Source organism: Sprattus sprattus (assembly GCF_963457725.1).
Source record: "Sprattus sprattus genome assembly, chromosome: 14".
NCBI lineage: Eukaryota > Metazoa > Chordata > Actinopteri > Clupeiformes > Clupeidae > Sprattus > Sprattus sprattus.
The window spans coordinates 11,865,420-11,937,508 of NC_137912.1; the positions used below are offsets into that span (position 1 = coordinate 11,865,420).

The window sequence follows — 72,089 nt, forward strand, 5'->3', positions numbered from 1 at the left end:
AAACTCTTCCCAAAGCCAGTTGGGAGATGAGCTACGACGTCCTTTCCAATCATAAAACTTACAAGAAAATACTCTTGTTCTCCTTTTAATTTTCTGATGTTCTCGAGAGTTGAGACAACTTTTCCGATAGCTTTTCGTGTCTTTTCCTCCAGGTGAGTTTTGCGCCACAGCTCTGAACTGTTCGCTGATTGGTCCTACAGGATTTTGAGTCCTGGAGACGATTGTCAACGGGGTTGGGCCAGACTGAGTATGAGCGTATGAAATACGTAGGCTGGTGTCACCAGGCTATCTCGTTCCATCGTGGCAGGATCTGGAGGTGCTAGAGGCCATTAACAGAGCTATAAAAAAAAAATTCACAGATGCACTTTCTGGGGAGTTGTATGTAAGTGTGTCATGCGTCAAGCCTGTTCTACATCGGTTCAGGACCAATCTCCTGCAGCCACAGGAGGGTGACTTGCGTCTCACCACTACAATAAAGGGGAAGATCCTGAGCTACATGGAAGACAAATACAGTGATCCAGAGAATGATGAGCTCTTGGACAAGGCATCGCTAATGGACCCAAGATTTCGCACTGCCTACATCACCCCAAGCAAATTGGATGAAATCAAGAAGAGAGCCATCAATGAGATTGCGGAGCTAAGCTCAGAGGAAGAGTGCCCTGCTGTGCCACAGTGCGAAAGAGGAGCCCGCCCAAGATTCAGAAGAAGACTTTAGCTGCCTTCTTGAAGAAAGCACCACCTGCTGCTGGGTCACAGCAGTCAGACAGGCAAAAAATTGAAGGTGAGCTCGTCTCCTACCTGCTGGGTCCTGAGGTGGACCCTGACATCGATCCCCTCGATTGGTGGAAGTGGCACGAGCCCAATTTCACACGGCTCAGTCGTCTGGCCAGAAAGTATCTTGCCATTCCAGCGACTAGCGCCCCATCTGAGCGGGTTTTTAGGGTGGGTGGGGATATTGTTACCTGCAACCGAGCTTGCTTGAAGCCTGCTGTTGTTGATAAGCTAATTTTCCTCGCCAAGAATGTTTAACACACACACACTCTAATCACTCTTCTAATTTGCTTTGTTTTTTTGTCTCCTTTTGCCAATGTTCCAGATATTTTTCTTTAGATTCTTGAATGATCGTATTGGTGTTCAGTTTGAAAGCAGCGCTTGTCTGCAGAGATGGGAGTAAGTCCCATACATGCAAGTCTCAAGTCAGTCGCAAGTCTTAGCCCTCAAGTCTCAAGTAAGTCCAAGTCGTCAGTAAGGAGGATCAAGCAAGTCAAGTCCAAGCAAAGCTTTAGTCAAGTCAAGTCTCATCATCAAGCAAGTCAAGTCAAGTCAAGTCATTATCAAATTCGTTTTTTTCAAATGTCTGGGATGCAAATGCAAAAAAAGTTTTGATTCCGTATAACCTCATTCAGGGGCGGAGATCCCATTTCATTGGAGGGGGGGACAATACATGGGAACATTTCAGAGAGTAATTCCGGGGGGGGGGGACATGAAAAAAAATTGCTGTCACAAGAGCTAGCATAACTTAGCTGCTAAATACTGAATTCTCTAATAACAGTGACAAACAGAAATTCGACGTCAGTTTTAAATTCTCTAAACGGCAATACATGTCCTAACACACAATATCAACTCACCGACAAATAATGTTGAAAGTTCAAAGGCATACCAAGGCTCTTCAAGGAGTAATTCAGCTGCATGCAAATTAACGTCTTCTCTAGTGCCCTGCGCAGCCGTGTGGAGTCCATGAGCCGTCCATTGAGTTAAAACTAATAAAATCTGATCAAGTTCCCGTGATAATCTCCAAGAAGAACGCTGATATGAAACGAGCTGGTCCAACCAATATATATAGCACTTGTTGTCTCACAACATCTCACTTATGGTGAGATAAAAAAGTGAAGCGGACCTGATGGAAACAATGAATGTATACATATTCGTATTTATTATTGTATTATTTGTTTAAATCCTGAGACTGTAAAATCAATAGCACACTGGGTTAAGCGTTGGTTATCACGCCAGCGACCCGGGTCGCATATTCGCATTTATTGTTCTCTTATTTGTTTAAATTCTGAGACTGTTGAATCAATAGCACACTGGGTTAAGCGGTAGCTACCACGCCAGCGGCCCGGGGTTCGCATCCCGACTCCGGTGACCTGAAAAAGTACACATATTTTTTTTTTCAATTTTGTTGGGGGGGGGGGGGGGAGACATCTCCCCCCCGGGATCTCTGCCCCTGACCTCATTAGAGGCGTGCATGCATCGATATTCGGCAAATACGCTAGTCAGTTCTGGTGTTACAGCTAGCTAGCGCTGCGAGAATAGCAGCTACTTTTCACCAGATTTGCAGTTTCAGATATCAATTTTTTAAAGTAAAACAAATTGTCAATAGCAAAAATGTTATCAAGCCACTAGCCTACTAGTAGTCTCACTAATGTCAGCCGCCAAGTATCAAAATAACAATCAAGGACGTTAATCCATCTAGGTTTGCAACATGTTGCTCACCTTTCTTTATGTGCTGTCCTGAAATGTCGGATGAAATTAGACGTGGTGCTTGGCAAATCCGTAATTTTGACATTGCAGATTTTGCATGTCGCTCCTCTTTTATTTTGTGTTGTTGAGTAATCTTTATAACCAAAATGTATAATTTTCGGGATGTTGGTCGGAGCGCCTTCCATCTCTGCTGATCACTCACTAGACTCATGCAGGCATGGCTTGTCGCGTTGCGTGGAAGAGGGGTTGCCAGGCTGCAGGTCAGGAGCACTCGCGCACAATAAAACAATGTTCATCTAATATTTTTAAATTTTTTATTATTTAAAATGATTTTAAATATTAAACAAGACTGCAATGACTTGGCAAGTCACATGACTCAAGTCAAGTCAAGTCACAAGTCAGGAAGTGGCAAGTTAAAGTCAAGTCTGTCATTAGTGTTGGTCAAGCAAGTCACAAGTCACAAAACTGGCGACTCGAATCAAGTCTTCGACTCGAGTCCCCTCATCTCTGCTTGTCTGAGAGAAGTTATTAATGACTGTTAGGGGGAGATTAGTTAGTCTCAGTACAAGCTGACTTAGAGGACTCTTTTCAGGGTTCAGATCTTGAGTTTTTACTGCATTAAAGTGCAGTGGTCAGTGGGACTTGTTTGTAGATGTATCCAGAATTTGAGGGCTCTTTTTTGCATGTTGATGGCCAATGGGAATCTGCCTAGTTCTGCTCTGCATGCATTTGTTTTCTTTTGGATTTTTAAGATCAATCGGCAGAACTCTGCATGTAAGCTTTCTATAGGATGTTTGTCCCATCTAGTGTAGCTATGCTCACTGAGTGGACCCCATACCTCACTTCCATACAGCGCAATGGGCTGGATTACACAATCAAAAATTTTGCACCTCTGTATCTGTATTTTTGTCATTATCACATGAAGGAGCAAAATATGAAACAGTTTTGTAAGATCATAATACCATGTTTCAGTTTATATAACAATACTTGAGAAATGTGTTTAGTATTGGACAAATATATGATGTTTGTGTATTTTTGTGGCAATTCGGTAACGCAGCCTAGGGTTACGTTTGGAGAAGCTATTTATGATGTGGCCAAATGATTCATCTTATTAGGTTATTTGGCTACGAATGAGGTAATGTGAAGAGTTTTGAAAACATTCAGACATTTTAAGCATTTCCTATTTGCAATTGAGTAATAGCGAATTTAAAATAAAATATTACTAACTATTGGGTTGCAAAACATTCATACTTTTCTCTTTCTAGGACATTTTCTAGAATCTGGGTGTGTCTAAAATGGTCTTGGATTGCTTAAGTAGCATTAAAGACACATCACATCTTAATGGGCACAATGTCTCGCCCTGTATCTTTATACGCTGCCACTATTGTAGATGTGGTATTTTTCATGATCGACTGATACAAAATGGCCCCCACCATAGTGGAGAATCATTTAAACCTCTATAAACTATATATTTAATGAAAGCTCATGAAGTGTACATGTCATTTATGTTGTATGTATGTTATGTTATTTGGCACATCAGATGTTTCTATATGGTTGTACAAACAAGTATCCCCACTAAGTGCATACGAAATTCACGCTATTCGTCACGACTGAATGAGTCAGGATGACCCGCACCATAGTGGAGAATCATTTAAACCTCTATAAACTATATATTTAATGAAAGCTCATGAAGTGTCCATGTCATTTAACATCTTATTTGGCACATCAGATGTTTCTATATGGTTGTACAAACAACTATCCCCACTAAGTGCATACGAAATTCACGCTATTCGTCACGACTGAATGAGTCAGGATGACCCGCACCATAGTGGAAAATCATTTAAACCTCTATAAAATATATATTTAATGAAAGCTCATGAAGTGTACATGTCATTTAACATCTATTCAGACACATCAGATGATTCTATATGCTTTTATAATAATACATTAATACATTTTCAACTACAAATTGATTAAGTACAAATCATTCCAAATTGATTAATCAGCAAATAATTTTAACATCTATTCAAACACATCAGATGATTCTATATGCTTTTACAAACAACTTCAAAATCGTTTAATACATTTTGAATAACACATTTATATAATAATACATAATACATTTCCAATTACAAATTGATTAAGTACAAATCATTCCAAATTGATTAATCAGCCAATAATTTTCGTTCATATTTGATTCGGTTTATGATTTGTTTCATTTTGTACAGCTGGAGGACAGCCCTTCCGTCCTCGGTCCCCACCAAGGTGGCCCTTATGTTCGAAGGGCCTATAGGGCCTTTCTGAATTATTTTTTGGCATCTTGATCTTAGAATCTAAAATGTAGGAAACATAGATACAAGATAGCATACAATGTTAATTTGTCATCAACAAAACTCTATGCATTTTGATTTTTGGAAATGTATGTATGCGTACCTTTTTTTGATTCTCTCGGAAGAGCTTCCCCCGGCTTCCCATCCAGCTGCCTCCAGGCTCTTCCCCTGCCCCTGCTGGCTCTGCTCCTGTCCCTTCTCCAGGCTCTGCTGCTGCCCCTTCTCCTGCCCCTGCTGCTGTGGGGTGGGGAGAACACAGCGGTGGCAGCAGCAAAGGTTCCCCACTCATCTCGCTGGACAGCACCTTAGCTGCTGCCACCGCCGACCTTTCCCTCTCGACCAATCTGTTCAAATATGAAAACATACATTACCTTCCTATATCTTATTGCCTTATTGTATTGTATTGACTTTTAGCTAACCTGTAGCACTTTTGTGCTGTCTGTTGCCTGTTGCACATCAGGTCTGACCAATTCGCGGCCTGGTCTGGCCGCTGCTGGTGTAGCAGTGTCACTGCCGATTTTCGCATAAGCGTGCAGGTTACGCCGTCCAGCCCTGTTTTGGTCCACATGTACTGGACGGCCCTGCACACCTGGCTACTGTCAAGGCTGTGGCCACTCCAGGACAGGAAAACATTCTCTTCTTTGGGCACAACCTGTGGGCGCAGTACGCCTGTGTACAAACTCATCCACCTCTTTAAATCGGTGGAGAGCACCAGTTTGGCTGGCCCCGAGATGTGTGCTGTTTTATGTTCTTTGACAGTAATCACTGTTGTCCCCTCAATCTCTTTAGCTTCCCTCAATTCTTTTGTTGTCATGTTGGCCAAAACCCCTGTTCTGTTTGCATTGCAAATCATTAGTTTCGCCATTAAAAAGTCCCGGGCCAGAACATAATCTGTTTGTCTAAGATTTTTCTTCGTGGTTAGGCCCAAAATTTTTGTGGCGTCTCGGGCTGCAGCACTGCAGTTGAATTTTTGGACCTCTGCAGGTGTGATTAGGCGACGTATGTCCTCGTCCATTTTCTCCAGAACCCGCTTCTGGTTTGCTTTCATATATGAGGACACCCACCGACTAATGGCATCCTGCAGAGAGTTTAGCTCCTGGTTTGGAACAGGACCTAGGAGTCTAAACGACACCAAATGTTTAATGCTGGCCAAATAGGACCGAATTGTCCCTGGCAGAAACTTCTGCTGGACGCAGTATTTCTCCAGGAATTTAGTCTTTATATTTTGTTTGATGAAGGGGGTGCCAGTGACAGACACAACTGTGTGTGCCTGTTTGGCGTGCTGGTAGGCAGACTTAATAGATTTTGCCCCTCCATCAGGTGATTTAAGCCAATCTCTAAAATTTTCGAATTCTAGGCCTAATTGTTTTTTTTGTTTTTTTTTTGGCTGCAGTGTGACCCTTGTGCATGCACTTGAGGTGCTGGGCCATCCTTTTGACCACACAGCCACATCCTTCCACCGGGCACTGCTTTTGAAGGTGCCGGTCCACGGTGGACAGGCCCGTCCTCATTTGGAAGGTCTGGACGGCCCGGACAGCTTCCTCCTGCCTCCAGCCGTGTTGCTCCCTCAAATGTCTGGGGATGTGCACCACTGTTGCGTTGCACCCCTCAACTAGGGTTGGGTACCGAAAACCGGTACCAATATGGCACCGGGACTATACAACCGATACCTACCCGGACCGAAATGTCACGCAGATTTCAGTGCTTCCTTTCTTGGATATACATTGTGGGCAGTGATACTATACTCACAATGAGCATATCTAGATTATGTAGGCCTGTGACGGTAGTGTTTTATTATTTGTTTGTATTGAACTAACGATGCAAGTTCAAGCAACGACGGGGAATGACGACGTCAGGGAGTGATTTCACTGCAGTTCATGTTAGCGACAACATCCAAGAGAAACAACAAGGGATAACGGCCGACGAGCTGTCCAGTTCTACAAAGGTAATGGAATCGCGCAGCCCTAGCGGCAAATAACACAGTCACAATGTGATTGTAGTTTTTTTTTGCGTTTTGTCTGCCATGGTTTGGCAAAAAACACGATACAATAAGTTAGTTTGGTTAACGGAAGCTATCTAAAGCTAGCTAGCGAAACCGTTAGCTTACGCTAGCCACAAATAAGCCATTGCGCGCTAAAAACATCGGATGACATTAGCTTTGGTTACACCTTCACGCACACACAGCCATTAGGCTGTGAAACTGGTTATTGGGGTGGCCCTCAAAAGGGCCGTTTTGTTTTTCAGAGGGCCAATTTGACAACGGCAATTATATTGGCCATGAACAGGGAGTTGCCCTCAGGGTTGAGGTGAACCCTGTCCCTCCGAAACACGGGCATAGAGCGACGGAGGTTGGTGTGCCCCATGAAGCTCATGCCCATCCTCCGGAGGTAGGAATTCCCCAACCTGTTTAAGCGCTTCCTCGTCTCATTGAGGCGCCCCGGGGTGTCACAAGTTCCCCTCATCCACCGACGGAAGTAATTCCTGACCCTGTCAATGAGGTCTGCGCCCTGGGTGAACCCCAGGTCATTCCCTCCAACATGGATGAGGAGGACTTGTGGTGCGACCCGAAGCCTTTTTTGGGACTTAAGGAGGGGAATGAGTTGCCGCCACCGCATTCCCCTTTGGCCTAGCCACTCAACATGGGCAGGCAGGGAAAGGTTGGGTACACCTTGAGCCCGAGCATGGCTCTCAAGCCAAGAGATCCAGGAATCCCCAACACACCAAATAACTGGTACCTCAGACATCAGAGATAATGTTCGTGACCCTGTATTTAAAGTCTTTTGTGCTCATCCTTGCAGAGCGGCCCTGGCCTCCTCCGCTCTCTTGTCCCTCTCCTGGAGCTCCTTCAGCACCTCGGCCACCCTCCTGTCATTTGCCGCTATGTGCTCAGCAACCTCCACAGTGTCTACCCTCCGTCTTTTCGGGGTTGACACTGTGGAGGAAGCTCCACTTCTTGCCTCTGGGACAGTTGCGACCACAGGGGGGGGGGGGGGGGGGGTCCTTGTCACTTCCTGGCTGGATGAGGCAAAGAGGACTGGTGGGTTGATCGATGGTCTGCCCCCCAGTGCCTCATCCATAAGGGCATACCACTTCCAGAAAGCAGCAGTGACCCCAACCCCCTGTGCTCACACCTGAGCGGGTTTTTTTTAGCTCCTGCAGATGAAAAGACAGCCAAACTGGAGTAGCACATCATTGCGCCTTCAACTGGTCTGGTAATTGAAGGCTGACCATTGATTACCTTACATTACTTAACATACACAATATATATATGTATATGTACACATAACATAACATAGTATATTGCATGCATGTACACATACATGTACACTGCATGTATACACTCACTAGCCATGCCATCTCTACATTGTGCAAGTGAGTTGTTCCACAGGGCTACACTAAGCTTACTCTGTATTTGCTGGAGAGGTTCTCCCACCTCTTCCTCAAGAGTTTGGGGTTTAGGCCCCCAAGCCCACGATTCTTGATGAAGACCCTAGTGAAAATATATGCTGCCTTAACATCTCGCCTCAAATCCCTGACACAATAATAACCACACTGATCATTGCAAGGTAAGCAACTAAGAAAACCATTTACAGTAAACATCTATTAGCTACCATATGAGTATTTTTTTTCTACTTACTCAAATCCCTTCTCGGCAGAGTTCCTCTTTCCCGTGAAGAGGTGCTTGTTTGCACCTCTCCACGGGATTAAGGCCCTCGTGTCCTCATCTGTCCCTAGACACATGAAATTACCACGACAAAAAAAAAACACACAAAGACAATTGAACGCTACAATTATTTTCTAGAAGGACAAGCTTCGTAACGTATCGTAACGGTATTAATTATTGAAAGGCATGTGTTAACGGGCAAACGTAGCTAGGTATGCATACTGTCGGTATCGTTAAATCCACAAAAATACACATTTTAACCCGTTATTTAAACTGAGCACATCCATTGTTAATCCACTATTACATGTTGGCATTTGATTGATTAACAGAACAGCCCTTGTTTAACACTGTTCGATGACTGACATAGCTATCAGTCGTCGTACTGGTCCATTTAGCGATCGCTAGCGACCGCCTGGAGCCTGCCCCCCGCACCTCAAACGAAGTACCCCGATAAAGGTGCGCCTTCGTGTGGGGAGAGAGGCTGGTGGAATAGCCACATAGCCTAGCATAGCTTAGCATAACTGCCATGCTTACCCAATGGCTTCTAATGGTATCTAACTAGGTATGCTAACAGTCGGTAATAATCGTCAACTCCACCAAAAAATTCTCATGTCACTTGCATTAATCTGAGAATGGCATGTTAGAATTACATTTAATATCAGTACAGTGTTTAGTTACCGCTGATACTTACAATAACGTGTTTCTGCCATCGCCTCCACTGTAGCCACCTCGTGTATCTCGTCCGCCATTGTTTTCGTTATAAAATGAAAAGCTAGCTTTGGCTCCTCCTGTTCCGTACATAGCCGTTGGGGCGAGTAGTGACCATCAGATCACACTACATAAATCGACCGTTTTCAGGGGGTGATACGGGCATTTTCAGTGCCCTGCATTCTGCTGATTTTGTCAGTGTGGCCCCCTAACCCCTGAAAGTCGGGGCTCGAAGGGCTCAAGGGGTCGATACGGAACACACTCACAGCCACATAGAGAGCTCAACAAGAGTATTTTTTGTTTTCTATTTCTATTGTTTGTTTATTTCTAAAAAAAAAAACATCTTCACTTTTTTAGATTTTTCAATTAAGTTCTGTTAAGTTGTTTTCTATTAGGATGTTTTTATGAAAAGTTTAGTGAGTTAACTCAGGAATGTTCATGGCACTACAGTCAGTGCACAAGCACTTTTTGCTGAATATAGTTTTTGCACTTTTTAAAATGAAAATAAATGTGTTTTGGAAATTATTTTACTGGGAGTAGTCATTTCATGGGGGGGGGGGGGGGGGGGGGTGAATCGAATCGTGAATCGAGCTTTATATGAAAAAATCGGATATTTTTTTGGGGGGGTGAATCGCCCAGCCCTAGCGGCAAATAACACAGTCACAAGTATTTTTTTTGCGTTTTGTCTGCCATGGTTTGGCAAAAAACACGATACAATAAGTTAGTTGGGTTAACGGAAGCTATCTAAAGCTAGCTAGCGAAACCGTTAGCTTGCGCTAGCCACAAATTAGCCATTGCGCGCTAAAAACATCGGATGACATTAGCTTTGGTTACACCTTCACGCACACACAGCCATTAGGCTGTGAAACTGGTTATTGGGGTGGCCCTCAAAAGGGCCGTTTTGTTGTTCAGAGGTCCAATTTGACAACGGCAATTATATTGGCCATGAACAGGGAGTTGCCCTCAGGGTTGAGGTAAACCCTGTCCCTCCGAAACACGGGCATAGAGCGAAGGAGGTTGGTGTGCCCCATGAAGCTCATGCCCATCCTCCGGAGGTAGGAATTCCCCACCCTGTTTAAGCGCTTCCTCGTCTCATTGAGGCGCCCCGGGGCGTCACAAGTTCCCCTCATCCACCGACGAAAGTAATTCCTGACCCTGTCAATGAGGTCTGCGCCCTGGGTGAACCCCAGGTCATTCCCTCCAACATGGATGAGGAGGACTTGTGGTGCGACCCAAAGCCTTTTTTGGGACTTAAGGAGGGGAATGAGTTGCCGCCACTGCATTCCCCTTTGGCCTAGCCACTCAACATGGGCAGGCAGGGAAAGGTTGGGTACACCTTCACTAAGAATACCATTGTTTGGGCCCAAACAATGTACAAGGCTTTGGTTACATAGGAGGACCAAGATACGGCACCATTTATTCGGATCTTAAGCCCTTTTCAATGTATATCCACATTCATTAAGAATACCATTGTTTCCTATGTGGAAAATTACTTTTTTCAATACCTTTCAAATAAAGTGACCTTTTGGGCCCAAACTATGTATAAGGCTTTGGTTACATGGGAGGAACAAGATACGGCACCATTTTTTTGGATCTTTAGCCCTCTTCAATATATTTCCACATTCACTAATAATACCATTGTTTCCTATGTGGAAAATTACTTTTTTCAATAGCTTTCTTATTAAGTGACCTTTTGGGCCCAAACTATGTATGCGGCTTTGGTTACATGGGAGGAACAAGATACGGCACCCTTTGTTTGGATCTTAAGCCCTTTTCAATGTCTATCCTCATCCACTAAGAATACCATTGTTTCCCATGTGGAAAATTACTTTTTTCAATAGCTTTCACATTAAGTGACCTTTTGGGCCCAAACTATTTATAAGGCTTTGGTTACATGGGAGGAACAAGATACGGCACCAATTATTCGGATCTTTAGCCCTCTTCAATATATTTCCACATTCATTAAGAATACCATTGTTTCCTATGTGCAAAATGACTTTTTTTCAATAGCTTTCATATTAAGTGACCTTTTGGGCCAAAACTATTTATAAGGCTTTGGTTACATGGGAGGAACAAGATACGGCACCATTTATTCGGATACTTAGCCCTTTTCAATGTCTATCCACATTCACCCAGAATACCATTGCCATTATATTTTTATTTATTACCAATATAATATAATATATTACAATACAACATAACATACTACAATCTTTGATTACATACATTAGTTTATATAATTGCAGTATTTTAATAAAACTTGCAAAGACACCTGACAAGTCCTGAAAAAAGGCCACTACTGTAAACTTAATGCATTTTTGTCAGTTTAAACATTTTATTAATTAATCTCACTGATTTATGGTCAATGCGAAACTAACTTTGGTATTACTGCGATGCTCATTTCAATGTGAAAATGTTTGTTTCTTACATGGCTTTTAGAATGCTTATTTCTGAAGTTAAAATTACACAAATAGTCGTGTTTGGAAGTGCTTCAATGGCAAAATTAAGCTTACTACCTACAATCTTATTATCCAGGTTTTTGCAGCATTTCTTTTAGAAAGTTGTGGTCTAAAATGCTTGATATTGTTGCAAGAGGTTTTCAAGAAAATTGCAGTGAAATGCCATCAGCACACTGTTGATCAATGCCCAACTGAAGTCACATTCAACCTGGTTGATGCGTCTCCTGGTGAAATATGACAGTTGCCTCTGGAATTCCATCAGCCAGTGACACAGTCCTGGAACAGAGTGACTGTTGGTGACACATTCCGCGACAGGTAGAGGGGGCCTGTCTTTGCACATGCCGGGCAAAACAAGGGCATAGTAAAGTACCCTCTTATTTTGGCCTGGTACTTTTTGCACCACTCCACCGGTGGCATCTAGGTAGAGGGTGGTTGGCTGTTTCCTAAGATGTGCGGCCATAATCCTCAGTCCTGTGTCGGTAAGCAGCTGTGTGCTAAAAGGGCTTATCTGTAAATATTGTAGATAGCCATTGCCCATCTGTTTCATTAGCTCCTGGCAGAGCATTAGTTCCAGCATCACATCATTGTGAAGCCTTCCAGTTTTTTTTTTTATCTCTGAGGAAATTTTATTAAGCACCTCCTTTGTAAGGCTTCTGGTGATGTTTCCAGCCAGGATCTCTTCCATAGGCGTACCTTCTAGCATGGCATAGTAGCATTTGCTCACACCACTGCTTATGGTTTTTGCGATCTCCCCTCGTCTTTGGTATTTGGCTGGCCTGAACTTTCTTTGTTTTTGGCGGTGTGTGACCTTGCCATGTTGTTGCACCTTAAAAGAGATTGATCGTTCAGCAGCTTTTGGACGTCGTTGTCTTGAAAATGTATAGACTGCCTTGCAGTCATGGAAGCTACATTTTGCGGTAGCACGGAAATAAGGCATGTTCTTTTTCCTGCTACATGTAGCTTTCACATGTTGATACTTGAAGACAAGTGTGCAACACAGGTTTTTTTTTGCGAAACTCATTGTAGAACATGGTGGTCCATGAAGGACAGAGTTTCATTGCTTTATGTTTTGGTTTTATTTTGTTGGGTAAACGACAACCCACGGTTGGCAAAAAAAAGGTCGTAGCGGCCTGTATAGATTTTGAGATAAAAAAAAATTAGACATAGCCTACACTCTGCATCTGAGATCATACGAATGAACGCATACAAATTAGGGTCAGATCACCATACCATTGAAAGTAATGAGGGCGACTGATCGTACCTTCTCAATAAAGCGATTTTGTCGATCACAATCGCAGATTTGATCGGGGAGTGTCGTTGGCAGTAAACACACTAACAGAAAGAAAGACTTGTTACTACAAAGAAGGAAGGACAAATCAATATCAACCAATACTCAATCAGAAAGAAAGACCATATTACTGCAAAGACAAAAGGACAAATCAATTTCAATATTCAATCCATTTTACCTTTCTCATAAAGGATATTTTGACCATCAAGGTCATTAATACCAGTTGTTGGTGGGATTGATTTGTAATAACCATCTGTATGTGTCTCTCTGATGTGGAGCACAAGATTTTTATGTGCTGAAAGATCACAAGTGCCACAGTAACGTGCTAACGGCAAGCAGTCTTTGCATCTGACCACTGCTTCCTTCAGGTGGGAGTGGTTACACAGACCACTCTGCACAACATTTGATGCCAGCAAGTTCTCAAAAAGTTTGGGTCTTGCTGCATGCCAGCGATCTCCCGACAGTGACTTTCTAAGAGCCCAGTCATGGGATGCAGTTGGTTTGTGGGTTTCAGTGCTACAGTCTGGTGCATCCTGAAAGATTTGTAATTGTAAATCTGGCAGAAGAAAAAGAAAAAGTAGAAATAAAGTAACAAAAGCGTCTGAGCTTCTGAAAAGTAACAAAAGCGTCAAACTTATTTTTCAAGAACACATGGAGCAAATAGTCATTGTAAGGCTTCACTTTAACATTCTAAAGATGTAACATTTCAAATCCATTTTATTTTCATACTTCAATACTTCAACCGAAACTTTGTAACAATAAATAATTGCATACAAAATGACAGTGTGTGGGATTTCTTCTCCTGATTACGTCTCCTCTTTACAATTAATTGTTATAAAGTCAGACATGGTAGACAGAACTAGAGTTAAGATGGTTAATTGGTTAAGATATGAAGTACCTACCAAAAACTTGTTGAGAATCTGTATCTCCTACGATTTCTTCACAAGTTGAGGCTTCCATTGGACTTGCATTTGGTGCAACAATCAATCTTTTAACGTCTTTATGTACAAATATGCAAATACATATTTTTAATGCAAATACACATATCATTCATAAGTTCATATTGGAAACATCTTAGAAAAAGTGTAAGGTTTACAGATTGAGAGGTATTTTTACAACCTTCAATAAATCACCCCTGATGCCATAGTTAAAATTATACAAACATTATTTAGTAACATTGACAAGTAAACTTGTGTCTAGTAATGTCCCTGATAAAAAGGAGCATAAATAGCTCACCAAATTTAGTAGGGTGACTTGCTGTTGAGGCCTCGGATCCTCCAGCTTGATCTAAAACAAAGCAAAAACATTCAATGTTTTGCTATGCACAACAAAGACCAAAGAAATAGCCATGAAAACACCAAAATATACCTGTCTTTGGTTTGCGTTGCTCAGAGACCAGAAAGCTTTCTTGGTTTCGCGTTGTCAAGCGTATTTTTGCACCTGTGTCCCTTTTCTTCCTTTTCTTTTTCCGAGGTGTTGGCTCAATTCCTTCCTCTCTCTCTATTACACATGTAAACAAACATGAAAGAGCAAAAGGAGTTGCCCATTTCACTATACAGTGTGTCAATACACTATAATTATGCATTACTTTTTTCGTGATAGTATATAAACAGAGTATTCTTTTAACAACTCAAGTAAACATCTTAATCACAATATTACCTTATTCAGAATAAGGTCCATAGTCAGATTAATGCTGTCCGTGTAAACACAGTCATTGTAATTTCTAGTACAAACCAAATGTGTTTGTGCTCATTGGGCAGGTTTGGTGAGAAAGAAATTGGCCAGACCACAGAAAAAAGCACCAAACATAAACAAAAAAATATTCATCATAATAACTGGACAGAAACCTCAATAGCCCTGGAAAAACCTTGTTCAAATTCTTCCTCACTGAGGAGGCTGCTATTGGTGTTGTAGGGCCAAGTCGATATTACTATTCATACTAATTGAGATTACATTGCATTTGGTGTAGCATTTCCTGTGGGTGTAATTGCATGAATCAACACTACTTTTGGATACAGTTGGGAAGGATACTTTTCAAATGTGTTCAGTTACAGAATACTTGCCCTAAAATACAATTTGTAACATATTCCATGACATTACTCCATTCTAAATACTTGGATTACATCAGCGCTGTTTAACATTTTATGAAGTGTGAATCAAGCCTCCATTTCAGAGATTGCAAGACCCATAGGCGATGCCAGCAATAACCCACTTCTAAACTTCATAGATTGAACTGATGTAACATTATACATTTAGTTTTCCACAAAAATATTACAAATTCAGTTTAAAATTCATATGAGAAGGATTGCAAAAGTAATTGATTACATTGGCCAAAGTTACTGTATTGTGAATAGAACTCATTGAAAATGTGTCTAACTAAATACATTTTTCTCATATTTTGTATTCAGAATACCTTCCAACACTGCACATAGATCAGAAACATATGACCTTCAGAGTGTAATATTAACACACCTCCATCTCTTCTGAATCAGCAAATGCTACATCAAGTTTCTGATGCTTCAAGGTGTGATGTTGGTTGGGCTGTCATTTTTCTACATCCAAATCTAGAAAATGTACAATTTCAAATAAAAACAGGTTTTGATAAGGAAAATGTAACCAGGAAGTCCAGGATCCGGTTACAGGCTCCTGAGCTTAGGGACGAGCTTGGTAGGCACAATAGTGTTGAATGCTGAACTGTAGTCCACGAATACAATCCTCACGGATGTGTTATCCATTTCCAGGTGGGAGAGGGTGATGTGCGTTGTCAGGGCGATGGCATCATCAGTAGATCTGTTTGGACGGTATACAAATTCAATCAATCATTGAACTCCAGGAAGGGAAATTGATAGAAATTCATCAGTACATTCAGGACCTCCACAGTTAAGAGTGAATCCTATCAGATCCCAGTTCTGTCTCTAGGTAAGGCATTGTGTACCAGAGACACAGCTTTCAGAAGCAGCACCCTTACCTTGACGTTTGTGGTTCCATTCATCCACTGCCATATGTGCAGGTTCAAAATCTGTATGTGATTTATCTATTTTACTCTCTTACTTGAACAACAAGTAATCAGAACTCCAGTGAGTGTCACTAGCTCCGCCTTGGGAGACTAGATCTACATTGCAGCTCCAATCATGCTATAGTATGTAGCCTGCACATATGGGGTTTATGTTAGAATGGATCCGTCTCAGGTTTAAATACCCGTGACCTCTGGCCCCTTACGTACTGAACTGACTATGACGCTTTCATATCTATGGTTCCCAAGGTATGCCTCGCACTAACGATCGACTGCGAAAGATGGCAACAAGTGTAATGCAAGTGTAACCGGTGGCATGTATTTTAGTGATGTGTCGTTCGTGAACGATTCGTTCATTTTGAACGAATCCTTACAACGACTCGAGAGTAACGAGTCCTCTCAAAAAAAGATTCGTTCTTTTTCTCGTTCATGACCGCGCATCGGGACAACTGGGACTGTTGCATTGGCTAAGCCAAGGAAACATGAATGATTTGTTGAATGCAGGTCACGTAAAAATGATCCAAAAACCCGTATCCAAGAGACCCAGTCGGAAAAAGAACGAATCATTTCTGTTTCCTCTAGCTGACTGTACTGAGCCTATGCAGGTCACGTGGAACGACCCATATCCGGCAGATGAACGAATCATAGATCCAAAGACACGGTTGTCAAAAGAACGAATCATTGAACGAAACAGACACGTTTGGCAAAAGAACGAAACATTGAACGATCCGGCAAAAGAACGAATCATTGAACGAAATACCCATATCCGGCAGATGAACGAATCATAGATCCAAAGACACGGTTGGCGAAAGAACGAATCGTTGAACGAAAGACTGATATCCGGCAAAAGAACGAATCATTGAACGATATCCGGCAGATGAACGAAACGTTGATCCAAAGACGGTCGGGAGGTGAACGATTAGGTCATCTGCCGGATACAAGTATTTGGATCATTTTTCACGTGATCTGCATAGGCTCAGCATGGGAAGCTAGAGAAAACCGAAATGTTTCGTTCATTTTGACTGGGCTCTGGATATTTTTTCACGTAACCTGCATAGGCTCAGAAGAGGAAACAGAAAGGACTTATTAACCTAGTTCACTTCCGAGTGTCTATGTTTAGTAAGACGTGAATGATATTCGTTCACAAGAAATAATTACAGGTTTAGTTATTTTAACTTTTTAAAACTTTACTTACAGTTCAGTGCAGCGTAATTGTTTGCCCGTGATCATTAAATGCTTATGTGATAATAAATTACCATTAGTAACCTCCATGAAAATATGATACGTATTTGTAGTGGACGTATTTACGCCAGTGAATTGGCTATAAAATTTAAAAATGTTGAGTAGCACCCCCACCCCCCCCCCCCCCCCCCCCCGTTAAAATGAACGAGCGACTCGAAAAAAGATTCGTTCATTTTACTGAACGAGATTCAAAGATTCGAGTCGGTAAAATGATCCGAACTTCCCATCACTAATGTATTTTCCCCTCTGCCTTATGATAACAAACAAATTCAATATCTTCAGGTACAAAGACAACAGTTTGACAACAATCCCTTCACAAAGTCATTAATAAAAAAGCCCCACACCAAACCCATACAGGCAGCTAGCTAGCCTACCTTAATAGCATAAATGCTGGCGCGACCTAGACAAAATGAATGTACAAGCAACAAGTGTAACCGGTGGCTTTTATTTTCACGCTGCGTTGTGGTAACGAACTAATACGAGATCTTCAGGTACAAACACTACATTTTGAACAATCCCTGGCTTAACCAAGTCGTTGATAAAAAAAACACGAACTCTCATTGCTAAAGGAGGCTAGGAAATTAGCCTAGCCCCACATCAAAACCCATACAGGCAGGTATAATTATTATTAGCATACATGCTATCGAGACCTGACAAAATTAAGCTAACCCAAGCTAACTAGTCCCTGGCTTATCCTATACCATGTGACGTTTTCAACTAACAACTACAAACTTCAACACATTAAGCTTTGACACTACAACACAGTGTGTGTTTTCTGCTGAACTGTGCTTTATATCATTTTTTGATGATGTGTGAGTGTGGATAATGGGTGTCTCTGTTTAACAATGATACATACCTCTCTCTAACCACGCACTTTCTGTCAGACAAATTTACGTGGCGCCAATTCTGTCTGACGGAACCTGACGTCTCTCTATTTCAACCAGTAATTTCAGTCTCTTTAGCACCCCCAGTGGACGCTTGTTCCTCAAAATGTTCTCCCAGGTACGTTTTTAGTAGGGGTGTGCAAAAAAACCGATTCACAATCGTATCGCGATTCAAGTGCTCCCGATTCAGAATCGATTCATAGAATTCCAAAAATCGATTCATATTTATAAAAAAAATATTATTATTATTATTTTATTTTTTTTAAAGATTAACGTTCTTTTTGGCTTCGCAAACTATGTAGTAAGCTAACGTTACGGTTTGAGTGATGGTTAGCGCGATACGGCGAAATGGTTGATAAAAAGCTTCTGAATAGAAAGTTAACCTTTAAAAGTTGTGTTGTGCAAAAGAAGCAAGCTTCACTGTTGTCTGAAAATGTCAACAGGCAGCTGGCTGAAAGCACAGAAGTAGTAGGCTTACCTTTTATTGGTAACCTTACTGTTAATTGTTTTTGAAATAAGAGGCCTGACTTCTATGTTCACAGCAAACTTGAAAAAAGAAAATATTAAGCCATGGTTTAACTGCACTATAGGCTGAGTCTGAAATGTGCACTTTATAATTTTATTTTGTACCGCCCTGTTTGGCAATGTTATTTTTCAATAAAATAAAACATTGGGTTAAGCAAACCAATCCACTTTTCCATGATAAGAGCATAACAATAAAATTTGCGATGAATTAATTTGCGATTAATCGCGATTCATTTTGAGTTAACTATGACAAAAATGCGATTAATCACGATTAAATATTTTAATCGTTTGACAGCACTAACATTTACATACTGTGAATCAATTTTTTTTAATCGAGAATCGTTTTTGAATCGAATCGTGAGCCTAAAAATCGGTATCGAATCGTGACATTTTCTGAATGGTGCACCCCTAGTTTTTAGTGTCTTGCGAATACGTGCTCCGGGGTACATTTCCTCAATGAGACTGGGTTGTGTATGTGATAACATTTATGGATGGTGTTTGTTGCTTGTCTGTAGTTTTAAAGTTTTCATTTAATTTCAGCCACATTTGGGTTTGCTTTCAGTCAATCAGCCTAACGTTAGCAACGGACTTGCAATTTGCAACCATGTAGGCCCAATTTTGATATTGAATGGGGGGAAAAGTTGCTTGCAGACTTAACCTCCAGTTAAACTAATGCGCTGATGTTGCTATCCGAAAGCTTGCCTGGCAGTGACGTGCGTTGAAGTAAGAGGGTAGGTACTGAGTTATGAAAACCAGATCACCTAATTTATTGTATTGGCTAGATGCAACATTCCATTCCAAATCCATAGGTAGCCTTTAAACGTTAACCTTTATTTTAATGGGTGGCAAAGATAGCCTGGTTGACGCACATCTGCAAGCTCGATTTGATTTTGCTCTTCAACTCAGTATGGTCACCAATATTTTTTTCCACTTTGTTTTGTTTGTCCCTTACGTGATGGAGGCAGGCTTAATGCGTGTTTTGTCTCTGCAAATGTCACTGGAATCATTAGACTGATTGTGAAGGAACTGTATGGTGATGTGGTTTGGGGAGAGTGAGTGTTTAGGTGAGCAGACAGAGTCTCGGTCAGAAAACTCAAACGGCAAGGAGTGGAGTTTGGAAATGAGGCAAGGGAGGAGAAGGCAGGTTTGGTGCAACACCAGCAGTTTATTTTCTTTTTAAGTGGTCAATTAAACAACAAACAACAACTAGAAAATGCATTTCCTGAAGGAAATACCAGTGCATGAAATGCAAAGGTTAAGAAAGGAAGAAGAAAAGAAAGAAGGAAAGAAGAAAGGAAAGAAGAGTGGAAGAAGGAAAGACAAAAGGAAAGAAGAGTGAAGAAAGGAGAGAAGAGTGGAAGAAGGAAAGAAGAAAGGAAAGAAGAGTGGAAGAAAAGAAAGAAGAGTGAAGAAAGGAAAGAAGAGCGGAAGAAGGAAGGAAGAAAAGAAAGAAGAGTGAAGGAAGGAAAGAAGAGTGGAAGAAGGAAATAAGAAAAGAAAGAAGAGTGAAAGAAGGAAAGAATAAAGGAAAGAAGAGTGGAAGAAGGAAAGAAGAGTGAAGAAAGGAAAGAAAAGTGGAAGAAGGAAAGAAGAGTGGATGAAGGAAAAAAGAAAGGCAAGAAGAGTGGAAGAAGGAAAGAAAAATGGAAGAAGAAAATAAGAAAGGAAAGAAGAGTGGAAGAAGGAAAGAAGAGTGGAAGAAGGAAAGAAGAGTGAACAAGAGTGGCTCTGGATGAAGAGATAAAGAGAGAGTGAAAATATTGAAAAAAGGAGATAAAAATGGAGTGAAGAAGAGAGATTGAGTGTGAGAGAAAGTTGACTGAGAGAGAAAGATGGAGAGATGGAGAGAAAAAAAATAGAGAATGGATGGTGTCTTAATGTTCCTAGTTACAGTTAAATTGAGAGGGACAGAGAGAGAAGAGGTTCCTTTGATTTGGCACAGGTGTCAGTAAATCACAGGTGCAAGCCAGTTTAAAGACCCTATTATGATGTCATAATGGCCCAATGTAAGTCAATGGGAGAAATTTATATTCGTTTTTCTTTAATATCTTAAAAAGTATAAAGTTTAGAAAAGTGAAAAATACATAGCATAAGTGTCGTTTACAAGACCTATGCGACAAAGTTTGAATGAAGTTTCTACGTTAAGCGGTTCGGGCTGAATTAATCGCAGAAAAAGGTAACAAGAATAAGAAGAAGAAGAAGAAGAAGCCTAGGAATAACAATACAGGGCATTTCATGCACTGTAATCATGTGCAAATACACCATCCATGAAACAGCAAAGCATCAAACAAGCAACAATCATGTGAGAATACTCAATCCCCAACTAAGCAGCAAAGGTAACAAATAAGCATCAATCAATCCCTCATGGCTCCTGGCACATGTCTGGGAACAAAGGGTTTAGGGCAACAGAGCACATGTCAAAAGCCAACACAAAAAGCATACAAATGAAACATTCAAATTGATGAATCAAGTTAACTCGAAGACGCACACTTCAGGGTATTGGATATAACGAAAGGAGACAGGAATCTGCTGGAGTACTGGCGGGGAGTGCAAAAAGAGTGAACTGCAAGGTGAACAAACAATTTATAGACTCCACCTGCTTAGCCAGCAGGTGGAGTTGGATTCGGCTCAGCAGATTCACCAGAGTGAAAGAAATTCAGTTTGGCAGATTCACCACAATCTAAGAAATGAACAGAAAAATAACCCAGGTTCCCGTGAGTCTTTTCAGATTGGTTGGTCTTTCCAATGCTTACAGAGGCATTTTGATCTACATCATGTTGATGGTTGCCAGGGTTAACACGCAATTTCACTTTTCTATGAACCTGAATAAAATTTCCATGACCTACTACTTTACAAAAGCTGTGTATTTTAATCATAACATTTGTGCCAACATTTGTGTCGTCCCACCATTATTACCACTCTATGTGTAGTAACCTTTAAGGAGGTAAAATGAACAATGAAAAATATAAAACTACGAAATATAAACAATTTGTTGTAGCATGTCTCCTGTCTAAGCTCCTAGATTACAAAATCAATTTGCTTTAAAGGGATGAACAATCTCATGCTAAATATTTTTCCTTTAATACATAAGGAGATGTTGTAGCCTAAAAACGCTTTATCTGTTTCGAATCATTTTCTTAGGCCTAGACTACACGAGCCCGGTTATTTTTGAAACCATGAACAGATGTTCCTGGTTGTATGTCCTGTCCACATGCAACCGCGCTTTTGGAACCCTGAAACCGTGTTTTTTTTAAACCGGAGTCCAGGGTGGGGTTTTCGGCCAGGGTTGGTTTCACCGGGTGCGTGTGGACACTGCAACCGTGATTGTTTTTCCCGTTTACGTCATCGCTACGAGCCTGCTTCACTTCAGCACCAGCACAGCAATGACGGTATCTTTTCATTGGTTAAAACAGCCTTCCCATTTTACCTTACATCGCCACTTATGGTTGTGGCATATGTATTACACGTGCATTGTGTCACTTGGTGCGGCTTCCACGGTTGCATGTGTACAGAGTATTTTTATTACACCACTCGTGTGGACGCGGAGCAAAACTCCGGTTTTAAAAATAACCGGGCTCGTGTAGTCTAGACCTTAATCAGAGGGCCAGAGGCTGGTTGCAGAAATCTGGAAGTTTATCTTTTATTGTTTCACTAGAAACACTAAAGTCCTCAGAATCCATGTGTCCTATTCTGATTGGTTGTTAAAAGTGGCCTGAGTCATGTTTGCCAAACCCAATCAGAATGGTCTTATTTAAATATTACATACGTTGTTAAAAAGTCCAGATGGCTTATATGGCTCTGTGCCAAACAGAACAAGTGCAAGTCTTGCTAAAACTTAGAAGAGGGAGTTTCCCAGAGAAAAGGGACTTTCCTGGACCCCTCAACTTGCAAGTGTTTCTTAGATCTGGCCATTCTGTTCAGTTTAGCAAAGACACTCCAGGCACCTTTTTACATAGAAAATATCCTACAGAGATGAATGTTCCCGAGATAGACTGGGAGGACAGTGGTCTGGTCCCAGAGCCAGGCCTTGGAGTGAATGTTCCTCAGCTGGAGAGCCGTCTCACTCCTGAGCAACTGGAGACACTGAAGTGCTTCATTGACCCTGCGCAGCCATCTGAGTCCAATGGTGTCGACATTTATATGACTACTGTGCAGTATGTTAAACGTTTGCTGGAGTAATGTTAAGACAATGACAAGAAAAATTCTATGCAACAATAACAACAACAATTCTATGCAACGGAACTGAGTTGCACAGAATTAAATTAGGCCAAAGCCACTCTCCACTGATCTAAGACAAGTCATTATAGTAATTAATAATGGTCAGGGATGCGCAAGTGCTCATAACAGGTGCTTGATGTTGGCAGGTGGAGACGCCCACGTGACTGTATGGCCTCTAGACTGAGGCTTCTAGCAGGCACTTCCCAGCCAGTCCAGAATTTAAGCAGCTGCCGCAGAAGGTCTGGGGATGCTGTACCAATAAAAAAAATAATAATAAATTAGCACTGTACAATACTGCAGGTGCATTGTTTGGTAAGTATTGATCACAGAGAAATAGAAGCACACCAAGTCAAGAAAATGCAAGAAACCAGGGCTGTAATTATCTGTTCAATAATTGTATTTTGGCTTGATTAAAAACTTGTTGCACAAGAAAGTGTCATGAGTGCTCTCCATAGACTTTTGGAAATGTATTGTTGCCAACACATACAAATGTAACTGTTTACAAACATTTTCCAAAACTTCTGACTCTTGAAGTAAACGCTCATGGCCCCATATTCCGCTAGTGAAAGGAACATTACTCCACTATTAACCAGACACTCTCAGCAAGTTTGTATTTCAGATGTATATTTGGTTTGACATCAGCATAACATTTTCCAGAGTTGTGCTGTGTTTATGTGCGCGAGCGCTGCCATTATCTCATTCTGATGAGAGTAACTGAACTAAACGGCAGTTCGTGTTTATTGTTTCACTTCTCCTATTACCTTGCTGGACAAAGGTTTGAAAAAACCCTGCAATGGCGCTGACTGTAGCAGGTGCAATTTCATCTTCACTGTCACTATCCTGCACTTTGGCAAGGGGCCACTTTATGGCTTCAAGGATCATCTAAACCAAGGGAAAACAATGTTATTCCAGGAAACATGCATGTACCTGTAATAATCATGCAGTTGGAAACTTACTTGGGGAGTTAGTTCCACCTCTGACTGCCTGGGGAACAGAAGGGGAACAACGTCTAGTCGTCCAGTAATTAGTGGCCAGATGCCTGTCTCCTTTAACCTCTTCCTCATTTGTTTTATTTCTGCATTTGCTCTCCCAAGTGCCTGTTAGCTAAAATTTAACAACTTAAATTTAAGATTTAAGATATAAAACCCCAACTTGAAACCTTGTCCCAAAAAGAAAAGTTATCAGAATTGTATTTGAAAGGCCACACCATGAGGAGATGCTTCTATGCACAGTTCTAAAATATATACAGTCATGGACAAAAATATTGGCACCCCTGCACCTCTGTCAGATAATGCACCACTACTCACTACTCCACTGTATTCACATCTTTATTTACTTAGTTTGCATTGGAAAGACACAAAAAATCTGAGAAATAATGCCAAATCTGACTTTATTCCACAGAAAACTCCAAAAAGGGCCGGAAAAAATTATTGGCACCCTCAACTTTATAATGGGTAGAACACCCTTAAAAATAAAGAAATACAAATATCTGAAATCAATTGCTTCCTGTAACCATTAATGAGGTGTCTTAAACCTCTCTACTGGAATTTCGGACCACTCTTCTTTTGCCAACTGCTCCAGGTTTCTCACATTTGAAGGGTGCCTTCTCCCAACTACTGATTTGAGATCATGCCCCAGTTGTGCTATGGGATTTAGATCTGGACTCATCTCGGACACTTCAGAACTCTCCAGTGCTTTGTCTTAACCATTTCTGGCTACTTTTTGAAGTGTGCTATGGGTCATTGTCCTGCTGGAAGACCCATGTCTGTCAAGTCTCGCCCTGTTAGATAGTTTATGTTCCCCCAGTGTTGTCATTAGCTATGTTCTGTGTTGTGTTTGTTTACTCATCTCTCCTCTCGTTTCAGACACGTCACGCCCTACCCTTGTGTGTGCTCCGCTCTGTTGATTGTCTGTCTCGTCATGATTGTTGTCACCTGTCCAGTCAAGATTGTTGTCACCTGTCCCTCATCACCTTGTGTGTATATAGTCTGTGTGTCCCTGTCTCTCGTTGCCAGTTCGTCTTAGTTTTTTTATGTCTCTAGGCAGTGTTCAGTGTTCTTTGTTCTCTTGTTGCCGACCTTGGATTGCCTAACGGATTACGTCTCTGCCTTTCCCCTTTCCGGATACCCTGCCTCATCTTGGACTGACTACCCGTGTACCGAACTCTACCGTACGTTCAACGGATCACGCCTCTGCCTTTCCCCTGTCTGGATACTCTGCCTCAACATCGACTGCCTGCCTGTGTACCGACCCTGGACTGTTATAACTACGAACTCTGATTGTGTACTTGTTTATGGACTGCCGTTACGTGTACAAATCTCAGTAAAAGAATTATATTGCACATATCTCTGTCTTGTCGTGCGTTTGGATCCACAGTCACAACTGAAAGCATTACAATGTCCTCTGACGGAGACCCAGCTTTCTGACACTGGGCCCTACATTGCGCCCAAAAATGATTGGGTAGTCCTCAGATTTCCTGATGCTATGCACACAGTCAAGGCATCAGGTTCCAGAAGCAGCAAAGCAACCCCAAAACATCGGTCCAGCTCCACCATATTAGCCTGTAGGGGCCGTGTTCTTTTCTTTTAAGGCCTCATTTCGTTGTCTATAAACTGCTTTACCAAAAAGCTCTACTTTGGTCTCATCTATCTACAGGACGTTCTCCCAGAATGGTTTGGCTTCCCCAAGAAAGTTTTGTCAAACTCAAGTCTGGCTTTTTTACGTCTCTGTGTCAGCAGTGGGGTCCTCTGGGTCTCCTACCATAGCATCCCATTTCATTCAAATGGCGACGGATAGTGCAAGCTGACACCGTTGTACCCTTTGTCTGCAGGGTAGCTTGAATTTATTTGGAAGTTGTTCTAGGTTATTTATCCACCATTCAAACAATCTTTTGTTGCATGCTGTCATCAATTTGGCTCTTCCTTCCACATCAAGGGAGGTTAGTGACAATGCCATGGGCTGTAAACTTGTTGCTGACACCGCGCACAGTGGACACAGGAACATTAAGATCTCTGGAGATGGACTTGTAGCCTTGAGATTGTCCATGCTTTTCTACAATTTTGGTTCTCAAATCCTCAGACTTCTTTTTTTTTTTTCCCATGCTCAGCGCGGTATACACAGACACACAACACAAAGGTTGAGTCAACTTTGCTCCATTTTAACTGGTTGCAAATGTGATTTCTATATTACCAGCATCTGTGGCTCGCCATAGATGAGTTTAAATAAAGATTAAAGGAGCATTTCATGCTTTAAATACAATTATTTCTTAAGGGTGCCAATCATTTTGTCCGGCCCTTTTTTGAGTTTATGTGGAATAAAGTCAGATTTGCCATTATTTGTCAGATTTTTAGTGTTTTTCCAATGCAAACTAAGTAAATAAACATGTGAATACAAAAGCATTTGTAATTGCAACACTTTTCTGGGAGTATTGGTGCGTTATCTGACAGAAGTGCAGGGGTGCCAATATTTTTGTCCATGACTATATATTATTTACAAATGTATGTCTCACCTTGAATACAGATAAGTGTCCAGAGAAATATTACTTTTAACAACATATTCATTTTGGAAGTCATCATCAAGAATGATCTTAACCAAGCAGTCTGGAAACCCAAGAGTTGGTCACACCAGATAAACCCACTAAGTGCTCCGCTTATGCAAATACTGCTCCTGGACGAATCCGGTGTAGATGGGCCATTTGACAGATGACAAGGGTTGTCAGATTCCAATTACACTCCTCCAGCCTCCACTGTGAACTTGAATTGAACTACGGGCATTTTAAAAGTGCCTGCAAAATCTGAATATTCCTTTCAGAATTCAGGAAACCAAGGTTTTGACAGACCAAATGTATAATGAAAACAATAAAATGTTTAAAACGCTTAAAGTCCAAAAGGTAATTGTCCACATAATGTATCAGGGTAAAACATTCTAACTTGTAACAGAACACTCTAGGCAGTAACAGAACAACTTTAAGTTAATCTAGTTCACCAGTAACTAAAAGGCCTGAATTGTTGAAAAAATCCATCGACCTAAATGATTGTCTGCTATGGTTTAGATATAGGTATGTAAAGTCCTATGATAATCTCTGGAGGACAGCTGAACATCTGGAATCTGTGACTAGTTGCAGGGAGACGCCCAAGCGTGTCCATGCAACTATGAGTTGCCCCCACAGACTTCAGCTTCTCAGCATACATCCACAACAAGACACGATATAAAATAAATACAAAAACCAAGTATGCAAACATAGGCCAGTTTTCTCCTTATTTTAGACTGTTGACTGTTTCCCTCTCATTTGTTTATGCTGCTTAAGTTTGTGTGCTAAATGTTCTTGATAAATAATTAATTGTTTTCAGAGGGCTCTCTTCTCTGCATTTCCCGGTTCACCCATGCTGTGCAGTGGAGCAGAATCAGAGGATGCACACACATAACCTGTGACTGCTCTTGTGCTCACAGCTAAAACACTATTTACAGTGAACTATGAAGATACTTAACACTTTTAGGGAAATTACTAAAAACTTTCATCATTATTTTCCTTGAATGTTACAGTTTTTAACTGTATATTTTATTTTGTCACTTTGTCATTTTGTCATTTTGTTGTTGATCGTATTTACTGAAATGAAATGTAAGAGATATGTTTTGAGTTGGCTTTCATCAATTTGCATGGTAGTTTAAAAGCTTGGACTGGGCTTGTTGTGAACTAAAGACTATTGAACTGAACTAAAGACTATTGAACTGATCTAAAGACTATTGAACTGATCTAAAAACTATTGAACTAAACCAAAGACTATTGAACTAAACTAAAGACTATTTAACATATCTAAAGACAATTGAACTGAACTAAAGACAATTGAACTGATATAAAGGTTGAAATAAACTGAAATAAAAGTTATAATTAACTGAAATAAAGATGATTGAGCTGAGCTAAAGACTATTGAACTGAAATAAAGGTTTAATGAACTGACTCACGGTGCAGCGCAAGGGAAAATAATTTGAAACAGTTTTTCAAACGTGTTATAGCACCACCCTGAGGCTCCCTACGATGTGTCTAATTAAACCTTAATTCCCTGTGTACCTCCATGCCTTGGCAGTTTCAAGCCCCAACTACCGCAGAGGGGAAATACAGCCTCTCTCTTTTCCTGGATTAACAAGTAAAGTAATGAAGTAACTGACACAGTATTTTGGGAAATGGCCTCTATTTCTAAACCATTCCATGAAGACACCACTTTCAACCACATATAAAGGTGTTTTTGTTTATTCCGTTTTCAACAAATAAACATATTGAACTAAGGCTTGAATTTAAACAGGTCCAAGAATATGACGAACAGTAAAGTAAAACCTCAGTGTAAAACTGAAAAATGAAGTGCTTTAACAGATTTTATAATTCTTAAGAACATAAATACATTCATGTGTCACAACCCCTTCTCTGAAGTTTCAGAACGGGAAATGCATACAATTCAACAGTCTAAAACAAGGCAAAGGTAGGGGCTTTCGCACGGTATGACCTCAGACCAGAAAGCTGAGAGCCATGAACCAGATAAGGATATATATATTCTGGATTAGAAAGTCACAGAGGAGCGAACAGCTTCAGCTCTTTGTTGTCCCCAAAGGAAAGGCAAAATATCCCTTAAAGCAACTTTATTTCCCCTCTTGGAACTCAGACCCTTAGTGACGTACACAGAGCCACTCAGACGGAGGCCACATACAGAACCAAACTACACTAATGGCCTGAGTTCTGGTTCATTTATCCCTCCTCGACAGTAGATCCCTTCACATTTACCTCACTAATGGTTTAACTAGTAGTCACAGAATGTGCAAGATACAACGACAATAATTCCACAATGGTGTGTTGGTACTAGTATACTAAGAATATGGCAAGCAATTAATAATGTCTTCAGTGCTATCTCTGGGTTAACTCCAGGAACTCTTGGCTGGTTAAAGTTTAGACTTGTCATAACCAGTTCAGATTATTTTATGAACTAACTTTCTACTCAACTCCATGTAAACAGGAAGAAGAAGCTGATACATGGGATTACTGGAATAGTAATTGTGCCTACTACTAAAATAACTATTTTCTACATCTTTTGCATCTAAATGTAAAATGCATTATTTAAATAAAGCAAGTAAGGGGATTACACATGATTTTATCCTGTCCTGTCAGTCACATGGCACCTTTAGTCTCAATCTCGTTTAATTTACAACTGAGTTAAGTGGCCACAGTTTAGGGAATCAGACTATGACTAGGGGGTAGGTGATGTGTCATTGTGCTTTGCTGCTGCTCGCTCGGGTTTCCCTTGAGCTCCTTCTCAGTCGTCTCAGCCTTGTGTGACCATGCTCACTTTCCCCCACGTCCTGTCTCTGCTCAGCAGTCTTGACTGAGAGGCTCTTCACATCCTCTGAGCCCTCTTCTCCGCCAATGGTGTCAAAGAGAGGCGTGCCCTCACTGGTGGTCTGTCGGAGCTTCAAACTGATTGCTTCTGCTGAGTCTATAGAAGAAAGGACAATCAAGTCTCTGAAGCCGGGATAGACATTGATGTTATTCTGTGTGGCTGTAAAGTACAACATAGGATACAAATATAGACTTTTTTAAGGTAATATAAAATACACAATTTAGCATCGGACTGTCATTTAATAGTGTTTATCAATACCAGTACAATACCAGTAATACCACTACCATATTCTTCACACAATACATCACTTCATGAATGTGGGACAAGAACCTTTCTCAGGCCCAGCATCGGCCTCATCCACAGCCATGGGCTGGGTCTCAGTAGAAACGGAATCTGCTGTTGAACGCTCACTTCCAAATATCCTCGCCAGCTGATCATAAAATTTACACTCCATCCATTCTCCTCCACTCCTGTGTTGTGAAGGAAAAAGAATAACAGTTGGAATGCTGAAAGATAGGGCTGAGTTGGAATGGTGATGCTCAATAACACACAGGTAAAGACCACTTCTCTTTCATATCAACACACGTTACTCAGATTTTTTGACAATGTATTGGTGGCCTTCGAAATGATGTTCAAGGCAAGGCCTTTGAGAAAAGCACGTCAGTATCCCTCTGAGTTCAACAAAGGCAAACAGTTGACACATCAAAAAACTCAGTAAATACAAGTTGCAACGTACTTCTACTAGACACATGCTAGTAAATAGGACGAGAGACCTTAGATGGGTTTATTCTTCCTCACCTTTGGCTCTCAGTGCACTGGCGGTAGCTGGCCTTCAGCCTCTTCACCCTGGACTGGCACTGCTCGGCTGTCCGAGCGTAGCCCCTCTCAGCCATCGCATGCGAGATCTGGGTGAAGATATGCTTGTTCTTCACACAGCCCCTCAGGCTGCTCTGGATGGCTTCACTCCCCCAGATGTCGATCAGGACTTGGGACTCGCTGTCCATCCATGGCAGCTTTGGGCCCTCAGGGGTCCGAAGAGCAGCAGGGGCCGGTGACTCTGAGGACACGTTTCAGGCCGGGTGTTAAGACAGACAGGGGTTAAAGTTAGCCTCAGACACTGCAAAGAGAAGGCTAGGTCAACACAAAAATCCTTTCACTGAACAAGAAACTTACAAAAGAATAATTAAGCCCAATATGATGGCCCTTCAAATATGTTAATGAACAATGTTTAATTTGCATTGGGTTGGTCATTGAGGTAAATACAAAATGAACAGCCACATTTCCACCCTCAGGTCAAACAGTTATTGTTATGAACACTTAATAACGGTTGCCTTATTATATTTTAACAAATATTGAAAGGACACAATTATTTTTTCCATCTTTTGTGCCGTTTTATCTGCACTGTAGAACTCCAAATGATAAAGCTATTGCTCAGTCAGCCATCCATTCAAGGGCGTAACCAAGGTATAGACGTGGGGGGTGGGGGGGGGTCCAAATTAGTACCCTTCCCCAGAATAATTTTTTTAAGTGCGTTGCCTACAATTTTATATTTATATATGAAAAGGCGTGGTTATGCCCTTGCATCCCTTGTATGTAAGAACATGTAGGAGGTGTTGGTTTTCCCTCCAATACTGATGACTGATACAAGGACTTTGTGGTCCTGAGATTGGTTTTGGGTTTATCACCATATTTAACTATACCCGACTATCTGAAAAAGACTGTGTACTGAAAATGGAACAAACACAGCACATGGAAACCAGTCAAAGAACACATTATCAAGGCATCGTAAACACATCAAGACCTTCTGCACTGAGAACAATTGTCTAGCAGTGAAAAGAAATGCCAAATATTCCTGGAGTGGAAACTCTTGATGCTCAGAACTCAATATTTCACCTGGGTCAGAATCTGTGAAAAACTCCAGCTCTCCTGTCATATCCATATCCTCTGGCAAGCTATTCATGGAGATCTCCTTCAGGAATATCTGCTCCAGCTGTTCATAGAACTTACAATCCTCCCTGTTCGACACACACACACACACACACACACACACACACACACACGACACATAACATTTGTTCAAAAATTCTTAAAACTACAGTTAAAAAACCTATTTAGGGACACCTTCTTACATATGGAAGACTGTAGGGTGAGAGCACCACTAGTTGTAAACAATGGCTGGGTCTACAATTCTACCAAAACATTTGTGCCTTTTTTAACACACTTTTCAACTCACTTCTCATGGTAGAACCTGGCCTTGAGTCGTTTTACTCGTGTCTGGCACTGCTCGGCCGTTCTTATGAAGCCTTGAGCCATCAGTCTCTTGGAGATGTGCTTAAAGATGTGCTTGTTCTTGAGGCAGCCTCTCAAGTTGTACTGGATGCGGTCCTCCCCCCAGATATCCAGCAGGGCCCTGGTCTCCCGGTCAGACCATGGCATCTTGCGACTGGACTCTGCCACAGCTCTCCTGGCTGCTCGCTGGGATTCTGAAACTGAATGGAAGACCATGTTCCACTAGGAGTGAAACCACACTGTTGCATCCATCCATGGATGCAATAGGGCTATGGATGAATCTATTTAGTACAGGGTTGTTATAGTTACCGAAATACTTAGTCTAAAACTAAAGCTAGCAGTGAAAATTATTTAGTTCACTGAAAGAAAAATATTAAAAATGTTTTCGTTATCCCCTTTCGAGTTGGACTGTGGTTGCTATACCACTTTGTTCGGTTCTGTTTGACTTCTTGAGGCCTAATAAAAAAGGGCCAAGAATGAATTAAATAAATCATATTTGATGTCTATCTTTTCCAACTTCTGTAAATCAAGACTTTCCTTATAATACCATAAAAACTAAATCGTACACTAAAACTAAATAGAAAAAAAGAAACTACAACTCCTTAAATTCTTAAAATATTTTTTTTAATAAAAATACGCTCTAAAACTCACTAAAACTGATCTGAAAACCAAAAACCAGACTGAAAGACCAAATAAAACAAACAAATCTTCACAAATGTCACAAATTTGTCGTTGCCTTTTAAGAGGATGAGATGCATTACCTGTTTCTTGATCAGAGTCAGCTGTGGTGTCTATTGATGCATCAAGGCTTACATCCCCAGTGTCGTTTGAGAAGCTTAAATGGCCTAGAATTGGCTCCAAGAACCTGTAGTACCTGAAGAGCACCGGTTTTCCGCCATGTCTGAAAAAGCCCAAGAGGAAATTTTGAACAGTTAATGGAGACATATGAATTCACAAATCCAGTATAAATGATCAGATGTAGGCATACTCATACAGTATACATGCAATACAATACAAATACAGTCTACATGCACAAAGGCACACAGTATTCATACGGTCTTCTGAGGTAATAAGAGATGGACTGTAACACAAACCTCAGCAGAAACTAAATTAATCATTAAAGTTACTTCAGTGCCCCATCTGAATCAATATTAAAACAATATTAAAGCTTCAGTGAGAGTTTTGGTGGATTTGCACAGACTTACATCATGCTGTTGCTACAGCGGCGGTAGGTCTTCCGCAGCTTTGTCACTCTCTTGTGACACTGCTCGGCAGTTTTGGGGTATCCCATGGCGGCCATCTTCTCTGATATCTCAGCGAAGATGTGGCCATTTCGGATGCAGCCCCGCAAGTTCTGCTGGACCTCCTTGTTGCCCCAGATCTCGATGAGGGCCAAAGTCTCCGGCTCTGACCAAGGGGTGAATTTGATGCTGTCCGTTCCTGCTCGAGGAGAGCACAGGGGGGTCAGCTGCTGTCCACTGGGACCAACCTTTCCACTGCCGCTTCAAAAGATGTTAGAACCATACCTTGCTCTTGGTCATCCTTGTCATCAAAGACATCTATGGAGAGCGCCTCATACCCAAGAACTTGCTCGAGCTGATCGTAGAATTTGTATCCCACTTTGTCTCTACCGCATCTGAGTTAACAAAAAACACCAGACATTCTTGGCATTAAGAAGGAAAGCTCTGACATCTTTCAAAATCGGAGGTCTGAACAACCAGTCATATCCCACATGTATACCATAATTACTTACTTCTTCCTTTCATAACACTGACGGAAGTTCTGTCGGAGGGTTTTCACTTTCCAGCGGCACTGCTCTGGCGTCTTGGAGTATCCCAGGTCGTGCATCTTTTGAGATATGTCTGAGAACACATGGCCATTGTGCACCACACCCTTCAGGCCCCTCTGAACTTCGTCTTGGGCCCAGATGTCAATAAGCGCCAGAGTCTCGGGGTCTGACCAGGAGCCCGATGAGGATTTGTCGGGGGACATGTGGCTGCCAGGCACGTGTGAATCTGTAGGAACATACTAGCTCAATATAATGTAAACTATTCTGGTATTTGTGAATTTATCATTGAAAGCGTTGAGAAGGGAAAGGAAGGTGGAGTGCAGTCAGTAATGACGTATTACACAATGAAGGTGTGCCCCTCTCAGAGTGAGAGTAGTGTGTGAGAAGTGAGTCGTCCCTTCCCTTCTGCCCCCCCCACCCACCCACTATCAATTGAAATTGTTATTGGCGATACATAAATTCAATTAAATAGAATAAGATATAAGTATAATATATGTTAAGTATAACATACCACCTTTCTCTGACTGGGAATCAGGGATGAAGTCTTGCACCGCTGCCCTTTTTGAGGAGGGATACTTGTTCAAGATTTCCTCCATCAGATCATAAAACTTAAACTCCACGTGCTCAGCCTCTGATGAACTAAACACATGAAGAGACATGAACCTCTCGTGAAGCACCTTCCGCCAGAGAAAATGTCTGGTTCAACTGCCAACCCTGATATCTCCATATTGATGATTCGCCTGTTCTCTACTGCTCTTTGGCAGCCTTTCCAACTACTATAGTCACAGGTTGCATTTTATCCTTTAAAAACTTCCAACTATGTTGACTAAAACCTCTACCAACAAAGTTTCAAGAAATGTTACTTCCTGTGGCGATTGCCTTACCCCTGGATATCATAGGTTTTAGTGTCAAAGCTCCATCTTTAACATCAGCACTTGGTTCAACTTGCCTCATGCTTTCTCGACACTGCCGATAGCTGAGCTTCAGCCGCTTGATGCGCGTGTGGCATTGCTCTGAGGTGCGCGAGTAGCCGTGAGCATTCAGCTGCTCCGATATCTGGGAGTAGATGTGGCCGTTGTGCGGGCAGCGCTGCAGGTTCCTCTGCACCTTCTCATCCCCCCACAGCTCCAGCAGGATGAGCGTCTCGCTGTCCGACCAGGGCACCTTCTTACGCTCGTCCGTCGCATTGACCGCCGCATCTGAGGGATTGCAGATCGCAAGAGAGCATCACTGATTACCTCCGCACAGGATGAACAACACATGAATTTATAAATGGTAGTCCCATTACATTGCAATTATTCACCACTTTAAGTTTGAGTCTCAAGAATAGCAACGTGCCCCCTACACACAGAGATAACATAAAAATCATACACGTCTCTATAACTTCTAATTAACTACATTAACGAATGAACTACTACAGTGCTATAATAAGACATTGCACTTACCAATCTCCCGGTACGAGTAGACAGGGAAATCATTCTCTGCATCTCCAGAGTCTCTGGCTTCGGCGTCCGTGTCCTGGTCAGTACTGAGTACTTCTACATAGGAGGGCAATTCATTAACTAGCAGTTTCTCCAGTTGGTCATAGAATTTGCATTCAACTCTCTCTTTTCCAGGGATACTGAAAAAGAAGAACATAACAGTGCCGTCAAATATTTCTTTGTAATAGTCTTTTTTTAATTATTAAATATCTCATGTTATTGCCTAGTTATTCTCTTTTTTTATGTGATAAGAAAAGTCTCCCACACATGCTTGTGGTTACTCACTGGTTGTTCTCATAGCACTGCCGGAAACTTAACTTGAGCCTCTTCACCCTTGACTGGCACTGCTCGGCCGTTCTGATATATCCAAAGGTGGACATTTTTTTGGAGATCATGGAGAAAATGTGTCCGTTGCGGTGAATGCCCTTCAAGTCCCTCTGTATGCGATCCTCTCCCCAGATGTCAATTAGGGTCTGAGTTTCATGGTCGGTCCATGGAATATTTTTTGTACCTAAGAAGGATAAATTGTGTACATCACCACAAATTAGTTGCTTTGGATTATAATTAATCTAGGGACATCGTTTAGGACACAACTACAGCATTAAAACTCTATGTTGTACTTTTCAAATGATTTACAATTACAGCTGTACCTTCCATACCGGTGTGACCAAGGAACTTCAAATCGCTCTCTTCATCGTGTGCTTCTCTTGTTGTATGATCCTCCGGTAGTTGGTCTCCTACTATGATCTCTTGAACATCATATGTGACCTCAGGCATTGAGGAGGATCCTTCAGTCACCAGTATTCTCTCCATCTGGTCGTAAAATTTACACTCCAACCTATCTCCACCATTGATGCTGTTTTTTAAAGAGTAAGTCATCAGTATGTTTTGGCAAGCATGTATGTAAGTAATATTGGTGAGCATGTATGTCGTTCAGAATATGGACGTCTATATAAATATCATATGTTGTAACATTTCATTTGCTTTGAACAGAGGGCAAAATTAGCTGAAACCTTCAAGAACAGACAATGTTTAGTGTCATACTTACTTGTTTTCATAGCATTGCTTGAAACTCATTTTGAGCCGCTTGATTCTGGTGTGACATTGTTCTGCGGTTCTCAAATAACCACGCTCCAACATCTTCTTGGAGATCACATTGAAGATATGCCTATTGTGAACACAGTCCTTCAAGCTTCGCTGGATGCTGTCTTTTCCCCAAATGTCTATCAAGTTGAGGGTTTCTTGATCAGACCATGGGATTTTCGAAACATCATTTGTTTGTTGTGGCACATCCTGAAGGTCTGCAGCACACACAAAGAGCCCAAAACATGATCAAGTTCTCAAGGTCATGCATGGTTGTCATATTCCTTTCCCATTAATTAAAAGGTCCCATGTAGAGTGTTTGTGTTTTCATACCTGTGTATCCTCCCCAGGGGTAGATGTAAGAACATTCTGCACTGGGTTCCTCACAATCCCTGTGGAACAATGACAGAAGATTACAGATAGACTACATCAGAACTCATCGCATTCACTCTTGATGTAGTGGCATTAATAAATCACTCATGAGAAGCAGCTAAAGAGACTGTGCATTGTAATTGACAGATACCTACACATCAAGGACAAAAAACACTCCCACAAGATCCCAACCATCACAAGAACAACAATGACAAACCAAACATTAAGACAGTATTATGCCCCTCCTCGTAACATTCTAACCTCTTAAGTGGAGACTCGGCTGACCGTTTCAGAAGCACCTCAGGGCTGTTTTCCAGAGTCATTTTCCTCTTCATTGCAATCTCATGACCATTCAAAGTCTTCTTTAGGTGTTTATTGGCCACAGCGCTTTCCTCTGATGTGCCCTGTCCACCATTTCGGATCCCAGGCATAGAACACTTCCGTGAGAGGTCCAAGAGAGGTGGGCTAAGGTAGGCTGAGGGTTGAGCACCACGAGGGGTTTCATGCTCCCCACATTCTGAGGCATCTCCTTCCGCACTGTCCCCCTGCCATTTTGCACCACGTTGATCTATCCCTTTTGCAAATCCTTTTATCTTACTTTTGTCGTCTTTGGAGAGGTCTACCGGAGAGTCCAGGAACTGTTCTTTGTTCAGGCCCCCCACAGCAGACACGGCATCTGACGCATCACCAGACTCGGCCTGTTCAGTGGCAATCACCACTCGCACGAGAGGTGGCAGGGACAAGGAGGACAGGATGTAGTCATCGCCAGTGGATGGAAGTGAATCTAAAACACAAGAGGTCTTTTAAACACCTCACCACGCTCATCCATACAAGAAGAAACAGCTCAGTAACAGTGTTATAAAGGCCATGGATGTTTGAATGAGGTGACTAGAATACCAGTGGAATGCAGATGACCACGGATCCTGTGGTGTTCCAGCAGGGTTTTGGTTTGGTTTGTATGTGGGACAGACTGTAAACACTCTTCCAAGCTTGAGGGGTTGCAGCTAAGCCAAGACACCATCTGAGAAACAAATATTGTGATGTTACATAATGGGGAGAAAAAAAAACATTTTAGGAATGGTGGGTTTTAGTTGGGACTGAAGCTTTTCATGGTACTTGCAGTGAAATCTTGACAAAGCAAAGCAGACAGGCTACAGTCTTGAATCATTTGTTTTCCTCAAATAAATGTTTGTATGTTCTGCCACTACTAACCATGCCTGTATGGCAGCATAATCAATAACATTCAAGAGGACAAGACGTTTTATGGAATGAGCTGAATACCTCAAAGAGAAGAGCTCTATGTCAGTTCATCAACTGTTAAGTAATAAAGCATGTTCCTATGATATTCCCACCCCTCTCTACAGGGTCCTGACAGATAGGACTAATACCTGTGTAAGATCTGGCACCGGTAAAAGCTGTTCCAATCTGGAGAGGAATTCCAACATGAGCCTCTGTAACGCTTTGTCATATTCATAGCCATATTCCACTGGGAAGATATTCTAAGTGATCACAAGCAGGAGAGGAAAAAAAGAATCAATCAAACTGATTTTATGTGAATTGGTTTTTTTTTTTTTAAATAAAGATATTCGTGCAGCACAGTACAACAGAATAATGCCACTGTGCACCTAACCTGAAAGAAGTGCTCCCTCTCTGAAGGATCTTTCAGCAGAGTCTGGACAAGAACCAAAAAATTGGTCTCAGACTCTTCTACTTCTTCATCACAAACCTACAACGTAACATGTGGCATCAGGTTCAAATTAAGTTTCAAAATACTGCTACACAGTTTTCAGTGTTGGGTCTTACCTCACTGTTCATGGCGTGAACAGGTGGGGCTCGGATGCGATCTAGGTGGGACTGAAGAGTTTTCAGATCGGCTGTGTTTTCTCCACGGCACAGCTCCAAAATTAACTGAGACAACACGCATCAACAGTTGAACAAACATTTTCCAGTAACTGCCAACAAGACAGTGTATGTTGATTCAATTGTGTGATACATTGGTTGGAGTTGCATGCAACTATTAAACCCCCTGGCAAAGCTTACCCTGGCTCTCAAGCCCAAAATCAGCTGGGCCCTTTGACGGTAGCTCAGCAGCTCTGGAACACTCTCTGTAACTGAGGTAACGAACTCTTCTAGCATCCCATAATGTTCCACATGCCTTTGCTGTGCCACTTGCCACATGGCTGCTGCAAGCAACCTCAGCGGGGGGACCATGAGCCGCAGTAATGGCAACGGGAGAAGAGAGTCTGCACAGACGGAAACGGAGCACAGCCAATATTGTACACATTTGTCTGTTACGTTTCAATTTACAGAAATGTACACTTGTACTTGACTTACACCTGATCTTTCTATGTTTTGGTATTGCTTAAAATAGGTCTAAGTTTCATTATAATCTAGACTTTCATTTCCTCAATCCTCATAACTTTAAAAAGCTAGACAATAGAACCCTAGCATCAAACAGACAAGACAAAGAAGATTTTTTTTTTTTTTAAATGTGGTTATTTGAGTTATACATTATATATTAATAGGCCCCGAGAGACCACGCGGAAGACTTGTAGGCTAATAATGAGGTTGTGCTGGCATGGACTGTCACATTGAGCAGCGATTGACACGTCAGTTTTCCTCTATCTGCTTGCATAAAGATTAATGAGTTCAGAGCTCTAGTCGTCTCCTCACTAATTGGCTGCTGTAAACAATGAATTGCTGTCCAGCAATTAAGTTATCTCCGCCGACGTTACGTTCAGCTGAAAGGGGTTAGCCTGGCTACAAGCTGCAGTCAATCTAACAGTGTAGGCTAGGTCTAGGTATTCTTTAAAAAGACATGGTAGGATATACGCACCCGCGTTGTTCATGCTCGCAAGACATCGTATTTCCATTTTCAAAAAGTTCGAACAGCTTCACAGATCCAATAAAGCTGTTAATGGATATTGTTGCATTTCAACACACGCCGAGGGTGTTTAGCTTTCCTTTAAAAAAAAAAAAAAAAATTTGCAATTGTGTCCATTATTAACAGAGGGCTGATATCAGTCAAACGCTAACAAGTTAACTAATAGCAATGAATTCATTTCCACGACTTGCATCAATGTTTCTCTAATGTGATAACTGCCTTTCTAATATCCTGCTCAAAATCCAGTCTAATCCGCTTCGGTCTGGTTCAGAGTCCTAATGAAGACTTCTCCCTCTGGTGGCGCGACCACATTAATCTGGTTTTGCTAGGCCACCACACAAACGAAACTTGATTGCTGTTTCCGAATTCATGTTCTTAATATGAACATTCATGTTTTCATCACTTCCCAAATTTACGACAATTATACATCTTTGTGAGTTCTGCTTGAAATATTTCATAAACTATGACTGTACGCGACCAGGTAGGCACCTGTCAAATTGTGACAATGTGCGTGACTTTTAATATGATACACGTACCCCGTCGCACACGAAGTGCGACTGACACAGCGACAAAACAACATCCCCAGCGACAGACATCCATCCCCAGTTTAGCACACAGTCGATAATTTCTCTGTTTTCCTAAACATTAAAGGAGGGAACTTAATCTTGCTGGCTAAATAGTTAACACTAGCCGATTTCAACTCGGTGAAATAACGTTAACTAGTAAGACCGTCAAACATTGACAATAAAGCAGCCAACGCTCTTTGGATCAACGGCAGCTATGGGACGGAATTCAGTACTGAAATCGAAAGGTCTGTTTAAGTTTTCGAACCAGGTCAGATAATGTGAAATACAAATATTTAGTTTGTGGAGTGCATGTTCTAGCTGTAACTTTTTGAGTGAAAAAAAGCATCTTTCATAATCATACGGAGCTAACTATACCTCACTTGCAGTGTCAAGCATCCCGCCGTCCTCTTTGCGGCTTTTGGTACCCCCTATTCGGTTGATGGCTGCTGCGATGTTGCAAACTGTTCAGCTACGCCGAGTCGTTCATTACGGAAAACTGGAAGAGTTTGTAACGCTTGTAACCGAGGTGTTTCCTGACATACTCAGTCGTAAGGAAATGATCCTGCTTATTCTGGGGTTGCGAGGAAGGGTAAGTAAATCTAATACTTTGGGTAGGGGTATGGGTTTTGACAGAGTGCTGTGTGTGTGTGTGTGTGTGTGTGAGAGAGAGAGAGAGAAAGAGAGAGAGAGCATTTATTGACTTGTTAGGCATATATATAAGATAAACTGCCATATCTACATAAATTACGAGTTTGCCAATGAAAGTTAGACACAAAATCTGTCCAGATCTGAAAGAACTGCTATTGTCTATATTGTCCCAGTCTCATGCAGCAGTCAGTTATCAGTAGTATCCATCCTATTTCAGCTGATACTTAAACTGTGCCAGGAAGACCACAAATCTGCTCCCAAGACCATCCAACCACACATAGTCAGAATGCGGCAATTTGCTAAAGACGTGCAACAAAGAGAGGTGAGTTGAATTTGATAGCTGAAGCTGTTACTTGAAGAACCAGGTGATATGATGTAAAAATGTGATGCTAAAATATGATGTCACACAGGAAAAAAAACTGGCTAAATTCATAGTTATTTTTGTAGAACAACAAAGATCCAAGTGTGAAGACTTTGGTTGGGAACTTCTTGGAACTTGTCCAGAACTTGTTGAAGGACATTAACATTTGGAAACATTTCTTCCAGGTAATTGTACAATTGCATGGAAACTCATTGTTGGCTTAGTTTTGTGTCAAAACATCTATTTCATTCATCCTTCTTGCCTCTCAGGAAGTGTTCCCTTCCATGTATGGTAAGAAGTTTGATACTGCACTAGAGTCACTGATGAGCGAGTTCCTTTCTAGGCTTGAGGAAATGCTGCCAGTGCCAAACTTCAAAGAGGTACTTCTCTTTTCACCTACTCAATTTCGTGCCCAGATTCATATATTTATTACTGAAGCTTTTAGTTTTCTCTGCTTCCCAGGCTGCATCATTCCTCAGTGATGGTCTTTCAGACTTAGAGCTATGTCTCCAGACAGTAACTGACCCAGATCAACTTAAACCTTTACTTCTCCACAAGCCAGCTGCCACTAACAAGTTTGACAAAGGTTAGTAGAATAATGCGTCAAATTGTAAATATGTCTAAAGATTACCTTTTTGTGTAGTTGTCCATTAGAGCATGTTACAAAACACGGTGGAGCTTTAAGAGAGCATTGTGTTGATATCATACTATTATGAAGCACTATTTTTGAAATTTCTACCCTCTACCAGCCTAATTTACCTTTCTCTTGTTTTCTTCCCTGTTTCAGAAACACCATTTGGAGACACAATTTTGTCTGCTCTGTCCTGTCAATCATCTACAGCTGTAGATCAACACTCTGTCTGTCCTAACCTCAAATCTGCCACAAGCTCTGCAAATGAAGAAGAAAGCTCTACATGTTTAGAGGATAACAGTGATGTAGATTACTTTGTTGAGGAGTTACAGGAAGAATCAGAAAATAATCAGAAAGCCAAGGGGGACCAATTCACAGGAACCTCTGCAAAACCGTCTAAGGGTCACAAGGCTGCGAAGAAACCACCTCATGAATGTCCTTCATGTGGTAAGACATGTCTGTCAGCAGCCGGCCTCAAAAGACATGTGAGACTTCATTCAGGAGATGTTCTATTGAGTTGCACCAGCTGTAAAAGGAGATTTAGTACCGAAAAGGCTTTGAACAAACACTTGCAAGTCCATGCAAACTCATCTGTCTCAGACAAAAGCAGTCAAAAATCCAAACTCAAAGAACCTTTTCCTTGTAGTTTGTGCGGTAAATCCCATACCAAACCCAATCCACCTGCTTGCGACCAGTGTGGGAAACGGTACTGTACCTATGTGGGTCTCTACAGACACCGTAAACTTCACTCGGGGGAGCGACCATACCTCTGTACTCTGTGTGGCAAGGGGTTTGCTTATTCGGACATATTAAGAGCACACATGCGGACACACACTGGGGTGCGTTCTCATAGCTGCCCTGTCTGCGAGAAGAAGTTTGTTCAAGGAAGTGGTCTAGTCAGGCATCTGAGAACGCACACAGGTGAGCGACCCTATGCCTGTAAAACATGTTCAAAAACTTTCCGGAGCAAACCAGAGCTTGAGCTGCACACTCGAACACACACCGGAGAAAGGCCCTACCACTGTTTGCAGTGTGAAAAACGTTTTGTGGCGTCCAATCACCTGATTAACCACATGCGGACTCATACAGGGGAGCGTCCTCACAGCTGTCTCCACTGCGATAAGCGATTTGGGCTGCCCGCTCAGCTGAGAAAGCACCTGCTAGTACACACTGGTGAAAAACCGTACGAATGTCCAGAATGTGGGAAGAAATTTTCACAGCAAAGCAACATGAAGATCCATCTGCGAAAGCACCTGCTAGTACACACTGGTGAAAAACCGTATGAATGTCCAGAATGTGGGAAGAAATTTTCACAGCAAAGCAACATGAAGACCCATCTGCGAAAGCACCTGCTAGTACACACTGGTAAAAAACCGTACGAATGTCCAGAATGTGGGAAGAAATTTTCACAGCAAGGCAAAATGAAGACCCATCTGCGAACTCACATATAGACTGTAACAAAGCTCCATGGAACAATAAACCTACCTCTTATTGATAACGTAATGTGTTTATGTTGAATGTGCAAAAACATATCAAGACTTCAAGGTCTTTCTCTTGATTCTTTGTGGCTGGAGTTTAAGTGTAGTTTTTTTTGTTTGGTTATGTAGCTGTACAACTTACTGAAATTCACTTCAGTAAAACTCCAAACCCCACAAGACCAGTGAGTAGGATGACCCAAGTGGTGGTTTGTTAAAATCATGTTGTGAGTTTTGAGTCCTATAAAGCATAACAGACATTAGCTCCATTACATTACCTATAGATAATCTGTAGACAATCTTGCACCCAATGCCTAAGAACGGTTACTGTAGAGATTGTTTCCCAGTGTGGATCAGCACAGAACCCTACTTTATCACATCTGAAGGCATCACAAAAGTAGTTTGTAGATGCAATGAGGTCATTCAATGTGATCGAACACCACACCAAATTAAACTTTAAAAACATTTATTAAGGAGCACGGTTACAAGGTAGCTCTTTGAAAAATTAAAAAAATAAGCTAATCTTAGACTTGGTCATGTATAATAGTTTTAACTAAACCATGATGACCTTTTGGTTTCTGAAACAGGGCATACAGTATGTGTTTTTCACTGGGCACATTTTTGATCAACATTAGATAATATAGCCTGCAGCTATGTCAAATCATAACTGGGGGGGGGGGTCATACCAACGGGAATACAGCACAAGGTTTGACTAAAGGTCATCAAGCTAAAAGGCAATTGTCGAATGGAATGGTTTCAATACATTTATACCTTAAAATGTACCAACCAATTGCAATTCTGAACATATGTGACTTCATGGGAATCACCAGAATCAATTAGAAGAAGCCTTTTGGAGGAAGTGGCTAAAGGACAGTGGAAACATGACTTCTCAGCCAACACTTTTCTAAACTACTGACCAACTTTTCTACCACTGAGTTTACAACATGGCACTAGATAGCCAAGTGAAGAGTTATGGGGCAGTGATCGCTGCCCATGGCAGTGTTGCGGATCTTGTTGTCACACAGGTTAGGCAGTAGGGCCTTCGACAGTACAAAGTAGTCCAGTCGCCATCCCACATTCTTGCTACGTGAATTCATCATGTAGGTCCAGAAAGTGTAGGCGTTGGCCTGTTCTGGGTACAGCTCGCGGAAGCTGTCTACGAAGCCAGCATCAAGTAGCTCAGTGAAGCCCTCGCGTTCCTCAGGGGTGAAGCCAGCATTCTTTTTGTTACCCTTGGCGTTCTTCAAATCGATCTCCTGGTGGGCCACATTCAGGTCCCCGCACAGGACCACAGGCTTGCGCTTGTCCAGGTCGCTAAGGTAGGCTCTAAAGTCTACATCCCAGGTCTTGCGGTAGTCGAGCCTCACCAGGCCACGACTAGCATTGGGCACGTAGGCAGTCACCAGGAAGAAGCTGGCAAACTCAGCAGTGATGACACGACCCTCCTTATCATGTTCTTCCTTTTCTGGAAACAGGGCAGAAAAGTTCCAATGAATAAGAATCAAGTCAGGAGTAAAGCTAACGAAGGTTTACAAAAAAAACATACACTGAAAATCACTAAATCAATTTGCCTTTGCAACTTACAACCACTTTAACCATGTAAATATAAAAAAGAAACACCTTTTCAAACCTCTTTAACATATTGTCTTAATCAGATCTCAAATGACTGCTTCTTCTTAACCACATAAACCACATGCAAGCAGGAATAACTGGGGTACATACCAATACCATAAGTAACATTGAGGGGCTCTGTCTTGCAAAGCATAGCCACTCCACTATAGCCCTCCTTTTCGTCAGAGCCTGACCAGTACTTGTGGGGGAACTCAGGCATGGAGGTTATCTCCTTAGGCAAGGACTTCTCAGCACACTTGGTCTCCTGCAGGCAGATCACATCTGGGGCTTCTTCACGTACCCACTGGTCCAAAGGAAAATAAGACAACAGATGTGAGAAGGGCGATCATGGTGTTTTTGATCTAATCTAATCTGCATGTGTATGTGTGGAGGTGCAACTGGTTAAACAAAGCTCTACATAAAATGCGGCTGCTGTACTAGATGCTGGTAAAATAGTAAGGGATAATGTATTGTCCGGAGGTCATTATCCAAAAATAAATCCTGACGGGGCGAACAGCACCCTGACGCGCAGCGGATAATGGATAATCCATTCCATTGTTATGGAATGGCATGATACTCTGTTTGACCGTAGACCAGCTAAGAAAAGCTGCCAGCTTTCCAGGAAGTAACGCAGTCCAGTAAGGGTTCAAATAGATGCTACTATCCCAACACAAAACAGTACTATTGAATGTGCTATATGCTAATAATGCACATGTCATTCTATCAAACAACCTAAACAGAACACTACCCAATCACATTCTGACACTTACATCAAGACCCTTCTTCTTGACCCATGCACGAAGGCCATCCACATTCCAGGAGGTGATCTTCATGTTGGCAGCACTGCCATCCTTACTGGTTAGCTTGTCTGGGGGGTCTTCGTACAAGATAGGGGCCTCAGGCTCCTTCCCTTTCTTCCCCTTCTTGGCCTCAGGGGGCGCTGCAAGAGATTACATTGATGATCCAAGAAGTCACACACAAAATCCTCCAAACTAATTCACCAACCCATAAGCACCTAATCTATGACAAAGTGCAATTCGCAACAATCTTGACATAGCCCGTAATTTTAGGTTTTATTTGATAGCCATACCTGCGGCGTTTCCATTTTCTTCATCGACGGCTTCTTCGACTTTCTTTCCTCGCTTGGACATATTTTCACAGCGATGACCACACACTCCCCTCAAGCACACAACACGCACACACAACAACACACGAGAGACTGCACAACCAAAGTAGTGTTAATGCCATTGAAATGTAGAAGAGAACTGCATCCTCTTTCCTTAAACACGCACATGCATAGCCCTTTTAATCTGCATCAGTATCAAACCATTCTGCTACGCAGTTATATTCGTTTCTTTCTTCTTTTAATTTAACAAAGGTTTCTGAAAGGACACAATTAGCTCGAGAACGACAAAAGCGTATTTATTACATATCCCTTAACCTAGATCATTGAAACCTACCTTATCCAGACAAATTAAGCTTCCTAACTTGATCGTGAAAGTCTGCTTCCGAGGATTAAAAGGTACAGAACTGGCTAGCAGAGCTAAGGTTACAAAGACTTATTCAGGCTGAAAAGAACAATTAGCCTGCTAGACCTAGCTACAATTAGCCTGCTGCACGACGAGGACACAAACGCAATCAAGTGCACATCAATGTATGAATTACTATTATACTATACTATCAGGATTACGCGTCAGTGGAAAAGACAACAGCACAATCTCAGATCTGGCTGGCAAAATTGCGCTGCAATTGCGTCGATCTTTAAAATGATTACATAAAGACTACGTCTGCATGAATGAATAACTGCCACCCTCCACTAGCTTGCAAAAATCTCTTCTGTGTTTCGCTGCATAGTCATTGAAATTGTTTATTTATAATTATGTTTAATCACTTTTACATGCGGATGGATCATGTAGTGAAAGTAGACCAAGTATGTCATAAACTCACCTTGCACTTTCAGAACTATCGTGCAAATAGCACCACAACTACAAAATATCCGCGATCACTTTCATTTGCAGGCAGCAACAAAGCAGAACATTACAAGCACGCGTGGTTGTCGATGTAGCGGTCCAAGCTGTTGCCTGATAGTATTTATCTTCTGTACACGTTGTTGAGAGCGAATGCGGCTCTTTGAGTTGCACTTTGTTCATTCGTGTTAAATAGTGTCATCTGCTCAGAGTTTGATTCAATTGGTGTTAAATATGTACTGGACTTTTTATTTCAATTTTGCTCAGGAATTATGAATGGGGTATTTGTTATGGTCCTGTTGAAGAGAACATGGCGTACATGAACCTGCATCGTGTGTACTATTTTTGAAGTTGTAGATGAAGGTACATTTAATAGTAAGTTTATATAGGCTGTTCAATTTACACGCGCCATGCAGTCAAGCTCCTTAACTTGGTATGAGCAACACGCTGCAGTAGGGTTCGATAGTGCAATCGTCGCATATTGAAGTGTTGTAAAAGATTGTACTTGTCAGCTTAGTTCACAGTCTGCCCGGTAGTCTCGACAATCTCTATTCCACGCGTTCGTCTTGCAGTGTAACCATGACTGTAGTTATTGGGTTTGAAGGAAGTGCCAACAAGATTGGCGTGGGTATCGTAAGGGATGGCGAGGTCCTCTCGAACCCCAGGCGCACTTACATCACTCCACCTGGCCAAGGTAAGAAGGCAGAAACTTTACGCAAAGACTGAAGTTTAACCGAAACATAACCTTGATGTTGAATATAACCTATGTTAATGTGACAAATTAAATGATAATCCTTGGATCTGTATAGGGTTTCTACCCAGTGAGACTGCGAAACATCATCGCTCGGTGATTCTCACAGTCGTCCGAGAGGCATTGGATGAGGCTGGGCTGTCTCCTGCCGAAATTGATTGTGTAGCCTACACCAAAGGCAAGTTATATCTGTTTTGTTTGTTTTTCAAGAAAATAACTTATCACTTTAAAATAACTTAAACTACAATCAACTGTCACGCTCCAAACCTGCAGGCCCAGGCATGGGTGCCCCTCTCGTGACAGTGGCCCTGGTCGCTCGGACAGTGGCCCAGCTGTGGGGGAAGCCACTGCTAGGCGTCAATCACTGCATCGGGCACATAGAGATGGGCCGTCTCATCACTCAGGCAAACAACCCCACTGTGCTTTATGTCAGTGGGGGCAACACACAGGTCAGCACTGGCCAAAAGAATGGCAAAATAGGGATACCTCAGTAGAAGAATGTAGATTTTTTTTACAACGGGCTGTCTTGTATTTTCATGCATGCTGTAGACACGAATACTCAATGTATATTAACGATTACCTTATAGTGTGTTGCATGTATTGACATGCTGTCACTGTCTATAGGTGGTTGCTTTCTCTGAGCGGCGTTACAGAATATTTGGTGAGACTATCGATATTGCAGTTGGAAATTGCCTTGATCGATTTGCTAGAGTTATCAAAGTAAGTGCTTGTTGTTTTTAAATCGATGTCAATGTCACAGTTTCTTTGTCTTACAAAACTTTCTGTGCAAGGTATCCTTAAGCACTATGCCTTTAACTGCAAGTCTATCTTTTTTTAAAGATGAAGATCAAATTAGGGTTTTATACCGAAATTCCAATATGTTTCTGTTTATGCTGAATCATTTTTTTATTTCCTTTGGTGGCAGATATCAAATGACCCTAGTCCAGGATACAATATTGAACAGATGGCTAAGAAGTAAGAAAATCTGTCAATTTGGTACAAATCTGCTCCTGGGGCTTGCTCTATTATTCCTACTTTTGGTTCAGCTCTAATGTATTGTTCTCCCTAACCCATTTTAATTGTTTGTTTGTTTGGTTGGTTGGTTGTTTTTTGTTTATGTTTTTTGCTTTAATTCCAAATCATTGTCCATTAGTCAGAAGTGCAGTATGGTGGTCTGTGTGTCCTTCAGGGCAGCCAGTGGAGCTGAGGTAAATAAATCGCTATGATGTGTATGTAATTTGTGTGTGTGTGTATGTGTGTGTGTTTCTGCATTTTAGGGGCACTGAGTATGTCGAGCTTCCATACACTGTAAAGGGAATGGATGTGTCTTTCTCTGGAGTTTTGTCATACATTGAGGTAAGTCAATGGAAATTGTGCTCAATATTTCACGGTGAAAATATCACTCATGTTTGTCTTAAACCCTTTTTACACTTTGGATGACAAGGATTTTTGAGAAATCTCCTGTGCCGTGTGTGTGTGTGTATGTGTATGTGCATCCACGCTTAAACCCTAGGAAGCAGCTCATAAGATGTTGAGTTCAGGGCAGTGCACAGCAGAGGACCTGTGTTTCTCTCTTCAGGTAACCACCTCATGCACACATTTCATGCAAGTCTATTAATAACTTACCTTCTAGCGGAGAGTACACATTGGCATTATGAATGTAATGTACCGTGTAAGCTTGTGTGAAAACAGTAAGTACAGGATTTTTTAGTTGAGCGTGTCCAGGCAAGTCAGGTTTAAAAAGAGAAAACCACCTATTTCCTTCCATTTTTCACTGGAAACTGAAACCTGAGACCTCAGGAGACCTCAGGAACTGTACATGTTGCATGATTGAAGTATACATATCTCAGACCCTGCTATCTCGCTGTCCTCCCAGGAAACCCTGTTCTCCATGCTGGTGGAGATCACAGAGAGGGCCATGGCTCACTGTGGGTCTCAGGAAGTGCTTATCGTCGGGGGCGTAGGCTGTAAGTCACAGAAATAGCCACTAAGGCAGGCAGTGGTAAAATTAGAATGTGCTAATTGAGAAGGGCTCTGTTTTTCAGTGAATCTGTTTGCAGATGAGGTTTTATTATTTTTAAGTTGAATGTTGTTTATTTCTTTTCTATTGCAATCTCCTTTCCTATCATACAATTTCAATTGAGGGTTTTCTGTTTTTTGGAAAATCTTGGCAGGACTTAAACATCTGAAATATGCCTTTATCTAACTACTCATTCTCTGTCTTTGCTCCACCAAAGGTAATCTGCGTCTGCAAGAGATGATGGGCATCATGTGCAAAGAAAGAGGAGCCAAGCTCTTTGCCACAGATGAGCGGTGAGATTTGGCCTAGTCACAGACCAGCCATACATACAGCTAGTGGTTTTAAAGAACATTTCACAACCAATGCTTTAACATGTTAACCCTTTCTTCAGCCTGGACCTCCTAGAATACAAAAATAAAGAACTACAACAAAGAAGTGGTTAATGCGCTTGTTTATGTGTGACAGAGAGTCCCTTAACTATAAATGAATATAGTAGTAACATAATCCTAGTTACAGATATACAGATGTTTAAAAATGTAGATTAGAGTAGATTTGACATAAAACTGTGCATCAGTAGTAGTGGTAGAGGAAAGTGCTGGTGACAGCTTGGGCTTTTTTGTGTACTTTAAGTTGATTTTAGATTCCCCGGGTTATGTTTACAGATTTTGTATTGATAATGGGGCCATGATCGCTCAGGCTGGCTGGGAGATGTTTCGCTCTGGTTATGTCACTGAGCTGCCTGACTCTTGGATCACCCAAAGGTAATCACTTGGCCATTCAAACTTATTTTGCACCTTATGTACGTATGAATGCATGGAAGTATGTTTGGATAGAATTATAATCATACATACATATACAGTATATTTATGATTTAATGTGAACTTTGAATGTTTTGCCCCCATAGGATTGATTTGTTCTATAATTTCTTCATAATGTGTTGCAGATACAGAACAGATGAGGTGGAGGTCACCTGGAGAGACTGACAACTGCATTTCAGCTGTACAAAAGCAAGCAGCTGTGAAAAAGAGAAGTTTGCCACAGGAAACGTGATCTGACAAAATTGCTAGACTGAGGTTTTCACCGCTGTGATGTTATGCTGGCATAAATGTCTGATTTTGAAAAAGGGCTTTCATGTGTCTGTTTCTTTCAAATGAGCTTGACAACTATTTTAGAAGAATGAAGTACTCACTACTATTAATGTCATGATGGGGGAAAAGGTTTTACATATAAAAACTTCTTGAGAAAGTTTTCCCACCTCCAGATCCCATCTATACATCCAGTATGGCAAGGAGAGAAAGAGCCAACTCTTCATTGTACATTTTAAAATTTGAGCATTCCAGTGTCGGATCAAGGTGTCATGGTGACACCCAATTTAAATGACTTAAAAACCTGTTTATAGCTAGATGTACAATCAGAGACATTGCCAGCAGGGTTTACCACTGAAGATAAAACCTTGAGATTACCAAGTTATTTCAGACACAGGAAGTGTTTGTGAGAATGTTCACACTTCTGCTATCGCCTTCAACTCACTCCCTCTTCATAACCATAAGCTGCAGCTTCACAGAACCCTCATCACTGCTTGGCAGAACAGCAGATAAAGATGTCTGAAGAGATTGTCTATTCTACTGTAAAGGTAAAGGGTAATAGTCGAGAGGCAGAGAACGCCGGAACTAGAGAGCATGGTAAAGGTAAGAAAGTCACATCGTTGTTACACGCCAGAGATTTGTAAAATTATCTTTGGAATTACACCTCTGGTTTTCTTAGCACTGTAAAAAGGGTATTAAATGCATACTGTCTTTACTCATAACCACCGCCACTAAAAACAAAAAAAATATTCTAGTATGTAAGCAAAACCTTAAACTGAAAAACCTTTCAATTTCATACTCGTAGGAAAGGAACATATTGGTGATGTTGAATACGCTGCTGTCGGTTTCAGAAGAAATGAACTGCATAATCAAAAACAACATCCAAAAGGTAGCTTTATTTGCTAATAATTAAGGCAGTTGTTTTTGACTTCACCCCTCGCTTACACACACACAGAAGGTACACTTTTAAGTTTAAAAAGTCAGCATTTAAGAACAGAGACAGACACGTCATATTTCAGCTCACAAGGCATATGATTCACACATATACATACTTGATTCAAGTCAGACTTTCATATTTCCCTATCAATAATTGTAACGCACTAACTTTTTTCTTTCTTTTTGACTAGGGTGTCGCAACTATTTCAGGCTAGCTGGTGGCACTCTTTTTATTCTGCTTATATGTGCGGCCGTAGTTCTATACCTAATGTGTAAGTATCACAAGCGTTACCTTCTGTAGATAACATAACTGTATATGACAATTTAAGTAAATGTTATTAAGTATTACTCTACTGCTTGCAAAATAATTCTGAAATATTAGTCATATAATCTATGGAGGATAGGTGGAGCTATACTCTGGTGTGATTCTAATGGACTGTTTTTCCTGTGCTGTGCAGTTTCTCATGGATCCAGAACAGAGACATATACAGTGTCTTTCCCATACCTCAGTTGCACTAGAGCTCTGAGATAGCTAAAGTTAAACATTTAATATCAATAATATTCAAAATTTGTCTCTTGGATGATGATCAGGTTATCTCAGTTTCAGGCTCTTCTGTAGGTCAGTGCTCTGATGGCTGGGAGTCCTTTAATGGCGGTTGTTATTACTTCTCTCATGATGCGTTGAACTGGACTGCAAGTAGAGATGACTGCATGGCTGTGGGTGGGCATCTGGTGATCATAGACAGTGAAGAGGAACAGGTATGAAGGTGGAGATCATCGAAATATAACTGTTCATCTTAGACGACTAATGTTTTAAACTGACAAATTCACTTTCACTAATGTTCTAGATCTACATCACGCAGAAAATAGACAAATCAGAGAATTACTTCTGGATCGGTTTGACAGATTCTGTGAAAGAGGGCCAGTGGAAGTGGGTGGACAACACTGATCTCAAACTCAAGTAAGGCCCATGGCCAGTTCCTTTACAAGACTGATAAAGAGAAATTAATCTTTCAGAACACACAAACAGCTTTTGAAGACTTTATTTTCTCTTTGACCAGGTTCTGGCATAACGACCAACCCAACAACTCAAAAGGGTGGGCCAACCATACCACTGGAGAGGACTGTGGCATAGTGAGACACGTGCCACCCAGTAAACGCAGTGAACACAACTGGTTTGATGAGTATTGTGGTTCACTTAATAACAGAACATGTGAAGTCTAGTCCATGCAAATTTAGAAACATGGAAAGTCCTCATTCAGATTGATGTGGAATTTTAAAAAAGCACGATTTTTAATATTTGAAAGATCAATCAATTCAATTCATTTTTGATGGTGATACAAAGCATTGTCCAACATAATTACGTTTTTTTTTTAAACTGATAGGCTATTTACACCTGGCATTAAAATGCATCCCTTATCCTGATTGTATCTAGATATGATTTTAACCTGAATATTTTACACCTGGTATTAATATGTGTCTCCAGAAGTACATAATAACATATTTCAGCCCATGTAGTTGTTGTTCTTGGATTAAAAAGAAGTAAAAGAAAGTGGTTTCATGAAAAGAGGGAAGTATTTTGCCAGAAATTGGGGGGGGGGGGGGGGGTAGCCTGGTGACACCAGCCTACGTATTTCCGCCTGAATTGATTTCAAGCTCATACTCAGTCTGGCCCAACCCCATTGACAATCGTCTCCAGAACTCAAAATTTTGCAGGACCAATCAGCGAACAGTTCAGAGCTGTGACGCAAAACTCGCCTTGGAGGAAAAGACACGAAAAGCTATCGGAAAAGTTGCCTCAACTCTCGAGAACATCAGAAAATTAAAAGGAGAACAAGAGTATTTTCTTGTAAGTTTTATGATTGGAAAGGACGTCGTAGCTCTTCTCCCAACTGGCTTTGGGAAGAGTTTAATCTACCGAATGCTTACTAAACGTTGCTGATTGGTTAAGGGAACTCCAATGATTTTAAACCTCAAGATAAGCACCCGCCGATCTCGGAAACCAAAATGCATTGGGTTGGCCCAGACTGAAAGACGGAATGAAATGGAGTCACAGGCTGGTAATGGCCAGGCTAGGGGGGGGGGGGGACTACCCTTCATTTTGACTGAAGAGAGTGAACCTTCTAGAAGGGGTCTGTCTTACATGCTGGGGTATTATATAAAGGATACAGGATTAGAGGTTGTGCTTGGGATCACTAGGGCATTTTTACAGTTGTGAGGATCTTCCTTTGTACTCTTTACATTGTATCTTGTTGTAATAAAATCTCATTTCATTTCATCTTGATTCACTGTCATCCATTCATATCGATGTGAATCAATCAATTCTAATACAACTTTAACTGTGATGTGTTTTTGTTAAATAATGGTAGCAGGTGCCTGCTTGTAAACATCCCACATTTGATTTGAACAGACGCGGCCAAGATCTGGATTTTTCACTGCCATGTACTGTGAGATAAAAGCAGTTGCCCCCCGTGGATAGCAAACCCCTACTTAAGCCATTATTGGATAAATGCCATCATGTAAACGTACTGACTGCTACAGTTGTCCTACAATGTGACAGGAGGTCTGATTGGGGAAAAAGGGCCACTGAGATTGAAATTTTATATTGTAGCATTCCAGTGTCCGATCAAGATGTCATGGTGACACCCAATTTAAATGACTTCAAAGACCTGTTTGTAGCTACAGGTCCATCTACTTGCACAATCAGAGTAATTGCAGTTTGGCTTTACCACTGTAGATAAAACCTTAAGATTACCAAGTAATTTCAGATACAGGAAGTGTTTAAAATGTTGAAAATGTTCACACTTCCGCATTGCCTTCAACTCCCTCTTCATGACCATAATCGGCTCCTTAACAGAACCCTCATCACTGCTTGGCACAACGGCAGATAAAGATGTCTGAAGAGAATGTCTACTCTGCTGTAAAGTTAAAGGGCAAAAGTAGAGAGTCAGAGAACACAGGAACTAGAGAGCATGGGAAAGGTAAGGAAGTCGCATTGTTACAAGTAAAATTGTTGTTAAAAATGTGTACAATTAGTAACAATATACACGATTTTGTATATTTTTTATATTTGAATGATTAATCAATTCAATTAATTTTGTATGGTGATACAAAGCATTTTCCAAGATAATAACGATTATCTAACTCATAGGCTATTTAAACCTGGCATTAAAATATATCCCTTATCCTGATTGTATCTAGATATGATTTTAATCTGATTATATTTACACCTGGTATTAATATTTGTCTTCAGAAGTTCATAATTACGTATTTCTGCCCAAGTATGGACATCAGTGTGCTGATAGGAAAAGAATGATTGAAGAGATTGAACTTTCTAGAAGGGATCTGTCTTACATGCTCTATACCCATAAAGGAAACAGGATTAGAGGTTGTGCTTGGGATTCACTAGGCCATTTTTACAGTTGTGAGGATCTCCCTTTGTACTGAGCTCTTTACATTGTATCTTGTTGTAATAAAATCTTCTTTGATTTCATCTTGGACTCACCCCTACATTTTTCCCGCGATATGACAGTAGGTCTGATGAGGTGGAGGTCACCTGGAGAGACTGACAACTGCATTTCAGCTGTAAAAAAGAGAAGTTTGACACAGGAAACGTGATTTGACAGAATTGCTAGACTGGCAGGGTTTTCAACGCTGTGATGTTATGTGATGTGAGGGCATAAATGTTTGCTTTTGCAAAAGGGCTTTATGTGTCTGTTCAAATGACAGTAGGTCTGATTGGGGGTGAAGGCACACTGAGTTTAGAGAAATTAAGACAATGCAGGGCATGTTTGGAGTGTGAAGAAAGGAAAAATAAGGGAATGATAAAAGTAGATAGGGCTGTGAAGAGTGCCTTGACAGACCATATTCTTGAAAGCTATAACAATTTTTACCAAAGAGCACCTTCACACCACTAAAGAGATTTACTTATTAGAAGAACACCGTAGCCCTCCATCCTATCCTTCTTAGCAGATAGGGCTTTGTTAAACCAATGGGAAAGGAAAGCAACAAGTCATGTAAGTCAAGCGGAATGTGTTGATAGCATTGAAATGAAAGGGGAAGAATGACCCACCACTCTATGCCCTCCTTTCTGCACTTCCTGTGCGTCTTGAAGAGCCTCCATATCTCCCTGTCCAACCACCCCCACATGCAACTGATCAAAGAGGTGCGGAAGCAGAGGCAGCAGCAACACCAGGAGCAGCAACCACAGTGGCAGCCGAGACACGATGCCAGAGGCCGAGCCTGTGGAGGCCCACAATGGCATGGTCGACATGGAGCTAGCCAACCAACATTTCGGAAGGGGTGGGGGCTTCTTATACCTGCAGCCAGCTGGACCACAGGGTGAGAGACTGCCCACAGGGACCTCACAGACCTGGACAGTGGCACAAGCCAGAGACTGAATAGGGGTGTTGAAAGTTAGTGTGAACAGTACATTTACATTTAGTAATTAAGCAGATACTTTTATCTAAAGAGACGAACAATGGAGGAACCCCATTTCTTTGCACTTCCTAGTAGATACTGGGGCTACTATTTCAGTATTATGAGGACATAACCTTTGGCCCTATGCACCACTGAGGCATCAGGTGTCAGCATTTCAGAACTCGCGACTAGTCTCTTACCATATCAAGTTGGTGACACACCAGCAGCACTCATTCCAAAATTGTTAGGAAAAGATATTTTTGGGGAAATTGAAAATGTCAGTTCCTGCTACTGACGAGGGGCTCCATGTTCACTCCTTCAGTGAAGAAATACATTTGCTAGTTCATGATGGTCCACAAAACTGATTTTGGGGAACCCAAATTGTATGCATCGTTATGACGCTGGGCATGGGTGGTAGTGTCTTGATTATACTCCTGGATCTGCCTACTACTGTTGGGAGTTATCCACAGATAAAATAAACAAAACACATTAAACAACTCATAAATCAAGTATAAAAAAATTACTAAAAACAACCAGTCCATCTCCAGTGCAGATCTACGTCTTTGTATAATCGGTTGGGGGGCAAAATGTATGAATCTGCTGGGGGGTTTAGACACAGGCTCCCAGAATGTTTGACTTTGGGACACCTGTATAAAAATGTAAATCTGAAATATGCCTTTTTTTCATTCTCTGTCTTTGCTCCACCAAAGGTTATCTGCGTCTGCAAGAGATGATGGGCGTGCAATGAAAAAGGAGCCAAGCTCTTTGCCACAGATGAGCGGTGAGATTTGGCTTAGTCACAAACCAGCATAACATACAACTACTATTTTTTAAGAACATCTCACAACCACTGCTTTAACTATACATGTATAAAGCAAAAACACAATCCTAATAACAGATACAGATGTTTAAAAATGTGAGTAGATTTGAGTTTAAAACTCTGCATCAGTAGTTGTGGTAGAGGAAGGTGGTGGTGTCAGCGTGGGCTTTTTTGTGAACTTTAAGTTAATTTTAGATTCCGGGATCTATTATGTTTACAGATTTTGTATTGATAATGGGGCCATGATCGCACAGGCTGAGATGTTTCACTCTGGTTATGTCACTGAGCTGCCTGACTCTTGGATCACCCAAAGGTAATCTCTTGGCCATTAAAACTTATTTTGCACCTTATATTTACGTATGAGTGCATGGAAGTATGTTTGGATGGAATTATATACATACATACAGTATACAGTATATTTATGATTTAATGTAAACTTTGAATGTCTTGCCCCAATAGTATAGATATGTTCTTTAAATTCTTCATTTACATCTTACTCTCAGTCATTCATAATGCGGTCTCATCACTACACCTGAATTCTCCATAATGTGTTGCAGATACAGAACAGATGAGGTGGAGGTCACCTGGAGAGACTGACAACTGCATTTCAGCTGTACAAAAGCAAGCAGCTGTGAAAAAGAGAAGTTTGACACAGGAAACGTGATCTGACAGAATTGCTAGACTGAGGTTTTCACCGCTGTGATGTTATGTGATGTGATGGCATAAATGTTTGCTTTTGCAAAAGGGCTTTATGTGTCTGTTCAAATGAACTTGACAACTGTTTTTGAAGAATGAATGAATGTAAAACTCAGTACCATTAATGTCATGATGGGGGGAAAGGTTTTACATATAAAAGCTTCTTGAGAAAGTTTTTCCCCCTTTCGACCCCATCTATAAATCCAGTATGGCAAGGCACTAAGAGCCAACTCTTCATTGTACATTTTTAAATTTGAGCATTCCAGTGTCCAATCAAGGTGTTGATATAATAATAACTGAGCCAATATTTTAGACAAAGGACCACGAGGTGAATCAAATGGGTTCTTTGCGGTTTATTTCTACGTACGCCTGCAGGGAGCCAATTCCACACCATATAGACAAGGAATGTACTGAATATCATCGTACAGTATAACTTTTTATAAGGTCAGATATGGGAGGTCACAGGTCAATGGGGGTGTGTTACTGTTTAGATACTGGTCAATCATGGGATACCTTGGGGTGATAGGTCAAGGTTGGCAAATGGGGATGTAAGAGGGAGGGGAGGTGAGGTGACCACCACCCCCCCCACGGAATGTTCCGGAACATGCTTACACAAAGGCCTGGTATGTGTATTACCTAGGCCATGAGTAGAGGGGGGGATGTCTAGGGAAGTTCCGTTTAGCATAGGCCATGGGTGAGGGTGAGTGACAGACTGTGAATACACATGGCACGCACACACACAAGAGCATACATGTATGCAATGGTACTTATATGACTATATCAATTTCCATCAGTGTCATGGTGACACCCAATTTAAATTACTTAAAAACCTGTTTGTAGCTAAATGTACGATCAGAGACATTACCAGCAGGGTTTACCGAAGATAAAACCTTGAGATCACCAAGTTATTTCAGACACAGGAAGTGTTTATGAGAATGTTCACACTTCTGCTATCGTCTTCAACTCATTCCCTCTTCATAACCATAAGCTGCAGCTTCACAGAACCCTCATCACTGCTTGGCACAACGAGATAAAGATGTCTGAAGAGATTGTCTGTTCTACTGTAAAGTTAAAGGGTAATAGTAGAGAGTCAGAGAATGCCGGAACTAGAGATCATGGAAAAGGTAAGGAAGTCATATAGTTGTTACACACCAGAGATTTGTAAAATTATCTTTGGAGTTACAGTTCTTCTTTCCATAGCATTGTGAAAGTGTAGAAAATGCATACTGTGTATACTCATAACCACTGCCATTAAAAACAAAAAAATATTGTAGTATGTAAGCATAACTTTAAACTGAAAAACCTTTCAATTTCACTCTCAAAGGAATGGAACATATTGGTGATGAATACACTTGTGTTGAATACGCTGCTGTCGGTTTTAGAAGAAATCAAAAACATCATCCAAAAGGTAGCTTTATTTGCTAATAATGAAGGCAGTTATTATTGACTTCACCTATATTATTTTATGTCATGTTGCTGAATTGTACTGGGAATGTGAGCTTTCATTTTCATAGAAACAATATGTTAATGTGAAGTTAGCAAACACTTTGTCAGCGGGGATAACCACTTGGTGGGTCTCTCACGTGGGTCTCTGACTATGCTTCTTGCAACATAATGCATCAGCAAGGCAGAAAAGGACTACTAGTTCTTCTTAACAGCCCTCGCTTACACAAACAAAGAAGGTACACTTTTAAGTTTAAAAAGTCAGCATTTAAGAACTGAGACAGAAATGTCATATTTCAGCTCACAAGGTATATGATTCCCACACAAACATACTTGATTCGAGTCAGACTTTCATATTTCCCTATCACAATAATTGTAACGCACTAACTTTTTTCTTTCTTTTTGACTAGGGTGTCGCAACTATTTCAGGCTAGCTGGTGGCACTCTTTTTATTCTGCTTATATGTGCGGGCGTAGTTCTATACCTAATGTGTAAGTATCACAAGTGTTAACTACTGTAGATAACATAACTGTATATGACAATTTAAGTAAAGGTTATTAAGTATTACTCTACTGCTTGCAAAATAATTCTGAAATATTAGTCATATAACCTATGGAGGATAGGTGGAGCTTTACTCTGGTGTGATTCTAATGGACTGTTTTTCCTGTGCTGTGCAGTTTCTCATGGATCCAGAACAGAGACATATACAGTGTCTTTCCCATACCTCAGTTGCATTAGAGCTCTGAGATAGCTAAAGTTAAACATTTAATATCAATAATATTCAAAATTTGTCTCTTGGATGATGATCAGGTTATCTCAGTTTCGGGCTCTTCTGTAGGTCAGTGCTCTGATGGCTGGGAGTCCTTTAATGGCGGTTGTTATTACTTCTCTCATGATGCTTTGAACTGGACTGCAAGTAGAGATGACTGCACGTCTGTGGGTGGGCATCTGGTGATCATAGACAGTGAAGAGGAACAGGTATGAAGGTGGAGATCATCGAAATATAACTGTTCATCTTAGACGACTAATGTTTTAAACTGACAAATTCACTTTCACTAATGTTGTAGATCTACATCACACAGAAAATAAATGAATCCGAGAATTACTTCTGGATCGGTTTGACAGATTCTGAGAAAGAGGGCCAGTGGAAGTGGGTGGACAACACTGATCTCAAACTCAAGTAGGGCACACGGCTAGTTCCTTTACAAGACTGATAAAGAGAAATGAATCCTTCAGAACACACCAGCAGCTTTTGAAGACTTTATTTTCTCTTTGACCAGGTTCTGGCATAACGACCAACCCAACAACTCAAAAGGGTGGGCCAACCACACCACTGGAGAGGACTGTGGCATAGTGAGACATGTAACACGCAGTGAACACAACTGGTTTGATGAGTATTGTGGTTCACTTATTAACAGAATATGTGAAGTATAGTCCAAGCTAATTTAGAAACATGGAAAGTCCTTGTTGTCTTATATGTGGAATATTTAAAAAGCAGGAAACCATTTTTAATATTTGAATGATTAATCAATTGTCCAAGATAATTACGTTTTGTAACTCCTAGGATATATACAACTGGCTTTAAAATGCATTGATTGCAATGATTGTATGTACATATAGATACTATTTTTAACCTGATTACATTTACACCTGGTATTATGTGTCTCCAGTGCCTCCAGAAGAATGTAATTACGTAGTTGTTGGATTGACAACAAAATTGCCCTTGTGCTCAATCTGGTCACAATGCATCCCTGACCACCTCCAGAGATGGTTTGACCCAATCTTTCCTCAATGCGTCTTGGGTGCATTAACACCTGTACTTTCATGTGGTATCCAAAGCACTATTACCCGAAACAGATTAATGCCAGGTGTAAATAGGGCCTCAAGGTGCTCACTGTGCGCAACAGTTATTTGTTATTTCCTTCAATGATTCACAGAAATTCCACTGTCTGTATTTACTTCCATGGGAAGGACAAGACCTTTGTCATTAGTTTTTCTTCGTACATAAAACAGAATACATTGAATAAGTCCATAGTTGGCTATTTTGTTGAGATTCATTTACATTTGTATACAAGATAATATTGAAATGTGAACTGGTCTGGTTGAATTGAGCATTTATATAACCATATCTGAAGGCCATAAACATGAACCCCCTATGTAATTACTGTATGCAAGCAAAATATGTCATGGACAGAGCAGAAGTAAAAGAAAGCAGTTACATGAAAAGAGGGAAGTATTTTGCCAGAAAGGATGAGGTAGGGGAGACAAGACGACCCTTCATTTTGGCCGTGAAAAGGTATTAGCGGGATACTGACATCCAAGTATGGACATCAGTGTGCTGATAGGAAAGGAATGATTGAAGAGAGTGAACTTCAGAAGGGATCTTTCTTACATGCTGGGGTATAAAGGATACAGGATTAGAGGTTGTGCTTGGGATCATAGGCCATTTTTACAGAGGATCTCCCTTTGTACTCGTTACATTGTATCTTGTTGTAATAAAATCTTCTTTGATTTCATCTTTGACTCACTCCTACATTTTTCCCACAATATGACAGGAGGTCTGATTGGGGATGAAGGCACACTGAGTTTACAGAAATTAGGACAATGCAGAGCATGTTTAGATAGAGGTTCGTTTACGAATGGGAAAGGGAAGCAACAAGACATGTAAATCAAGCGGAAGTTGTTATGATAGCATTCTATGCCCTCCTCCCTGCGCCTCCTGTGCGTCTTGAATACCCTCCCTATCTCCCTGTCCAACCACCCCCACACGCACCAGATCAGGGAGGTGCGGAAGCAGAGGCAGCAGAAACACCAGGAGCAGCAAAATACCGTAACTTTAACTGCTCATAAATGTCTAGTTAATTCTAGCATGTGATCAGCAGGGAAAGACTGGTTTTAGCTAACCTGCTTGCCTTCGGCCTTGGCCATGATCAAAGCTTTGTTGACAGACAGGATGATTATGCAAGCAACCCCACTCAGAGGTATTTATATTTATTAGGAGTAAACCATCACAGATGGCAAGTTAACCCACTCAGGTTAGTGAGGGGATTGTTTGTTTGTTTGTTTTAGAGCATGTTAATCTTTTGTATGGTACTTTATGGGATTTATTGGTGCCCCCACATTGCCACATTGAAGGAGGTTTCTGTACAAGATGAATTCTGTGTGTATGTGTATGTGTATGTGTATGTGTTGTGTGTTGTGTGTTGTGTGTGTTTATGATGTGTGTGTATGTGTTGTATGTGTATGTGTTGTGGGTGTATGTATTTGCGGATGTGTGTGTTTATGTCCTCTTAAACATTCACACGACATTTTAAACTTCAACTCTCTATTTGTGTGACATGTGGTGCTATTCTTGCCTTTTCATGTACACCTAACTTTTACCACATCACTCTCTCTCTCTCAAAATAATTTGACACCCTGACCAATGGAAAGTTGGTGGCTTTTCAGCTCTTTTTAGCACTTGCCATAGACTGCACAAGTCAAAGTGGTATAAACATAGCCTGTTGGTCTCACTACCTTTATCTTTGTAAAGGTCTGTGCTCCATAATGCTTCCTAATTTAGAATTTCAGTACAATAGCCAACCTTCAATATGGTCTGTATGGTTTAACTATGCATATCGATATACAGTATATGAAAAAATATATGTTGATGTTTCAACCCTACTCATGAGTGGACCTACTTATTATTAGGTATCAGCAAGAGCTGGTTGTGATGGGACACAGACAGTAGTACATAGGCTCTCTCAGCAAAGAGATGTTTAACAGTGCAAAAAAAATGAACCAGAAGATTTATTATGCCTATTGTGGTGCATATTACCCATTAAAGCAGCAGTAAGGAGTTTTGGACGAGGCACGCAAACACCGTACAAACACCAACAACAGCACTTATAAAAGGCTTGCTAGCATGCTTACACATCGAAAATTAACTTAAAAAAAAAAGACAAAAAATATACTAGCATACTAAGCACACTGAGGTCTGTACTAACTAGGTGGTGAGGGTTATCCAACATCAGTCACTCACAGGAACAGGATGTGTCTTGACTTTACAAACCTCTAATTTCTACATCTCTTAATTAGCAAATGCTTTTCTGGATTCCGTGATTTTTATATTTTTAGAATCCAGCTTTCGAAGCATGTTTTCCAGACTGTCCAAATACAGTATGTGAATGTGACAGTAATCAGTAATATTCTTGTGGTAACCAATTATTTTGAATATGTCAAACACCTCCCCTTACAGGACAGGAAATGAGCTAAGATTGTGCCTCAGTGCCTCTACAGTGAATACCACTCTATAGATTTTCACCTCAGAAGGCAACAAGGGGTTTGTGAAATTCAAATTTGTGAATCTTGTTGTAACTCAACACGACATCAAGAATGCCTGGCAGCGAAGAAATCTATCAAAATATGCCATCCAAAGCTTCAAAGGTGAAAATACCTCAAGAACTGTGGCAGACAGATCATGGAAAACACCACAGAAACGACCAACATTCAACAAGTAAGCATCTCTTTGTGTGTGTTCTGGTAGTCCTGTATACGTATGCTGAAAATGGCCATTAAATAATTTGCCTTCTGTAGATTTTCAATGTCTCTGTTAGAAGTGTTGACTTGATCATGCTAGGATGTGATAGGCAGATAAGTGAGGCTATCGAGTAAATTCCTAGTTGGGTAAACATAACATCTGGCGATCATGTAAAACAGACTGATCTGCTTACACAGGTAATTATTTGGAGACACAAGGCAGGAACCATGGGTGTACCCGTACTAAAATGCTGCTGCTCTCTCTCTCTGTTTTGCTGCTGTGTGGAATCACTGTTCTGGGTGTGCTCTGTGAGTATTAACAAACCTTTTTGAGACGGAAGAAAGAGAGGTGGTAAAACCGTGAAACAGCATTGCACCCTCACATAGAGAACCCAGGTGGACTGGAGCTATGACTTGTGGTTTTAGTTTTGACTCGCATCAGCTACAGAAAGTAGGTCATGGTTTGTGTGGGTCTGACTGAAACATGGTGATGGTTATTTGCAGTATGACTGTATTTTTCCAGATGCCATCCAAGAGAAGACCCTCCAACAACAAAACAACACAGGTGTGTCTCGTGACACAAGCACATAAGGGACCTAATCTCTGTAAATAGTTAGACGTGTTTATGAAAAATATTAGTATATAGTATAAGTAATAGTTTGTACCATAAAATAAATGAATTACATAGAGCCAGTCACATTGACGTCACACAGAGCTTCAATCTTTGTTCTGTGTTTTATTTTAAAAACTCTTGCATTAGGTGCTGATCTTGTAAGGCATGCTTTCATATCGGTGTTTCACATACAGGGTCCCCTACAGGTCAGTGCTCTGATGGCTGGGAGTCCTTTAATGGCAGTTGTTATTATTTCCCTCATGATGCGTTGAACTGGACTGCAAGTAGAGATGAATGCATGTCAGTAGGTGGGCATCTGGTGGTCATAAACAAGAAAGAAACACAGGTTAATTCCATACAAAATTTTACTTCTCATAATTTTGACAAATTTTGATTAATGCCAAGTGTATTGATACATTGACTCATTCATACATTTTGTAGATCTACATCACGCAGAAAATAAACAAATCAGAGGATGACTTCTGGATCGGTTTGACAGATTCTGAGAAAGAGGGCCAGTGGAAGTGGGTGGACAACACTGATATCAAACTCAAGTAAGGCATATGGCCAGTTCCTTTACAAGAGAGATTTAAAAAGATTCATCCTTCAGGGCATACTTTTGAAGACTTTATTTTCTCTTTGACCAGGTTCTGGCATAAAGGCCAACCCAACAACTCAAAAGGGTGGGCCAAACATACCACTGGAGAGGACTGTGGCATAGTGAGACACGTGTCAGGCAGTGAACACAACTGGTTTGATGAGTATTGTGGTTCACTTAATAACAGAATATGTAAAGTCTAGTCCAAGTTAGTAACATGGGAAGTCCTCATTCAGGTTGAAGCTTTGCTCTCAGTGAAATATATACAAATCAGTATTTCAAGGGACTAAAACTTTCTTTAATGACTTGTATATGTGGATATCATATTTAGTTTCTGTCAGCTTACACTAACAGAAAAGTAGGAACCTTTTTCCTGACGGGATGTGGTTAATGAATTAATAATGCTCAAGGTAATGTGTACGCCCACTGTTTTCGTTACTTTCTTCAGTGATGCACAGACACATCACAGGGTGGACAGGACCTTTGTTGTTATGTTGTTATTTTGTTTGTTTGTTTTGTTACAGCAGGTGATACAGAGATTCATAGTTAAGGTATCACGTTAAGATAGGAATTCACATGTGTTATGCAAAATGACATTAATCATTGCTCAATGTTTACCTGTTCAGGAGAAAATTTGCCAACTCTGAAATCTTTCTGGGCTCTTAGCTGTCTCCATCTACAAACTCTCTGGTGATTCAGCTTTTAAGGATGTTGAGGCTTATTTTGGTCAGATAGAATCAAACATGATCTCTGTTTGTCTTGTTCGTTTGCCTACTTCCATGGTGGTCACTGTGTTCCCTTACTTATCTGGCAACCACAGGTGTAGAAATGGTACTGGAGAAATATCCCGAAATGTTACATACTGTCCTTTAAGTCTTCAATAAATATTAGTTATCTTTCTTATCATTTCTATTTTTCTGTTCTAGTCTTCATGTAAATAAACCACTATGTCACTGACCATGACTCTATTATATATCTGTTTTACTGCATAACTAAAACTTTATCTAATGTTTTCTTAAAGATCCTAAATCGTTACTCTGTCACAACACATTCTTTCAGTCTCCTACTCATTTTTCAAATCCAAAGGTTCACTATATGCCCCAACTCAATGTTTTATTTTATACATATTTTTTTTCTGACCTCTTATCTTTTCCTTTTGATCAGTTCTGTTTTTAGTTATTATTCTATTTTTTTTATATATTTTCACATTCTCACATTTCAGTATAGGTTTTTCTTTTTAGCTTTTCCTTCTAAAAGTGTAGAATGGTAGCCTGGATACCAGACCGAACCCCGCCCTCAACATTTTTTGTCTGGAAGTTCGGTCTGGCACTGCTCCGTTGGGGAGAAAGATCACAGATCCGGAACGGATCTAGCCAATCAAATTGTCAGGGCGGGTATTATACGATGATGGACAGATGGCTTGAGTTGAATTAACGGTAGATTCGAAATCATACCAAGATGGCGGCGTCTCGGGAGCCTGTTAGTGGGAAATATTTAATGTGAATTAAGATATCTACACGACTTTTGTATGTCTACATTTACTCGGTAAGTTGTGTATGTGCAACACGAATGTTGCAGAGTATTGTAAGTCTTAACTGAAGCTCTCTAGAACATTATTGTTAGGTTATTGCTAACGCTTAGACCAAAAATCCATTGAAACACATAGTAGCTAGCTAGCCTCGCTGCTAATAAGTATAACATGAGCATGCATATCTCACATTGACAGTGCATTCATTTTGAAAGAGGAATAGAGAAACGCATTTAAGGCATTTGTTGATCGAAAAGATGGTTTTGTTGTCCTTCCTACGGGATCCGGTAAAAGTTGAATGTATCAGATGGTCATACTACGTTGCTCTGATTGGTTCTAGGTATCCAATTGAGGGAAGAGGCATTTTCTTTCCTGGTTCGTTGAAACACGCCCCATAATCACAGCTCAATGGAGCAGTATCAGACTCATATTCTGACTAGAATTATGACATCGTCAGGCTAAGTTAAAAGTAAAGTCTAGAAGACCATCTTCAAGCCGATTGATATTCCTGTGACAAAAGTTGCACATTTGTAAGGTCCAAGGGACTGTAGCCAACCTCCCTGGACGTGGATGCAAGAGAAAAATGAATGACAAATAGAAAAGACGGATAAAACAAATGTTTGTGAAAGTGCATTGTTTTAACCCTTCTTTTACTCTGATACATTATGTGGACAATTACCTTTTAGACTTTCTAGAGCTGTATTAATTTAGCGTTTTCAACATTTTAGTGTTTTCATTATACATTGGGTCTGTCAAAACGTGGTTTTCCTGAATTCATTTTCAGACTTTGCCGACCCTTTTAAAATGCCCTTAGTTGAATTCAACTTCACTGTCGAGGCTGGAGGAGTGCCATTGGAATCTGAAAACACTTGTCATGTGTCAAATGGCACCTGATTGGTCCAGAAGCAGAATGCAGGGGACAGTACACTGTGACTCAGACACCATTAGTGTTACCTGCTGTTCCTGGACAAACTGTCACTCTGAACTGTAAAACCAGCAGTGATGTCTATAATGGCATTTGTCTGTACTGGTATCATCAGGTATCTGGAGAGCCTCCAAAACTTCTGATTTACTTGAGTGCCCACCGTCAGTCTGGCACTCCGTCTCGATTCAGTGGCAGTGAACATGGAAGTGATTTCACTCTGACCATCAGTGGAGTCCAGCCTGAAGATGTAGGAGACCTCACGTCCACACGGTGATAAAGAGCTGTACAAAAACCTCCCTGTGTGAGAATACTCATGACTGCACTACTGCACTACTACAGTTGAAACTTTCAGCAGGTGTTTGAGGGGGGTTTCACTGAGTGTGAATTAATCAGTGGCAATTGGAGGAGGGAGGGGGGCTGAGCTGAGGGCTTTTTTTCTGAGTACAACACAGTTACAATAGTACACAAACTGTTCCTTTTGCCTTCTTTGGGAGAGTCAAAGTCTTAAATGGGGAAGTCAACCCCCACCCTAACCCCTCTTGTGTAGCTGAAGATGCAGGAGATCACTACTGTCAAGGCTGCCACTGGCCGGTGCCATAATTGTCTCAACAGCATGCTGGTAATTTTTTGTAGCAAATGTAATAAGGGGAGAACTTTGTGTGGTTGAATATCATGGATTTGATTTGATAAGAGTGTTGGCAGAAGGTATTTCCCGAGCTATATTTTACAGTAAATGAGATAACACATGACCGCACTACTGCAGTTGCAACTTTCTGCAGGAGTGAAGGGTGTTGTTCACCGCTGGAGAGGGCATAGTGGCGCAGACTTCAGCTGTTCAGAGAGTTTCCTGAGGCAGGTCAGAGATGGCTGCACCTCTGCAGTATTAGGCTAGCTTTACACGACAACGATCTGAACACAAACCGCAAAAGTGGCGTTGCGTTCCCACTTTTAATTTCGCGTTTAGACGAGAGTCTTTGGGTGGAAATCTGCATGCAGACGGTGACGCAAAAGTGTGTGAAATTGAACTTAACCGGTGTAGACGTGGAGGTACTGCAGGATGTATATGTGTCCATTCTATTCCACTATGGCTATTTTAACGCGATTGGGAGCTTATTTATGTATTCATTCACTTACATTTGCAGTGTTCGTGTACATTTACATTTAGTCATTTAGCAGACGCCTTTGGCCAAAGCGACGTAGGCTACAAGGGATAGAACAGTCTAGCTACGAGACCTAGTGTAATTAATGCGCCTTCTCCGTTCTGTTTTATCTGTGATTACTCGGCTTATTTGCTGAAATGACTCATGGATAGATATCAAGGCAGCTTGAATCTCCGAGTAATGGAAATAATCTGACATGTTTGTTGTTGTTTGGCTGTACTGCACATGGATATGATGTCAACGCGTATGCGAGGATAGCCAGCGTGAGCAGCTCAGAGCACACTTTTGCGTTTTCAACCCTTTAGACGGGAACGTGACGGTGGAGCGTTTTTAAGATTTCCACTCTGGAGGGTGGGTTCATTTCTTTGCGTTTTCAAGCCCCAAAAACGCTGTCGCCGTCTAAACGAAAGGCACATCTGATAAAATATTTTGTCGTTTTCACCCGGGAGCGTTGTCGTGTAAAGCCACCCTTAGTTTATCTGTTTAAATATGATAAAACTATACATTCCATTCAAATATCACCAAGCATATTCTACCATAGTGTCAGACATAAGGTTTATAAAATAAAAAATTATATTTATCATATTTGTGCATCATGTGCAGGATGACTTATGTCATCTAAGAAATAATGTATATTAACATGTTCAGAACACTGGAAAATGGAATGGAAAATTATCTAATAATCCTTGTTAGCAACAAATGCATGCTAATAGAAATTATTTCAAATAAAATAGAATTACACAATCATTAAAATACTCAAGTGCAAGAGGAACTTAAAATACATTGTTTTGAAAGGAATTTTTCTTTTGTAACAGCACAAGAAACAACATTTTATAATAAATCAATTGACCTCAAACAACCTGGTGTCACGTCTGCCCTGAATCCAGCTCCGGCCCCCCTTTTTTTTAAAACTTCAACTCAGCCACCTTCCTTATCCTGTGATCACCTGCACACACCTTCCCAATCACTTGGTTACCGATCCCGCACACCTGTCATTCACCTTACGTTGACTTCCCACTCCCTAAACGCCCCCGTCGGTTCTCGCTTCACGTTCTTATCACATATGGAATATTCCCCAGTCGACACAAGCTCTGGATCTCCACTCCCCGTTTATCACGCAAGTTTATTACGCGACCGCGACTTCCAGGTCGTTTAGTCATACTCCCGCGCTCCTGCAACGTTACGTTTGTGTATTCCACGATACCAGAGTGTAAGCAGGCGTTTGAATGAACGACAATGTGGGGGGCGGGGTCCTGCCCGTCCGCCGGCTTAAACGTCACTACACACCTGTGTTGCATGAAGCAATTGCTAAACGGGGATATAAGGGGTTTGTTTGTATAGGAACAGGAGGTTAGGGACAGGAGATACGGTTGAGCTCCAAGCCGAGGCCTGCCGTGCCAGGACGTGGGTGAGTGATGCGTCGCGTGAATATGATATGTAACAATTGGACGTAGTGCGTTAGACTATAGTTGCGGGTGGCGAAATACTGGTCAGTGTACCACCGTTTTACCCCACGTCCGGCAGTCGCGGCGAGGAGGCCAGCTTATCAGGTAGTATTGTGTGTACCTTGTTTTCCGGGGGAATTGTGTTCCCCGGCGGGTTTCTTTATGTCTGTTAGTGTGTTCATGTGTGAACAGGAAGCAGAGCAAGCTCATGTCCCGTGCAAAGTGCCGTGTCTGTACTGAGGAATAGGAGGGGATATATTTTGCCTTGGTTTGCTGTGCTTATGCGTGCTGTGGACGCCTTGTGGCTGTTGATGTGGATTTTAGCACTGACATTGTAATTGGGATGAATTTGACTAGTTTTAACTGGTTTTACTTGTTTGTACTTTGCCCATCTGAAACACCGATGAATTTGCTGTGTATGTGATGCTAATTTATAGATCCATCTGTTCCTGTGTATAGGCCTACATCTCATGTTGTTTATCTATTTATTAATCAGCACTTAGCACTTTACATCGATGTGATGCAGGTTCCGCCCACTGCTCTCTCCTCAAGGTGCTTTTACAAAGATAAATAAAAGTCCTTGCTTTTCCATACTTCTTGGTCTGCGTTTGTCTTGATTCAGTGCCCAGGTAAATCTGTCCAAATAGGTAACCTGCAGGGGGCAGCAATTAGGCTGGTAAATAGCCCCTTTACAAGAGTGTTCTGTTTTCTAGTTTAATGTTATCCCCTGTCTTTCTTTTGAGTGATGTCGTTTTTGGACTTTAATATTTTGTGCGTTCTAGTACTCAGTAGAACCCGTTTTGCTTTTGAGTTTGTTCCCGTTTCCCCCCCCCTGTCCCCTGGCTGTGACTGGATTCAATAAACTCCCAACTCCATTCAGTCTTTGTGTCGTCTGCTGTCTATGACGCCTGGCATGATACACACATGAATATGAAGAGAAAGGCAAGTCAAATTGACCTACAGATCATATATGACCGTACTGTGTTTGAAAACTGAGTCTAGAGCAAAGTCGAACGTGATCATCGTTGGTGTACATACTCGGGTAATGCCAATTCGTAAGGCTTTAATTGGTGATGATTGATTAATCAGATCATATGATCGTTTGTTTCATTGGCTGCAAAATATTTGTAGGCTACTAAATGGTAAATAGGACCTGCCATTTCAACCATATCATGTGATCATTCAGCACGTGTATGTCATAACCTTTTATATAGCAACATTAAAAGCTCACCTAACCAGATCAAACGTCTGATAGGATACAGAAGTATTGCTGACTAAATTGATGATTCACAAGTAGAAAGACTACAACAACATTGCTGATATTTGGTTTACTTGACTTTAGCCATACAATTTAGACTGGCCTATCATAGGCTAGATGGATGCTTTGTGACTCAACTGAAATCACCCATTTCTTCTACAATGAGAGTGCTTGCCAAATATTATTCCTGTCTAGCTGTTATAGGCCATACATAAGCAAATTCAAATGTATTTAAGTTTGACATTCCTTAATTGGCGAGAACCTATAGAGACTCCGCTCCTTACAGTCAAACCTGCATGCAAGGTTAAATAGGTCCACCTGAATTGGTTGGACATAGGGCCCATAGGCTGTATTAACATTGCAAGACCAGGAGATTTTAAATTCATATTAAATAAAAAAAATTAAAATCTGATTTTAAACGCAATGAGGAAATTACAATCCCTGGATTAGGCTATTGGGAGGTACTGGGATACGAACCCTGGTCACTTTAGGGAGTCGGGACCCAATGAGAATGTCAAGTAATACGTCCACTTCATCAGTATTAATCTATCTATAAATCCAGGAATCTCTGTGTGTCAGTCAGTCTGTCTAGGGCGTATCTCACTGACGGTAGTTACGTTAGTTATGAGATTTCGCATGTAGCTTACGCATGTCATGAACCTGTGCATCCTTGATTTTGAAGATTTTTGAAATCATAGTTCGTGAGATATTTGTATTTTACCGTTTCCCGTAGGCACTAATGGGTTATTGTTTCCCGTAGCAAGTTCCACTGTGCACCGAAATGACGTCACAATCAAACAAGCTACGTCACGCTACGCTCAGAACCTATAAAAGCGGACGGTCAAACTCGATTGTCAGTTTTTGCAACAAGACAATTAGCTAAGTGGCTTATTATTTACACGTACTGGAACAAGAAAACACAGACTACATACGGCAGTGAAACAAGGTGAGTTCACATACTGGAACAAGAAAACACAGACTACATACGGCAGTGAAACAAGGTGAGTTTCCTATAGATCAAACATGGTCTGAATGGAAACCATATGGGACCATCATACCTTTCAGAGTAGTCTGTCTAGGGCGTATCTCCCTGACGGTAGTTAGGCTACGTTAGTTATGAGATTTCGCATGTAGCGTACGCATGTCATGAACCTGTGCATCCTTGATCCAGATTTTTGAATTTATAGTTCGCGAGATATTTGTATCCTTGGTCCAGATTTTTGAATTTATAGTTCGCGAGCTATTTGTATTTTACCGTTTGCCGTGCATTGAAATGCATTGGGTTTAGCGACAGAGTCCTATTCACTCTTATGCATATCAGCAACACTGTAATTGCAATGCTGTTACATTACTATACCACAAGGTGGCACTCTAAGACCACAAATAGCCTGGCAGTCTGAACTGATTTTCAATGCACGGCAAACGGTAAAATACAAATAGCTCGCGAACTATAAATTCAAAAATCTTAATCTTATTGGTTACCAAGTGTCTTACATTAAAGTGTTCTCAGAGATTCTAGCCC

The 72,089-nt window shown here is 41.1% G+C and overlaps 4 protein-coding genes across 4 annotated transcripts; 2 read left to right on the top strand and 2 right to left on the bottom strand.

Annotated features, from left to right (window-relative positions):
* Nucleotides 1-7,597: 7,597 nt before the first annotated feature.
* Nucleotides 7,598-39,058, bottom strand: LOC308375314 (uncharacterized protein; the record flags this gene model as incomplete). Its single annotated transcript, XM_080851390.1, has 23 exons — nucleotides 7,598-7,727; nucleotides 8,449-8,542; nucleotides 29,145-29,291; nucleotides 29,526-29,665; nucleotides 29,994-30,252; nucleotides 31,089-31,210; nucleotides 31,429-31,684; nucleotides 32,246-32,385; nucleotides 32,690-32,924; nucleotides 33,011-33,120; nucleotides 33,238-33,499; nucleotides 33,788-33,912; nucleotides 34,223-34,472; nucleotides 34,719-34,894; nucleotides 35,040-35,265; nucleotides 35,405-35,592; nucleotides 35,803-36,055; nucleotides 36,171-36,229; nucleotides 36,495-36,684; nucleotides 36,808-36,993; nucleotides 38,018-38,117; nucleotides 38,250-38,452; nucleotides 39,046-39,058. The coding sequence occupies 23 exons, from the start codon at nucleotides 39,056-39,058 to the stop codon at nucleotides 7,598-7,600; spliced, it is 3,864 nt and encodes a 1,287-aa protein (XP_080707516.1).
* Nucleotides 39,059-43,363: 4,305 nt separating this feature from the next.
* apex1 (APEX nuclease (multifunctional DNA repair enzyme) 1) lies at nucleotides 43,364-46,397 on the bottom strand. Its single transcript, XM_080851606.1, has 5 exons — nucleotides 46,333-46,397; nucleotides 45,476-45,604; nucleotides 45,156-45,325; nucleotides 44,497-44,689; nucleotides 43,364-44,239 (listed from the first exon to the last, which is right to left on the bottom strand). Exons 2-5 carry the CDS (start codon nucleotides 45,534-45,536, stop codon nucleotides 43,725-43,727), a joined length of 939 nt encoding a protein of 312 aa, XP_080707732.1. The 5' UTR covers nucleotides 45,537-45,604; nucleotides 46,333-46,397; the 3' UTR covers nucleotides 43,364-43,724.
* Nucleotides 46,398-46,662: 265 nt separating this feature from the next.
* Nucleotides 46,663-50,202, top strand: osgep (O-sialoglycoprotein endopeptidase). The gene is made up of 11 exons (XM_080851011.1): nucleotides 46,663-47,046; nucleotides 47,162-47,281; nucleotides 47,377-47,552; nucleotides 47,728-47,823; nucleotides 48,029-48,078; nucleotides 48,381-48,459; nucleotides 48,617-48,682; nucleotides 48,980-49,070; nucleotides 49,341-49,416; nucleotides 49,786-49,884; nucleotides 50,067-50,202. The coding sequence occupies exons 1-11, from the start codon at nucleotides 46,932-46,934 to the stop codon at nucleotides 50,104-50,106; spliced, it is 1,008 nt and encodes a 335-aa protein (XP_080707137.1). The 5' UTR covers nucleotides 46,663-46,931; the 3' UTR covers nucleotides 50,107-50,202.
* Nucleotides 50,203-62,896: 12,694 nt separating this feature from the next.
* On the top strand, nucleotides 62,897-64,454 carry LOC308375382 (perlucin-like protein; the record flags this gene model as incomplete). Its single annotated transcript, XM_080851503.1, has 6 exons — nucleotides 62,897-63,017; nucleotides 63,239-63,349; nucleotides 63,564-63,605; nucleotides 63,848-63,999; nucleotides 64,095-64,207; nucleotides 64,301-64,454. The coding sequence occupies 6 exons, from the start codon at nucleotides 62,897-62,899 to the stop codon at nucleotides 64,452-64,454; spliced, it is 693 nt and encodes a 230-aa protein (XP_080707629.1).
* Nucleotides 64,455-72,089: the final 7,635 nt, after the last annotated feature.

Bases quoted from the DNA above. Each gene is read 5' to 3' on its own strand.
- osgep (XM_080851011.1), top strand. From the start codon at position 46,932: ATGACTGTAGTTATTGGGTTTGAAGGAAGTGCCAACAAGATTGGCGTG. The intron at 47,047-47,161 runs GTAAGAAGGCAG...GGATCTGTATAG, and splicing joins CATCACTCCACCTGGCCAAG to GGTTTCTACCCAGTGAGACT. The intron at 47,282-47,376 runs GCAAGTTATATC...CCAAACCTGCAG, and splicing joins TTGTGTAGCCTACACCAAAG to GCCCAGGCATGGGTGCCCCT.
- apex1 (XM_080851606.1), bottom strand. From the start codon at position 45,536: ATGTCCAAGCGAGGAAAGAAAGTCGAAGAAGCCGTCGATGAAGAAAAT. The intron at 45,326-45,475 runs GTATGGCTATCA...AATCTCTTGCAG, and splicing joins AGAAAATGGAAACGCCGCAG to CGCCCCCTGAGGCCAAGAAG. The intron at 44,690-45,155 runs GTAAGTGTCAGA...CCTTTGGACCAG, and splicing joins TCAAGAAGAAGGGTCTTGAT to TGGGTACGTGAAGAAGCCCC.